Source organism: Arachis ipaensis, chromosome B8 (genome assembly GCF_059453495.1).
Source record: "Arachis ipaensis isolate K30076 ecotype BB chromosome B8, ASM5945349v1, whole genome shotgun sequence".
NCBI classification, from domain to species: Eukaryota; Viridiplantae; Streptophyta; class Magnoliopsida; order Fabales; family Fabaceae; genus Arachis; species Arachis ipaensis.
The window spans coordinates 68538569-68610657 of record NC_142443.1 but is presented as its reverse complement, the minus strand read 5'-3'; the positions used below and the strand labels follow the sequence as shown (position 1 = coordinate 68610657).

General features: G+C 39.8%; 5 non-coding genes across 5 annotated transcripts; 3 read left to right on the top strand and 2 right to left on the bottom strand.

The window, feature by feature from the left end:
• The first annotated feature begins 6425 nt into the window (after nt 1–6425).
• LOC148548454 (small nucleolar RNA R71) lies at nt 6426–6533 on the top strand. Its single transcript, XR_015897449.1, has one exon. It is a non-coding gene; the product is annotated as a small nucleolar RNA R71 (small nucleolar RNA).
• A 7005-nt stretch (nt 6534–13538) lies between these two features.
• Nucleotides 13539–13646, bottom strand: LOC148548453 (small nucleolar RNA R71). Its single transcript, XR_015897448.1, has one exon. It is a non-coding gene; the product is annotated as a small nucleolar RNA R71 (small nucleolar RNA).
• A 27147-nt stretch (nt 13647–40793) lies between these two features.
• LOC148548452 (small nucleolar RNA R71) lies at nt 40794–40901 on the top strand. Its single transcript, XR_015898830.1, has one exon. It is a non-coding gene; the product is annotated as a small nucleolar RNA R71 (small nucleolar RNA).
• Nucleotides 40902–63139: 22238 nt separating this feature from the next.
• Nucleotides 63140–63247, top strand: LOC148548451 (small nucleolar RNA R71). Its single transcript, XR_015897447.1, has one exon. It is a non-coding gene; the product is annotated as a small nucleolar RNA R71 (small nucleolar RNA).
• Nucleotides 63248–69147: 5900 nt separating this feature from the next.
• On the bottom strand, nt 69148–69255 carry LOC148548450 (small nucleolar RNA R71). Its single transcript, XR_015897446.1, has one exon. It is a non-coding gene; the product is annotated as a small nucleolar RNA R71 (small nucleolar RNA).
• Between the last annotated feature and the right edge of the window lie 2834 nt (nt 69256–72089).

Below are 72089 nucleotides of genomic sequence, written 5' to 3'. Positions count from 1 at the left end.
GTTTCGAATTTATCCTTGAACTTAGTTTAATTATATTGATGTGGTGACAATGCTTCTTGTTTTCTGAATGTATGCTTGAACAGTGCATATGTCTTTTGAAGTTGTTGTTTAAGAATGTTAAATATGTTGGATCTTGAAAGAATGATGAGTAGGAGACATGTTATTTGATAATCTGAAAAATCATAAAAATGATTCTTGAAGCAAGAAAAAGCAGCAAAGAACAAAGCTTGCAGAAAAAAAAATAGAAAAATAAGAAACAGAAAAAGCAAGCAGAAAAAGCCAATAACCCTTAAAACCAAAAGGCAAGGGCAAATAAAAAGGATCCCAAGGCTTTGAGCATCAGTGGATAGGAGGGCCTAAAGGAATAAAATCCTGGTCTAAGCGGCTAAACCAAGCTGTCCCTAACCATGTGCTTGTGGCGTGTAGGTGTCAAGTGAAAACTTGAGACTGAGCGGTTAAAGTCAAGGTCCAAAGCAAAAAAAAAGAGTGTGCTTAAGAACCCTGGACACCTCTAATTGGGGACTTTAGCAAAGCTGAGTCACAATCTGAAAAGGTTCACCCAATTATGTGTCTGTGGCATTTATGTATCCGGTGGTAATACTGGAAAACAAAGTGCTTAGGGCCACGGCCAAGACTCATAAAGAAGCTATGTTCAAGAATCATCATACTGAACTAGGAGAATCAATAACACTATCTGAACTCTGAGTTCTTATAGATGCCAATCATTCTGAACCTCAATGGATAGAGTGAGATGCCAAAACTATTTAAGAGGCAAAAAGCTACAAGTCCCGCTCATCTGATTGAAGCTATGTTTCATTGATAGTTTGGAATTTATAGTATATTCTCTTCTTTTTATCCTATTTGATTTTCAGTTGCTTGGGGACAAGCAACAATTTAAGTTTGGTGTTGTGATGAGCGGATAATTTATACGCTTTTTGACATTGTTTTTAGTAGAATCTAGTTACTTTTAGGGATGTTTTCATTAGTTTTTATGTTAAATTCACATTTCTGGACTTTACTATGAGTTTGTGTGTTTTTCTGTGATTTCAGGTATTTTCTGGCTGAAATTGAGGGACTTGAGCAAAAATCAGATTCAGAGGTTGAAGAAGGACTGCTGATGCTGTTGGATTCTGACCTCCCTGCACTCAAAGTGGATTTTCTGGAGCTACAGAACTCGAAATGGCGCGCTTCCAATTGCGTTGGAAAGTATACATTCAGGGCTTTCCAGAAATATATAATAGTCCATACTTTGGCCAAGAATAGACGACATAAACTGGCGTTCAACGCCAGCTTTCTGCCCAAATCTGGCGTCCAGCGCCAGAAAAGGAGCCAAAATCAGAGTTGAACGCCCAAACTGGCACAAAAACTGGCGTTCAACTCCAAGAAGGACCTCTACACGTGCAACACTCAAGCTCAGCCCAAGCACACACCAAGTGGGCCCCGGAAGTGGATTTATGCATCAATTACTTACTCATGTAAACCCTAGTAGCTAGTCTATTATAAATAGGAACTTTTACTGGTCCTTTTGACCATCCTGGATCAAGGATTGTATTTTGATCCTGTGATCACGTTTTGGGGGCTGGCCATCTCGGCCATGCCTGGACCTTTCACTTATGTATTTTCAACAGTAGAGTTTCTACACTCCATAGATTAAGGTGTAGAGCTCTGCTGTTCCTCAAAGATTAATGCAAGTACTACTATTTTCTATTCAATTCATCTTATTTCGCTTCTAAGATATTCATTCGCACCTCAACTTGAATGTGATGAACGTGACAATCATTATCATTCCCTATGAACGCGTGCCTGACAACCACCTCCGTTCTACATTAGATTGAATGAATATCTCTTAGATCTCCTAACCGGAATCTTCGTGGCGTAAGCTAGAATGATGGCGGCATTCAAGAGAATCCAGAAAGTCTAAACCTTGTCTGTGGTATTCCGAGTAGGATTCAATGATTGAATGACTGTGACGAGCTTCAAACTCGCGATTGTTGGGCGTTACTGACAGACGCAAAAGGAGGGTGAATCCTATTCCAGCATGATCGAAAACCGACAAATGATTAGCCGTGCTGTGACAGAGCATGTGAGCATATTTTTCACTGAGAGGAGGGGATGTAGCCACTGACAACGGTGATGCCCTTGCATAAAGCCAGCCATGGAAAGGAGTAAGACTGATTGGATGAAGATAGCAAGAAAGCAGAGGTTCAGAGGATCCTTTTTATTTTAGGAGTGCTCTTGCTTATCTGTTCAGGTATTTTTCTGGCTGAAATTGAAGGAGCTGAGCAAAAATCTGATTCAGGCTGAAAAAGGACTGCTGATGCTGTTGGATTCTGACCTCCCTGCACTCAAAGTGGATTTTCTGGAGCTACAGAACTCGACATGGCATGCTTCCAATTGCGTTGGAAAGTAGACATCCAGGGCTTTCCAGCAATATATAATAGTCCATACTTTGCACAAGGATAGACGACGTAAGCTGGCATTCAACGCCAGTTCTCTGCCCAATTCTAGCATCCAGCGCCAGAAAAGGATCAAAAGCTGGAGTTGAACGCCCAAACTGGCACAAAAACTGGCGTTCAACTCCACAAATGGCCTCTGCACGTGAATTGCTTAAATCTCAGCCCAGCACACACCAAGTGGGCCCCAGAAGTGGATCTCTGCATCATCCATCATAGTTTACTCATTTTTTGTAAACCTAGGCTACTAGTTTTGTATTTAAACAACTTTTAGGGACATATTTTGTATCTCATGACATTTTAGATCTGAACTTTGTACTCTTTGACGGCATGAGTCTCTAAACTCCATTCTTGGGGGTGAGGAGCTCTGCTGTGTCTCGATGAATTAATGCAAGTATTTCTGTTTTCTATTCAAACACGCCTGTTCCTATCTAAGATGTTCATTCGCGCTTAACTGTGATGAAGGTGATGATCTATGACACTCATCACCATTCTCAACCCATGAACGTGTGCCTGACAACCACCTCCGTTCTATATTAGATTGAATGAGTATCTCTTAGATCTCTTAATCAGAATCTTCGTGGTATAAGCTAGAATAGATGGCGGCATTCATGAGAATCCAGAAAGTCTAAACCTTGTCTGTGGTATTCCGAGTAGGATTCAAGGATTGAATGACTGTGACGAGCTTCAAACTCCTGAAGGCTGGGCGTTAGTGACAAACGCAAAAGAATTCAAGGGATTCTATTCCAACTGGATTGAGAATCAACCGGTGATTAGCCGTGCTGTGACAGAGCGCTTGAGTGTAGTTTTCACTGGAAGGATGGAAGGTAGCCATTGACAACGGTGATCCACCAACACACAGCTTGCCATAGGAGGACGTGTGTGCGTGAACAAGAAGACAGAGGAAAAGTTGACTCTCCTTGTGTAGGGGCGTGCGTTCTCTTCCATGTTTGGCAAGTTGAACGCCAACCTCACATTTTCCGGACTAAAATCCAAGTATTTCCCCCGAACCATTGTAACATAGTTCTTTGGATCCGGGTTCTTACTCTGATCATGGTTCTTGGTGATCCATGCATTAGCATAGAACTCTTGAACCATTAGGATGCCGACTTGTTGGATGGGATTTGTTAGAACTTCCCAACCTCTTCTTTGAACTTCATGTCGGATCTCCGGATACTCATTTCTTTTGAGTTTGAAAGGGACCTCGGGGATCACCTTCTTCTTGGCCACAACATCATAGAAGTGGTCTTGATGGGCTTTGGAGATGAACTTTTCCATCTCCCATGACTCGGAGGTGGAAGCTTTTGTCTTCCTTTTCTCCTTTCTAGAGGATTCTCCGGTCTTAGGTGCCATCAATGGTAATGGAAAAACAAAAAGCTTATGCTTTCACCACACCAAACTTAGAATCTTGCTCGCCCTCGAGCAATAAAAGAAAGAATAGATGATGAAGAAGAAGAAATATGGAGAGGGAGAGGGAGATGTGGTTTCGGCCAAGAGGGGTGTAGAGGGGTGTGTTGTGTGAATTTGATGAAGAATGGAGGGCTTTATATAGGGAAGGGAGGGGGGGTTAAGGTTCGGCCATATGGGTGGGTTTGGGTGGGAAATTGGTTTTGAATTTTTGAAGGTAGGTGGAGTTTATGAGGTAGGTTTATGGGGAAGAGTGGATGGATGTGAGTGGTGGAGAGGTGATGGGGAAGAGAGTTTGAGGTGATTGGTGAAGGGTTTTTGGGGAAGAGTGTTTATGGGGTTGTGTGAAAGAGAGTGGTGAGAAGAAGTAAGTGGAGGTAGGTGGGGATCCTGTGGGGTCCACAGATCCTGAGTGGATCCTGTGGGGTCCACAGATCCTGAGGTGTTCAAGGATTTACATCCCTGCACCCATTAGGCATGTAAAAATGCCTTTGCACCCAACTCTGGGCGTTCAGCGCCAGGTTGGTGGCCATTTTGGGCGTTCAACGCCCATTTGTGTGCCATTTCTGGCGTTGAACGCCAGAACCATGCCTGTTCTGGCGTTCAGCGCCCAGAAGCTGCCCATTTTGGGCGTTCAGCGCCAAAACCATGCTCTGTTCTGGCGCTGAACGCCAGACAGATGCTCCTCCAGGGTGTGATTTTTCTTCTACTGTTTTTGATTCCGTTTCAATTTTTATATTAATTTTGTGACTCCACATGATCATGAACCTACAAAGACATATAACTAAGAAAAATATAGTTAGATAAATAAAAATTGGGTTGCCTCCCAACAAGCGATTCTTTAATGTCAATAGCTTGACAGTGGGCTCTCATGGAGCCTCACAGATGTTCAGAGCATTGTTGAAACTCTCCAACACAAAACTTAGAGTTTGGATATGGGAGTTCAACACCAAACTTAGAGTTTGGTTGTGGCCTCCCAACACCAAACTTAGAGTTTGACTGTGGGGGCTCTAGTTGACTCTGCTTTGAGAGAAGCTTTTTCTGCTTCCTCTCCATGGTTGCAGAGGGAGATCCTTGAGTTTTAAACACAAGGGAGTCCTCATTCCATTGAAGGACTATTTCACCTCTGTCAACATCAATCACAGCTCTTGCTGTGGCCAGGAAAGGTCTTCCTAGGATGATGGATTCATCCTCTTCCTTTCCAGTATCCAGGACTATGAAATCAGCAGGGATGTAAAGGCCTTCAACCTTTACTAACACATCCTCTACTTGTCCATAAGCCTGTTTTCTTGAATTGTCTGCCATCTCTAATGAGATTTTAGCAGCTTGCACCCCATAGATTCCCAGTTTCTCTATTACAGAGAGGGGCATGAGGTTTATTCCTGAACCAAGGTCACATAGAGCCTTAAAGATCATGGTGCCTATGGTACAGGGTATTATGAACTTTCCAGGATCCTGTCTCTTCTGAGGCAATGTCAGTTGATCCAGATCACTTAGTTCATTGATGAACAAGGGAGGTTCAACTTCCCAAGTATCAATGCCAAATAATTTGGCATTCAGCTTCATGATTGCACCAAGAAACTTGGCAGTTTGCTCTTCAGTAACATCCTCATTCTCTTCAGAAGAGGAATACTCATCAGAGCTCATGAAGGGCATAAGGAGGTTCAATGGAATCTCTATGGTCTCTAGATGAGCATTAGAGTCCTTTGGTTCCTCAGAGGGAAGCTCCTTATTGACAACTGGATGTCCCAGGAGGTCTTCCTCCTTGGGATTTGCGTTCTCCACTCCCCTTGTAGGTTCGGCCATGGTGCTTATGTCAATGGCCTTGCACTCTCCTTTTGGGTTCTCTTCTGTATTGCTTGGGAGAGTACTGGGAGGGATTTCAGTGATCCTTTTACTCAGCTGGCCCACTTGTGCTTCCAAATTTCTAATGGAAGACCTTGTTTCATTCATGAAGCTCACAGTGGCCTTGGATAGATCAGAGACTAGATTTGCTAAATTAGAAGCATTTTGTTCAGAGTTCTCTGTCTGTTGCTGAGTGGATGATGGAAAAGGTTTATTATTGTTAAACCTGTTTCTTCCACCATTATTAAAGCCTTGTTGAGGCTTTTGATCCTTCCATGAGAAATTTGGATGATTTCTCCATGATGAGTTATAGGTGTTTCCATAAGGTTCACCTAAGTAATTCACCTCTGCTATTGCAGGGTTCTCAGGATCATAAGCTTCTTCTTCAGAAGATGCCTCTTGAGTACTGTTGGATGCAGCTTGCATTCCATGCAGACTCTGAGAGATCATATTGACTTGCTGAGTCAATATTTTATTCTGAGCCAATATGGCATTCAGAGTATCAACTTCAAGAACTCCCTTCTTCATAGGCGTCCCATTACTCACAGGACTCCTTTCAGAAGTGTACATGAACTGGTTATTAGCAACCATGTCAATGAGTTCTTGAGCTTCTGCAGGCGTTTTCTTTAGGTGAATGGATCCACCTGCAGAAGTTTCCAGTGACATCTTTGATAGCTCAGATAAACCATCATAGAATATATCCAGGATGGTCCATTCTGAAAGCATGTCAGAAGGACACTTTTTGGTCAACTGTTTGTATCTTTCCCAAGCTTCATAGAGGGATTCACCTTCTTTCTGTCTGAAGGTTTGAACATCAGCTCTAAGCTTGCTCAGCTTTTGAGGAGGAAAGTACTTGGCTAAGAAAGCCGTGACCAGCTTATTCCAAGAGTTCAGGCTGTCTTTGGGTTGAGAATCCAACCATAATCTGGCTCTGTCTCGTACAGCAAAAGGGAAAAGCATGAGCCTGTAGACTTCAGGATTTACTCCATTAGTTTTAACAGTATCACATATCTGCAAGAATTCAGTTAAGAACTGAAAAGGATCTTCAGATGGAAGTCCATGAAACTTGCAGTTCTGCTGCATCAGAGAAACTAATTGAGGTTTCAGCTCAAAGTTGTTTGCTCCAATGGCAGGAATGGAGATGCTTCTTCCATGTAAATTGGAATTAGGTGCAGTAAAGTCACCAAGCATCTTCCTTACATTATTATTATTTTCGGCTGCCATCTCCTCTTCCTGTTCGAAAATTTCTGAAAGGTTATTTCTGGATTGTTGCAATTTAGCTTCTCTTAATTTTCTCTTTAGAGTCCTTTCAGGTTCCGGATCTGCTTCAACAAGAATATTCTTGTCCTTGCTCCTGCTCATATGACAAAGAAGAGGGCACAGAAAAAATAATAATAATAATAATAATAGAGATCCTTTATACCACAGTATAGGGATCTCTGTGTGAGTAGAAGAAGAGGGGGAGACAAAGAATGTAATATAATGGAAGAAACACAACTGTGAGGAGTGTTGAGATGTGAGATGAGATGTTAGTAGATGAATAAATAAATAGAATAAGATGGGAGAGGAGGAATTTTCGAAAATAATTTTTGAAAAAGAGTTAGTGATTTTTGAAAATAGTTTTTGAAAAATGTTAGTAATTTTCGAAAATTAAGATTTAAAAATTAAAAATTAAAATAATTAATAAATTAAAAAGAAATTTTGAAAAAGGGGGAAGATATTTTCGAAAATGAGAGAGAGAGAGTTAGTTAGGTAGTTTTGAAAAAGTTAAGAAACAAACAAAAAGTTAGTTAGTTAGTTGAAACAAATTTGAAAATCAATTTTGAAAAGATAAGAAGTTAGGAAGTTAGAGAGGATATTTTTAAATCAAATTTTTGAAAGAGATAAGAAGATATTTTTGAAAAGATATGATTGAAATTAGTTTTGAAAAAGATTTGATTTTTAAAATCACAATTAATGACTTGATTCATAAGAAATTACAAGATATGATTCTAGAATTCAAAGTTTGAATCTTTCTTAACAAGCAAGTAACAAACTTCAAATTTTTGAATCAAAACATTAATTGATTATGTTATTTTCAAAAATTTGATATAAAAATAAGAAAAAGATTTTTGAAAAATATTTTTGGAATTTCCGAAAATAACTAAGAATTTTGAAAAAGATTTGATTTTTGAAAAAGATTTTGAAAAAGATAAGATTTTCAAACTGAAAATTTGATTTGACTCATGAGAAACAATTTGATTTTAAAAATTTTTGAAAAAGTCAATCCAAATTTTCGAATTTGATGAGAGAAAATGGGAAAGATATATATTTTTTTTTATTTTTGAAATTTTTATGATGAGAGAGAAAAACACTAAAAAGATGCAATGCATGAAATTTTTAGATCAAAACATGTGATGCATGCAAGAATGCTATGAATGTCAAGATGAACACCAAGAACACTATGAATGTCAAGATGAACATCATAGACACAATTTTGAAAAACTTTTAATGCAAAGTGTGATGTCCAGGCTCGAACAATCCCTGGCAACGTGAGCAACTTGGTACGCGTAATCGTGATTACACTTTAATTATGTAAAATTCATGGCTCTTTCTTTCCCTGGCAATGGCGCCAAGAACATGGTGCCAATACCATGGTTCACAACTTCGATACAACTAACCAGCAAGTGCACTGGGTCGTCTAAGTAATACCTTACGTGAGTAAGGGTCGAATCCCACGGAGATTGTTGGTATGAAGCAAGCTATGGTCACCTTGCAAATCTCAGTTAGGCAGATATAAATTGATAATGGTGTTTTCGAATAATAATTAATAGAATAGGGATAGAAATACTTATGTAATTCATTGGTGAGAATTTCAGATAAGCGAATGGAGATACTTTCGTTCCTCTGAACCTCTGCTTTCCTGCTATCTTCATCCAATCAGTCTTACTCCTTTCCATGGCTGGCTTTATGCAAGGGCATCACCGTTGTCAGTGGCTACATCCCCTCCTCTCAGTGAAAAATATGCTCACATGCTCTGTCACAGCACGGCTAATCATCTGTCGGTTCTCGATCATGCTGGAATAGGATTCACCCTCCTTTTGCATCTGTCACTAACGCCCAACAATCGCGAGTTTGAAGCTCGTCACAGTCATTCAATCATTGAATCCTACTCGGAATACCACAGACAAGGTTTAGACTTTCCGGATTCTCTTGAATGCCGCCATCATTCTAGCTTACGCCACGAAGATTCCGGTTAAGAGATCTAAGAGATATTCATTCTAGCTTATTTCATGTAGAATGGAAGTGTTTGTCAGGCACGTGTTCATAGGGGAGAATGGTGATGAGCGTCACACATAATCATCACCTTCATCACGTTCTTGGGTGCGAATGTATATCTTAGAAGCGAAATAAGATGAATTGAATAGAAAATAGTAATACTTTGGCCAAGAATAGACGTCGTAAATTGGCGTTCAACGTCAGCTTTCTGCCCAAATCTGGCGTCCAGCGCGAGAAAAGGAGCCAAAACCAGAGTTGAACGCCCAAACTGGCACAAAAACTGGCGTTCAACTCCAAGAAGGACCTCTACACGTGCAACACTCAAGCTCAGCCCAAACACACACCAAGTGGGTCCCGGAAGTGGATTTATGCATCAATTGCTTACTCATGTAAACCCTAATATCTAGTTTATTATAAATAGGATGCGGATAATTTATACGCTTTTTGACATTGTTTTTAGTATGTTTTTAGTAGGATCTAGTTACTTTTAGGGATGTTTTCATTAGTTTTTATGTTAAATTCACATTTCTGGACTTTACTATGATTTTGTGTATTTTTCTGTGATTTCAGGTATTTTCTGGCTGAAATTGAGGGACTTGAGCAGAAATCAGATTCAGAGGTTGAAGAAGGACTGCTGATGTTGTTGGATTCTGACCTCCCTGCACTCAAAATGGATTTTCTGGAGCTACAGAACTCGAAATGGCGCGCTTCCAATTGCGTTGGAAAGTAGACATCCAGGGCTTTCCAGCAATATATAATACTCCATACTTTGGCCAAGAATAGAGGATGTAAACTGGCGTTCAACGCCAGCTTTCTGCCCAAATCTGGCGTCCAGCGCCAGAAAAGGAGCCAAAACCAGAGTTGAACGCCCAAACTGGCACAAAAGCTGGCATTCAACTCCAAGAAGGACCTCTACACGTACAACACTCAAGCTCAGCCCAAACACACACCAAGTGGGCCCCGGAAGTGGATTTATGCATCAATTACTTACTCATGTAATGTAGCTAGTTTATTATAAATAGGACCTTTCACTATTGTATTAGACGTCCTTTTGACCATCCTGGATCCTGGATTGTATTTTGATCCTGTGATCACATTTTGGGGGCTGGCCACACGGCCATGCCTGGACCTTCACTTATGTATTTTCATACGGTAGAGTTTCTACACTCCATAGATTAAGGTGTGGAGCTCTGCTGTTCCTCAAAGATTAATGCAAAGTACTACTGTTTTCTATTCAATTCATCTTATTTCGCTTCTAAGATATCCAGTCGCACCAAGAACGTGATGAAGGTGATGATTATGTGTGACGCTCATCACCATTCTCCCCTATGAACACGTGCCTGACAAACACTTCCGTTCTACATTAGATTGAATGAATATCTCTTAGATCTCCTAACCGGAATCTTCGTGGCGTAAGCTAGAATGATGGTGGCATTCAAGAGAATCCGGAAAGTCTAAACCTTGTCTGTAGTATTCCGAGTAGGATTCAATGATTGAATGACTGTGACGAGCTTCAAACTCGCGATTGTTGGGCGTTAGTGACAGACGCAAAAGGAGGGTGAATCCTATTCCAGCATGATCGAGAACCGACAGATGATTAGCCGTGCTGTGACAGAGCATGTGAGCATATTTTTCACTGAGAGGAGGGGATGTAGCCACTGACAACGGTGATGCCCTTGCATAAAGCCAGCCATGGAAAGGAGTAAGACTGATTGGATGAAGATAGTAGGAAAGCAGAGGTTCAGAGGAACGATTGCATCTCCATACGCTTATCTGAAATTCTCACCAGTGATTTGCATAAGTACTTCTATCCCTATTCTATTAATTATTATTTGAAAACTCCATAACTGTTTTATATCTGCCTAACTGAGATTTGCAAGGTGACCATAGCTTGCTTCATACCAACAATCTCCGTGGGATTCGACCCTTACTCACGTAAGGTATTACTTGGACGACCCAGTGCACTTGCTGGTTAGTTGTCTCGAAGTTGTGAACCATGGTATTGGCACCATGTTCTTGGCGCCATTGCCAGGGAAAGAAAGAGCCATGAATTTTACATAATTAAAGTGTAATCACGATTACGCGTACCAAGTTGCTCACGTTGCCAGGGATTGTTCGAGCCTGGACATCACAATTTCGTGCACCAAGTTTTTGGCGCCTTTGCTGGGGATTGTTCGAGTTTGGATAACTGACGGTTCATCTTGTTGCTCAGATTAGGTAATTTTCTTTTTATTTTATTTTCAAAAATTTTTCAAAAATATTTCTAAAATTTTCTCATCTGATTTCGAAAATAATATAAAAATGTTTTCAAAAATTTTATTCAAAATTTTTAAGAATGAATTCTAGTGTTTCATGAAGCATGTTGAAGCCTGGCTGGCTGTAAAGCCATGTCTAATTCCTTTGGGAATGAGTATGTCAGGCGTGTCATGTCTGAATTACATGCTGAAGCTTGGCTAGCCATTGGCCATGTCTAGTGTTTTGGACCGGAGCTTTCATTGAAAGCTTGGCTGGCTAGTGAGCCATGTCTAATTCCTGGACTGAAGCTTTAGACTAAGAATGCAAGATTCCTGGAATTCATATTAAAAATTTTGGAATCCTTATTTTCCTTTTTCAATTAATTTTTGAAAAAAAAAATAAAAAAAAATTAGAAAATCATAAAAATAAAAAAAAATATTTTTCATGTTTCTTGTTTGAGTCTTGAGTCATGTTATAAGTTTGGTGTCAATTGCATGTGCATATTGCATTTTTCGAAAATTCTCATGCATTCATAGTGTTCTTCATGATCTTCAAGTTGTTCTTGGTAAGTCTTCTTGTTTGATCTTGATGATTTTTTGTTTTGTGTCTATTATTGTTTTTCATATGCATTCTTGAATTCTTAGTGTCTAAGCATTAAAGAATTCTAAGTTATGTGTCTTGCATGTTTTCTTTGCATTAAAAGTTTTTCAAAATTGTGTCTATGATGTTCATCTTGACATTCATAGTGTTCTTGGTGTTCATCTTGACATTCATAGCATTCTTGCATGCATCACATGTTTTGATCTAAAAATTTCATGCATTGCATCTTTTTAGTGTTTTTCTCTCTCATCATAAAAATTTCAAAAATAAAAAAAAAATATATCTTTCCCATTTTCTCTCATCAAATTCAAAAATTTGGATTGACTTTTTCAAAAATTTTTAAAATCAAATTGTTTCTCATGAGTCAAATCAAATTTTCAGTTTGAAAATCTTATCTTTTTCAAAATCTTTTTCAAAAATCAAATCTTTTTCAAAATTCTTAGTTATTTTCGAAAATTCCAAAAATCTTTTTCTTATTTTTATATTAAATTTTCGAAAATAACATAATCAATTAATATTTTGATTCAAAAATTTGAAGTTTGTTACTTGTTAAGAAAGATTCAAACTTTGAATTCTAGAATCATATCTTGTGATTTCTTATGAATCAAGTCATTAATTGTGATTTTAAAAATCAAATCTTTTTCAAAACTAATTTCAATCATATCTTTTCAAAAATATCTTCTTATCTTTTTCAAAAATTTGATTTCAAAATATCTTCTCTAACTTCCTAACTTCTTATCTTTTCAAAATTGGTTTTCAAAATTTGTTTCAACTAACTAACTAACTTTTTGTTTGTTTCTTAACTTTTTCAAAACTACCTAACTAACTCTCTCTCTCTCATTTTCGAAAATATCTTCCCCCTTTTTCAAAATTTCTTTTTAATTTATTAATTATTTTAATTTTTAATTTTTAAATCTTAATTTTCGAAAATTACTAACATTTTTCAAAAACTATTTTCAAAAATCACTAACTCTTTTTCAAAAATTATTTTCGAAAATTCCTCCTCTCCCATCTTATTCTATTTATTTATTCATCTACAAACATCTCATCTCACATCTCAACCCTCCTCACAGTTGTGTTTCTTCCATTATATTACATTCTTTGTCTCCCCCTCTTCTTCTACTCACACAGAGATCCCTATACTGTGGTATAAAGGATCTCTATTATTATTATTATTTTTTTTTTCTGTGCCCTCTTCTTTGTCATATGAGCAGGAGCAAGGACAAGAATATTCTTGTTGAAGCAGATCCGGAACCTGAAAGGACTTTAAAGAGAAAATTAAGAGAAGCTAAATTGCAACAATCCAGAAATAACCTTTCAGAAATTTTCGAACAGGAAGAGGAGATGGCAGCCGAAAATAATAATAATGTAAGGAAGATGCTTGGTGACTTTACTGCACCTAATTCCAATTTACATGGAAGAAGCATCTCCATTCCTGCCATTGGAGCAAACAACTTTGAGCTGAAACCTCAATTAGTTTCTCTGATGCAGCAGAACTGCAAGTTTCATGGACTTCCATCTGAAGATCCTTTTCAGTTCTTAACTGAATTCTTGCAGATATGTGATACTGTTAAGACTAATGGAGTAGATCCTGAAGTCTACAGGCTCATGCTTTTCCCTTTTGCTGTAAGAGACAGAGCCAGATTATGGTTGGATTCTCAACCCAAAGACAGCCTGAACTCTTGGAATAAGCTGGTCACGACTTTCTTAGCCAAGTACTTTCCTCCTCAAAAGCTGAGCAAGCTTAGAGCTGATGTTCAAACCTTCAGACAGAAAGAAGGTGAATCCCTCTATGAAGCTTGGGAAAGATACAAACAGTTGACCAAAAAGTGTCCTTCTGACATGCTTTCAGAATGGACCATCCTGGATATATTCTATGATGGTTTATCTGAGCTATCAAAGATGTCACTGGACACTTCTGCAGGTGGATCCATTCACCTAAAGAAAACGCCTGCAGAAGCTCAAGAACTCATTGACATGGTTGCTAATAACCAGTTCATGTACACTTCTGAAAGGAGTCCTGTGAGTAATGGGACGCCTATGAAGAAGGGAGTTCTTGAAGTTGATACTCTGAATGCCATATTGGCTCAGAATAAAATATTGACTCAGCAAGTCAATATGATCTCTCAGAGTCTGCATGGAATGCAAGCTGCATCCAACAGTACTCAAGAGGCATCTTCTGAAGAAGAAGCTTATGATCCTGAGAACCCTGCAATAGCAGAGGTGAATTACTTAGGTGAACCTTATGAAAACACCTATAACTCATCATGGAGAAATCATCCAAATTTCTCATGGAAGGATCAAAAGCCTCAACAAGGCTTTAATAATGGTGGAAGAAATAGGTTTAACAATAATAAACCTTTTCCATCATCCACTCAGCAACAGACAGAGAACTCTGAACAAAATGCTTCTAATTTAGCAAATCTAGTCTCTGATCTATCCAAGGCCACTGTGAGCTTCATGAATGAAACAAGGTCTTCCATTAGAAATTTGGAAGCACAAGTGGGCCAGCTGAGTAAAAGGATCACTGAAATCCCTCCTAGTACTCTCCCAAGCAATACAGAAGAGAACCCAAAAGGAGAGTGCAAGGCCATTGACATAAGCACCATGGCCGAACCTACAAGGGGAGTGGAGAACGCAAATCCCAAGGAGGAAGACCTCCTGGGACGTCCAGTGGTCAATAAGGAGCTTCCCTCTGAGGAACCAAAGGACTCTGAGGCTCATCTAGAGACCATAGAGATTCCATTGAACCTCCTTATGCCCTTCATGAGCTCTGATGAGTATTCCTTTTCTGAAGAGAATGAGGATGTTACTGAAGAGCAAACTGCCAAGTTTCTTGGTGCAATCATGAAGCTGAATGCCAAATTATTTGGCATTGATACTTGGGAAGTTGAACCTCCCTTGTTCATCAATGAACTAAGTGATCTGGATCAACTGACATTGCCTCAGAAGAGACAGGATCCTGGAAAGTTCATAATACCCTGTACTATAGGCACCATGACCTTTAAGGCTCTATGTGACCTTGGTTCAGGAGTAAACCTCATGCCCCTCTCTGTAATAGAGAAACTGGGAATCTATGGGGTGCAAGCTGCTAAAATCTCATTAGAGATGGCAGACAGTTCAAGAAAACAGGCTTATGGACAAGTAGAGGACGTGTTAGTAAAGGTTGAAGGCCTTTACATCCCTGCTGATTTCATAGTCATGGATACTGGAAAGGAAGAGGATGAATCCATCATCCTAGGAAGACCTTTCCTTGCCATAGCAAGAGCTGTGATTGATGTTGACAGAGGTGAAATAGTCCTTCAATGGAATGAGGACTCCCTTATGTTTAAAACTCAAGGATCTCCCTCTGCAACCATGGAGAGGAAGCAGAAAAAGCTTCTCTCAAAGCAGAGTCAACCAGAGCCCCCACAGTCAAACTCTAAGTTTGGTGTTGGGAGGCCATAACCAAACTCTAAGTTTGGTGTTGAACTCCCATATCCAAACTCTAAGTTTGGTGTTGGAGAGTTTCAACAATGCTCTAAACATCTGTGAGGCTCCATGAGAGCCCACTGTCAAGCTATTGACATTAAAGAAGCGCTTGTTGGGAGGCAACCCAATTTTTATTTATCTAACTATATTTTTCTTAGTTATATGTCTTTGTAGGTTCATGATCATGTGGAGTCATAAAATAAATATAAAAATTGAAAACAGAATCAAAAACAGCAGAAGAAAAATCACACCCTGGAGGAGTATCTGTCTGGCGTTCAGCACCAGAACAGAGCATGGTTCTGGCGCTGAACGCCCGAAATGGGCAGCTTCTGGGCGCTGAACGCCAGAACAGGCATGGTTCTGGCGTTCAACGCCAGAAATGGCACACAAATGGGCGTTGAATGCCCAAAATGGCCACCAACCTGGCACTGAACGCCCAGAGTTGGGTGCAAAGGCATTTTTACATGCCTAATGGGTGCAGGAATGTAAATCCTTGAACACCTCAGGATCTGTGAACCCCACAGGATCCCCACTACCTCCACTCACTTCTTCTCACCACTCTCTTTCACACAACCCCATAAACACTCTTCCCCAAAAACCCTTCACCAATCACCTCAAACTCTCTTCCCCATCACCTCTTCACCACTCACATCCATCCACTCTTCCCCATAAACCTACCTCATAAACTCCACCTACTTTCAAAAATTCAAAACCAATTTCCCACCCAAACCCACCCATATGGCCGAAACCTTTCCCCCCCTCCCTTCCCTATATAAAGCCCTCCATTCTTCATCAAATTCACACAACACACCCCTCTACACCCCTCTTGGCCGAAACCACATCTCCCTCTCCCTCTCCATATTTCTTCTTCTTCTTCTTCATCTATTCTTTCTTTTATTGCTCGAGGGCGAGCAAGATTCTAAGTTTGGTATGGTAAAAGCATAAGCTTTTTATTTTTCCATTACCATTGATGGCACCTAAGACCGGAGAATCCTCTAGAAAGGGGAAAGGGAAGACAAAAGCTTCCACCTCCGAGTCATGGGAGATGGAAAGGTTCATCTCCAAAGCCCATCAAGACCACTTCTATGATGTTGTGGCCAAGAAGAAGGTGATCCCCGAGGTCCCTTTCAAACTCAAAAGAAATGAGTATCCAGAGATCCGACATGAAATTCAAAGAAGAGGTTGGGAAGTTCTAACAAATCCCATCCAACAAATCGGCATCCTAATGGTTCAAGAGTTCTATGCTAATGCATGGATTACCAAGAACCATGATCAAAGTAAGAACCCGAATCCAAAGAACTATGTTACAATGGTTCGGGGGAAATACTTGGATTTTAGTCCGGAAAATGTGAGGTTGGCGTTCAACTTGCCAAACATGGAAGAGAACGCACGCCCCTACACAAGGAGAGTCAACTTTGATAAAAGGTTGGACCAAGTCCTTATGGACATATGTGTAGAAGGAGCTCAATGGAAGATTGACTCCAAAGGCGAGCCGATTCAACTAAGAAGATTGGACCTCAAGCCTGTAGCTAGAGGATGGTTGGAGTTCATTCAATGCTCAATCATTCCCACTAGCAACCGGTCTGAAGTTACTATAGACCGGGCCATCATGATCCATAGCATCATGATTGGAGAAGAGGTGGAAGTTCATGAGATTATACCTCAAGAACTCTACAAGGTGGCTGACAAGTCCTCCACCATGGCAAGGTTAGCCTTTCCTCACCTCATTTGCCACCTATGCAATTCGGCTGGGATTGACATAGAGGGAGATATCCTCATTAAAGAGGACAAGCCCATCACTAAGAAGAAGATGGAGCAAGCAAGAGAGCCCATTCATGGAGCTCAAGAGGAGTATGAAGCTCATCGCCATGAGATCCCGGAGATGCCTCAAATGCACTTTCCTCCACAAAACTATTGGGAGCAAATCAACACCTCCCTAGGAGAATTGAGTTCCAATATGGGACAACTAAGGGTGGAACATCAAGAGCACTCCATCATCCTTCATGAAATCAGAGAAGATCTAAAAGCAATGAAGGAGGAGAAACAAAGACAAGGAAGAGACATAGAAGAGCTCAAGGACATCATTGGTTCCTCAAGAAGGAAACGCCACCATCACTAAGGTGGATTCATTCCTTGTTCTTATTTCTTCTGTTTTTCGTTTTCTATGTTATGTGCTTATCCATGTTTGTGTCTTCATTACATGATCATTAGTAGTTAGTAACTTTGTCTTAAAGTTATAAATGTCCTATGAATCCATCACCTCTCTTAAATGAAAAATGTTTTAATTCAAAAGAACAAGAAGTACATGAGTTTCGAATTTATCCTTGAACTTAGTTTAATTATATTGATGTGGTGACAATGCTTCTTGTTTTCTGAATGTATGCTTGAACAGTGCATATGTCTTTTGAAGTTGTTGTTTAAGAATGTTAAATATGTTGGCTCTTGAAAGAATGATGACTAGGAGACATGTTATTTGATAATCTGAAAAATCATAAAAATGATTCTTGATGCAAGAAAAAGCAGCAAAGGACAAAGCTTGCAGAAAAAAAATAGGCGAAAAAAATAGAAAGAAAAAGAAAAAGCAAGCAGAAAAAGCCAAAAGCTCTTAAAACCAAGAGGCAAGAGCAAAAAGCCAATAACCCTTAAAACCAAAAGGCAAGGGAAATAAAAAGGATCCCAAGGCTTTGAGCATCAGTGGATAGGAGGGCCTAAAGGAATAAAATCCTGGCTTAAGCGGCTAAACCAAGCTGTCGCTAACCATGTGCTTGTGGCGTGTAGGTGTCAAGTGAAAACTTGAGACTGAGCGGTTAAAGTCAAGGTCCAAAGCAAAAAAAGAGTGTGCTTAAGAACCCTGGACACCTCTAATTGGGGACTTTAGCAAAGCGGAGTCACAATCTGAAAAGGTTCACCCAATTATGTGTCTGTGGCATTTATGTATCTGGTGGTAATACTGGAAAACAAAGTGCTTAGGGCCACGGGCAAGACTCATAAAGAAGCTGTGTTCAAGAATCATCATACTGAACTAGGAGAATCAATAACATTATCTGAACTCTGAGTTCCTATTGATGCCAATCATTCTGAACCTCAATGGATAAAGTGAGATGCCAAAACTATTCAAGAGACAAAAATCTATAAGTCCCGCTCATATAATTGCAGCTATGTTTCATTGATAGTTTGGAATTTATAGTATATTCTTTTCTTTTTATCCTATTTGATTTTCAGTTGCTTGGGGACAAGCAACAATTTAAGTTTGGTGTTGTGATGAGCGGATAATTTATACGCTTTTTGACATTGTTTTTAGTATGTTTTTAGTAGGATCTAGTTACATTTAGGGATGTTTTCATTAGTTTTTATGTTAAATTCACATTTCTGGACTTTACTATGAGTTTGTGTGTATGTGATGAGCGGATATTTTATACGCTTTTTGGGGTTAATTTCATATAGTTTTGAGTATGTTCTAGTTAGTTTTTAGTCTATTTTCATTAGTTTTTAGGAAAAATTCATATTTCTGGACTTTACTATGAGTTGTGTGTTTTTCTGTAATTTCAGGTATTTTTCTGGCTGAAATTGAAGGAGCTGAGCAAAAATCTGATTCAGGCTGAAAAAGGACTGCTGATGCTGTTGGATTCTGACCTCCCTGCACTCAAAGTGGATTTTCTGGAGCTACAGAACTCAAAATGGCATGCTTCCAATTGCGTTGGAAAGTAGACATCCAGGGCTTTCCAGCAATATATAATAGTCCATACTTTGCACAAGGATAGATGACGTAAACTGGCGTTCAACGCCAGTTCTCTGCCCAATTCTGGCGTCCAGCGCCAGAAAAGGATCAAAAGCTGGAGTTGAACGCCCAAACTGGCACAAAAACTGGCGTTCAACTCCACAAATGGCCTCTGCACGTGAATTGCTTAAATCTCAGCCCAGCACACACCAAGTGGGCCCCAGAAGTGGATCTCTGCATCATCCATCATAGTTTACTCATTTTTTGTAAACCTAGGCTACTAGTTTAGTATTTAAACAACTTTTAGAGACTTATTTTCTATCTCATGACATTTTTAGATCTGAACTTTGTACTCTTTGATGGCATGAGTCTCTAAACTCCATTGTTGGGGGTGAGGAGCTCTGATGTGTCTCGATGAATTAATGCAAGTATTTCTGTTTTCTATTCAAACACGCTTGTTCCTATCTAAGATGTTCATTCGCGCTTAACTGTGATGAAGGTGATGATTCGTGACACTCATCACCATTCTCAACCCATGAACGTGTGCCTAACAACCACCTCCGTTCTATATCAGATTGAATGAGTATCTCTTAGATCTCTTAATCAGAATCTTCGTGGTATAAGCTAGAATTGATGGCGGCATTCATGAGAATCCGGAAAGTCTAAACCTTGTCTGTGGTATTCCGAGTAGGATTCAAGGATTGAATGACTGTGACGAGCTTCAAACTCCTGAAGGCTGGGCGTTAGTGACAAACGCAAAAGAATTCAAGGGATTCTATTCCAACCGGATTGAGAACCAACCGGTGATTAGCCGTGCTGTGACAGAGCGCGTGAGCGTAGTTTTCACTGGAAGGATGGAAGGTAGCCATTGACAACGGTGATCCACCAACACACAGCTTGCCATAGGAGGACGTGTGTGCGTGAACAAGCAGACAGAGGAAAGCAGAGATTCAGAAGACAAAGCATCTCCAAAACTCCAACATATTCTCCATTATTGCATAACAAGTAACCTTTAATCCATGCTCTCTTGTTTAATTGCATTTCAACTGATAAACATAATTGACTTCCTGACTAAGATTTACAAGATAACCATAGATTGCTTCAAACCAACAATCTCCGTGGGATTCGACCCTTACTCACGTGAGGTATTACTTGGACGACGCAGTGCACTTGCTGGTAAGTGGTACGAGTTGTGAAAAGTGTGATTCACAATTCGTGCACCAAGTTTTTGGCGCCGTTGCCGGGGATTGTTCGTGTTTGGACAACTAACGGTTTATTTTGTTGCTTAGATTAGGAAAAATTTTTTTCTTTTTTTTGGTTTAGAGTCTTTTATTATTTATCCCTTGTTAAAACACTTTAAATTTATAGCTCAATTAGTTAGAACGTAGTGTTTATGTTCATGGTAATTGGCTATCATATTATTAAAATCTTTTTCAAAAATAATTTTTCTATTACATCCTGTGCCAAACTTTAAGTTTGGTGTTTTCTTGTTGATTTTTCTTAAAATTTTCGAAAATTTATTTTGGTTTTCAAAAAAATTTTAAGTTTGGTGTTCATCCTTCATGTTCTTGTGTTCTTGTGAGTCTTCAAAGTGTTCTTGAGTTTTTCTTGTGTATTGATCTTAAAATTTTTAAGTTTGGTGTTCCTTGGTGTCTTCCCTCCAAAACTTTCGAAAATAAGGAGCATTAGATCTAAAAAATTTTAAATCTTGTGCTATCTTATTGTTTTTCTCTTTCCTCTTAAAAATCAAAAATATCTTTTCTCTCTATTTTAAAAACAATTTTTCGAAATATATTTCTAAAAATTCAGATTTTTATTTCAAAATTTAAAATTTTTTCAAAATCATCATATCCTTTTCAAAACTTCCTAATCACTTTCTCTCTCCTCAGTTTTTCGAAAATCTTCACTTAATTTTTATTTATTTTAATTTATTTCATTTTCAAAATAAATATATAAATAAATAAATAAAAAATATTTTTTTTCTATTTTACATCATCTCCCTTTCTCCATCATGGACCTAAGCGGAAATGAACAGTCCAGGAGGACTCTGGGGTCATATTCTAACCCCTCTATTGCTTCTACAGATTGCTGATACCGTACATGATAAAGAAATAGATCAGGATGTCTACAGACTATTACTGTTTTCATTTGCTGTAAAAGATCAAGCTAAGAGGTGGTTGAATAACCAACCTAAGGGCAGCATAAGGACATGAAAACAGCTGACAGAAAAATTCCTGAATCAATATTTCCCTCCAAAAAGGATGACACAGCTAAGGCTGGACATCCAAGGCTTTAAACAAGGAGATAATGAATCTCTTTATGATGCCTGGGAGAGATACAGAGAGATGCTACGAAAATGCCCCTCTAAAATGTTTTCAGAGTGGGTTCAGTTAGACATCTTCTACTATGGGCTTACAGAAGGAGCTCAGATGTCTCTAGATTACTCAGCTGGTGGATCTATCCACATGAGAAAGACAATTGAAGAGGCTCAAGAGCTCATTGAGACAGTTGCCAGGAATCAGCATCTGTACCTAAGCAGCAACCCTTCCATGAATGAAGAGGTTAAAACAGTAACTGCTGAACTCAGTCCTGTAAAACAAGGTGCTGGATTCAATCAGCAATTGGACTTCCTAACAAAGCAGCTAGCCGAATTTAAAGACAGACTACAAGAGACAAGGATGGCTAATATACATATGGAAGAACAGTTTAAGCAAACAAAGCAGCAGCTGTCAAGGCAAATAACAGAAGAATGCCAAGCAGTTCAATTAAGAAGTGGGAAAACATTAAATACCCCACCTCAAGGCATCAAAAAGCCAAGAAATGAGCAACCCACCAAAGATTCACCTGAGGACAGTAAGAGCCCAGGGAAAAATAATTCTGGCGCTAAAACGCCAGAAAATTGGTGGAAGGCTGGCGCTGAACGCCCAGACCATGCCCAAAACTGGCGTTCAACGCCAGAAACAAGGCAGGATTGGCGTTCAACGCCAGAAATGGGCAAGAATCTGGCGTTGAATGCCCAAATAGGGCAGGATCCAGCGTTGAACGCCAAAAATGGGCACATTTCTGGCGTTCAGACGCCAGGAACAGACAATGAGCTGGCGTCTAACGTCACTCCAGCTTCTAACTCTGGAACTCAATTGCCAGTGAGGGATCAGACACACACAAATGCTGATAATAACCCCTCTAAAAAGGCTTCTTCAACCACTTCTGTAGGCAATAAACCTGCAGCAACTAAGGTTAAGGAATATAAAGCCAAGATACCTTATCCTCAAAAACTCCGGAAAGAGGAGCAGGATAAGCAATTTGCTCGCTTTGCAGATTATCTCAGGACTCTTGAAATAAAGATTCCATTTGCAGAAGCACTTGAGAAAATACCTTCTTATGCCAAGTTCATGAAAGAGATCTTGAGTCATAAAAAGGATTGGAGAGAAACAGAAAGAGTTCTCCTCACTGAAGAATGCAGTGCAGTCATTCTGAAGAGCTTTCCTGAAAAGCTTAAAGACCCTGGGAGTTTTTTGATACCATGCATATTAGAAGGTAATTGCACCAAGACAACTTTATGTGATCTTGGGGCAAGCATCAACCTAATACCTGTATCCACTATCAGAAAGCTTGGCTTAACTGAAGAAGTTAAACCAACCCGGATATGTCTCCAACTTGCTGATGGTTCCACTAAATACCCATCAGGCGTGATTGAAGACATGATTGTCAGAGTTGGGTGGTGAACGAAATTGTGAATCACACTTTTCACAACTCGTACCACTAACCAGCAAGTGCACTGGGTCGTCCAAGTAATACCTTACGTGAGTAAGGGTCGAATCCCACGGAGATTGTTGGTATGAAGCAAGCTATGGTCACCTTGCAAATCTCAGTTAGGCAGATATAAATTGATAATGGTGTTTTCGAATAATAATTAATAGAATAGGGATAGAAATACTTATGTAATTCATTGGTAGGAATTTCAGATAAGCGAATGGAGATGCTTTCGTTCCTCTGAACCTCTGCTTTCCTGCTATCTTCATCCAATCAGTCTTACTCCTTTCCATGGCTGGCTTTATGCAAGGGCATCACCGTTGTCAGTGGCTACATCCCCTCCTCTCAGTGAATAATATGCTCACGCACCCTGTCACGGCACGGCTATTCATCTGTCGGTTCTCGATCATGCTGGAATAGGATTCACCCTCCTTTTGCGTCTGTCACTAACGCCCAACAATCGCGAGTTTGAAGCTCGTCACAGTCATTCAATCATTGAATCCTACTCGGAATACCACAGACAAGGTTTAGACTTTCCGGATTCTCTTGAATGCCGCCATCATTCTAGCTTACGCCACGAAGATTCTGGTTAGGAGATCTAAGAGATACTCATTCTAGCTTATTTCATGTAGAACGGAAGTGTTTGTCAGGCACGTGTTCATAGGGGAGATTGGTGATGAGCGTCACACATAATCATCACCTTCATCACGTTCTTGGTTGCAAATGGATATCTTAGAAGCGAAATAAGATGAATTGAATAGAAAACAATAGTATTTTGCATTAATCTTTGAGGAACAGCAGAGCTCCACACCTTAATCTATGGAGTGTAGAAACTCTACCGTTAAAATTACATAAGTGAGAGGTCCAGGCATGGCCGAGATGGCCAGCCCCCAAAGTCTAAGAACAATGCGTTCAAAGATGATCCTAAGATCCTAAGATGATGAAAAGATTAAAACTGAGACCAAAGATGGTCAAAAAGACATTTAATACAATAGTAAGAGGTCCTATTTATAATAAACTAGTCACTAGGGTTTACATGAGTAAGTAATTGATGAATAAATCCACTTCTGGGGCCCACTTGGTGTGTGTTTGGGCTGAGCCTAAGTGTTGCACGTGCAGGGGCCATTTGTGGAGTTGAACGCCAGTATTTGTGCCAGTTTGGGCGTTCAACTCTGGTTTTGGATCCTTTTCTGGCGCTGGACGCCAGATTTGGGTAGAAAGTTGGCGTTGAACGCCAGTTTACGTCCTCAATTCTTGGCCAAAGTATGGACTATTATATATTGCTGGAAAGCCCTGGATGTCTACTTTCCAACGCAATTAAAAGCGTGCCATTTCGAGTTCTGTAGCTCCAGAAAATTCACTTTGAGTGCAGGGAGGTCAGAATCCAACAGCATCAGCAGTCCTTTTTCAACCTCTGAATCTGATTTCTGCTCAAGTCCCTCAATTTCAGCCAGAAAATACCTGAAATCACAGAAAAACACACAAACTCATAGTAAAGTCCAGAAATGTGAATTTAACATAAAAATTAATGAAAACATCCCTAAAAGTAACTAGATCCTACTAAAAACATACTAAAAACAATGCCAAAAAGCGTATAAATTATCCGCTCATCATTGGGCCATTCGCCTTTCCCACTGACTTTGTTGTGCTGGAAATGGAGGAGCACAAGAGTGCTACTCTCATTCTAGGAAGACCCTTCCTAACAACTGGACGATCCCTCATTGACGTCCAACAGGGGGAAATAACCCTGAGAGTCAATGATGATGAGTTCAAGCTGAACGCTGTCAAAGCCATGCAGCATCTAGATACATCAAAAGACTGCATGAAAGTTGATCTTATTGACTCTTTGGTAGAAGAGATCAACATGGCTGAGAGTCTTGAATCAAAGTTGGAAAACATCTTTAAAGATGTTCAGCCTGACTTAGAAGATTCAGAGGACATGAAAGAGCCTCTGAAATTTCTTCTGGAAGAGGAGAAACCTCCTAAACCAGAGCTCAAGCCATTACCACCATCCTTGAAATATGTATTTCTGGGAGAAGGTGACACTTTTCCAGTGATCATAAACTCTGCTTTAAATTCACAGGAAGAGGAAGCACTTATTCAAGTGCTAAAGACACACAAGACAGCTCTTGGGTGGTCCATAGGTGACCTTAAGGGCATAAGCCCTGCTAGATGCATGCACAAAATCCTATTGGAGGATAATGCCAAACCAGTGGTTCAACCACAGAGGCGGCTAAATCCATCCGTGAAGGAAGTGGTGCAGAAAGAGGTCACCAAATTACTGGAGGCTGGGATTATTTATCCTATTTCTGATAGCCCCTGGATGAGCCCTGTTCAAGTCGTCCCAAAAAAGGGAGGCATGACAGTGATTCATAATGAAAAAAATGAACTGGTTCCTACAAGAACAGTTACAGGATGGCGCATGTGTATTGACTACAGAAGGCTCAATACAGCCACCAGAAAGGATCATTTTCCTTTACCATTCATAGACCAGATGCTAGAAAGACTAGCAGGTCATGATTATTACTGCTTTTTGGATGGCTACTCAGGCTATAACCAGATTGCAGTAGATCCCCAGGATCAAGAGAAAACAGCATTCACATGTCCATCTGGAGTGTTTGCTTATAGAAGGATGCCATTTGGGCTATGTAATGCGCCTGCAACCTTCCAGAGATGCATGCTCTCTATTTTCTCTGATATGGTGGAAAAATTTCTAGAAGTCTTTATGGATGACTTCTCAGTATATGGAGACTAATTCAGCTCCTGTCTTGATCACCTGAAACTTGTTCTGAAAAGATGCCAAGAGACCAACCTAGTTTTAAACTGGGAAAAATGTCACTTCATGGTGACTGAGGGGATTGTCCTTGGGCATAAAATCTGAAACAAGGGAATAGAGATGGATCAAGCAAAAATAGAGGTAATTGAAAAATTACCACCACTTGCCAATGTTAAGGCAATCAGAAGCTTTCTGGGGCATGCAGGATTCTATAGGAGGTTTATAAAGGATTTTTCAAAAATCGCAAAACCTCTGAGCAATCTGCTAGCTGCTGACACGCCATTTGTGTTTGACACAGAGTGCCTGCAGGCGTTTGAAATGCTGAAAGCTAAGCTGGTCACAGCACCAGTCATTTCTGCACCAGACTGGACATTACCATTTGAGCTAATGTGTGATGCCAGTGATCATGCCATTGGTGCACTATTGGGACAGAGGCATGACAAGCTTCTGCATGTCATTTATTATGCCAGTCGCATTCTAAATGATGCCCAGAAAAATTACACAACCACAGAAAAAGAATTACTTGCAGTGGTTTACGCCATTGACAAGTTCAGATCATACTTAGTAGGATCAAAAGTGATTGTGTATACTGACCATGCCGCTCTTAAATATCTACTCACAAAGCAGGATTCAAAACCCAGGCTCATCAGATGGGTATTGCTTCTGCAAGAGTTTGATATAGAAATAAGAGACAGAAAAGGGACAGAGAACCAAGTGGCTGATCATCTGTCCCGGATAGAGCCAGTGGAAGGGACGTCCCTCCCCTTTCTTGAGATCTCTGAGACGTTTCCTGATGAGCATTTATTTGCCATTCAGGAAGCACCATGGTTTGCTGATATTGCAAACTATAAAGCTGCAAGGTTCATACCCAAGGAATACAACAGGATACAAAAGAAGAAATTAATTACTGATGCAAAGTACTACTTGTGGGATGAACCTTATCTCTTTAAGAGATGTGCAGACGGAATTATCCGTAGGTGTGTGCCTAGAGAAGAAGCACAAAGGATCCTGTGGCATTGCCACGGATCTCAATATGGAGGCCATTTCGGAGGTGAGCGAACAGCCACCAAGGTCCTCCAATGTGGCTTCTATTGGCCCACACTCTATAAAGATTCCCGAGAGTTTGTACGTAACTGTGACAGTTGCCAAAGAGCTGGTAATCTGCCTCATGGTTACGCCATGCCTCAACAGGGAATCTTGGAAATTGAGTTGTTTGACGTATGGGGAATTGACTTCATGGGACCATTCCCACCGTCATACTCAAACACTTATATTCTGGTAGCAGTTGACTATGTATCAAAATGGGTTGAGGCCATTGCCACACCCACCAATGATACCAAAACAGTGCTGAAGTTCCTCCAGAAACATATCTTTAGCAGGTTTGGTGTCCCTAGAGTACTAATCAGTGATGGGGGCACTCACTTCTGCAATAAACAGCTTTACTCTGCCATGGTACGGTATGGAATTCGCCACAAGGTGGCCACTCCATATCATCCACAAACCAATGGGCAAGCTGAAGTCTCTAACAGAGAATTAAAGAGAATCCTGGAACGGACAGTAAATACCCGTAGAAAGGATTGGGCACGGAGCTTGGATGATGCTCTGTGGGCTTACAGGACAGCATTCAAGACCCCTATAGGGACCTCTCCATACCAACTCGTGTATGGTAAGGCATGTCACCTGCCCGTGGAACTGGAACATAAGGCCTACTGGGCAACCAGATTCCTAAACTTTGATGCCAAACTAGCAGGAGAAAAACGATTGCTCCAGCTAAATGAGCTAGAGGAATTCAGATTCACAGCTTTCGAAAATGCCAAGCTTTATAAAGAAAAATAAAAAAAATGGCATGACAGAAAGCTGTCATCTAGAATCTTTGAACCAGGACAGAAGGTCCTGTTGTTTAACTCTAGACTCAGGCTATTCCCCGGGAAACTGAAATCCCGGTGGAGGGGACCATACGTGATTACAAGTGTATCACCATATGGTTATGTGGAGCTTCAAGATATTGATTCTGATAAGAAGTTCATTGTCAATGGACAGAGAATCAAGCACTATCTTGAAGGCAACATTGAGCAAGAATGCCTAAGGCTGAAGCTAGATTAAAAGCTCAGCAAGGTCCAGCTAAAGACAATAAAGAAGCGCTTGCTGGGAGGCAACCCAGCCATGGGGCAACAATCCTCTAAGCATTTTGCCCTATTTCTTTTATTTGTTATTTTTATTTGTTTATATAAAGTTCACTGACACTAAGGTTAGGAATCATTTACAGAAGACCTCGGCACACAAAACAGAGAAAAAGAGCTCACTGGCAAGAAAACGCCAGTAATGGTAGCAATCTGGGCGTTCAACGCCAGAAATGGGCACCCACTGGGCGTTGAACGCCAGTAATGGCAGCAGCTGGGCGTTGAACGCCCAGGAGAGCAGCATTTGGGCGCTGAACGCCCAAAACAGGCAGTGTTTGGGCGTTCAAAAGCCAGGATAGCAAGGAGGAGCCAAATTCATTTTTCCACACGTATTTCCATTCTAATTTCAAATTTTATGTTTCAATGCATGATTTTTAAGAACCCTGATTTCTAAAATCCTTAATTTCTAAAAATCCCTCTTTCCAAATTCAATCCAACTCTTTTCAAATTTTTTCTGAAAACAAATCTATCTTTTTCACTCTAAAATCTTTTCAACTAATCCATATCTTTTTCAAATCTCCATATTATCTTTTTCAAAATTCAGATTTATCTTTTTCAAAAATCTATCATATCTCTTCAAAATTAAACTATATCTTCTATCTTATCTTTTTCAACTCAATCTTTTTATCTTATCTTTTCCAATTTTTCAAAAACCCACCCCCCATCCCTTTAAATTTGGGTTCGGCCTCCCTCCTCCTCCATCAACAATTGCACCTAGCTCTCCTTCTATCCCTCTCCTTTCTTTTCTTTTGCTTGAGGACAAGCAAACCTCTAAGTTTGGTGTGTTTATCCGAGATCACTAAGATCATGGCTCCTAAAGGAAAACAACCCACTCCAAGAGGCAAGAAAGAGAGCGTTCCAAAACCACTTTGGAATCAAGGGAAGTTCTTATCTAAAGAACATTCAGACCATTATCTTAAAATAATGGGTCTGAGATCAGTGATCCCAGAAGTTAGATTCGATTTGAAAGAAGATGAATATCCGGAGATCTAGGAGCAAATTTGAATCAGGAAGTGGGAAGTCTTAGCTAATCCTGAAATGAAAGTGGGAAGGAACATGGTCCAGGAGTTCTATGCTAATATGTGGCAAACTGACAAGCAGAAACTATCTGGAACTGCCTTCTATGACTATCGGACTGTGGTCAGAGGAAAGATTGTTCATACCCACCCTGACAGAATCAGGGAGATCTTAAAGCTACCTCAGCTAAAGGATGATCCAGACTCCTTCAACAGGAGGATGATGAGAGCAGACATTGGCCTGGATAAGATTCTAGAGGACATATGTATCCCTGGAGCCAGGTGGACCACCAACACAAAGGGTGTCCCAAATCAACTCAAGAGAGAGGATCTCAAACCAACCGCCAGAGGATGGCTAGACTTCATTGGGCATTCTCTGTTGCCTACTAGCAACCGTTCTGAAGTCACAGTTAAAAGAGCAGTGATGATCCATTGCATCATGATGGGAAAGGAAGTGGAGGTTCATCAGCTGATCACAGCTGAACTCTACAAAATTGCTAACAAAAATTCTAAAGAGGCCAGGTTGGCTTATCCAAGCGTGATTTCTCTGCTCTGCAAGGACGCTGGAGTAAGGATGGGAATAACTGAGTATATCTCAATTGAGAAGCCAATCACCAAAGCATCAATGGAAAAACAACAAGCACAGGATGATCCCATCAAGAAGAGAGCACAGGAATTCCTCCTAGAGATCCCTCAATCTGAATACTGGGAGTATCTTGAGACGTCTGTTACTAAGATACGGGAAGCTATGGAGCAAATAATAAAAGAACAGAAGGAACACAGTCAAATGCTGACCTATATGTTTAAAGAACAAGAGGAGAAAGGGCGTGACTTAAGGGAATTGAAGCGCCAAAAGTCTTCTCTTGCAGGACCAAGCACCCCAAGGATCAGAGGAACCCCCGTTCCCCCAGAATAAAGGTTGTTAATTTCCAATTTCTGCCTTAACTCTGTGACAGTGTCCTTATAGAAGTTTACCTTAGGAGTCATATAGTAGTAATTAGTATCTATTTTGATTTTATCTCCAATTAAGCTATAGTTTATTTTTCTCATCATCAGCAAACATGAATAAAGTAGTAGATCTTTTGAATAAGAGGCAATAAAATTTCGAGTTTTAATAAGAGAAATTCTAATTAGTTAAATGTGGTGGCAATGCTTTCTGTCTTCTGAATGAATGCTTGAACAGTGCATATGTCTTTTGAATTTGTTGTTTAAGACTGTTAAATATGTTGGCTCTTGAAAGAATGATGAACATGAGACATGTTATTGATAATCTGAAAAATCATAAAAATGATTCTTGAAGCAAGAAAAAGCAGCAAAGAACAAAGCTTGCAGAAAAAAAAAATATATATATATATATAATAAAATAGGCGAAAAAAATAGAAAGAAAAAGAAAAAGCAAGCAGAAAAAGCCAAAAGCTCTTAAAACCAAGAGGCAAGAGCAAAAAGCCAATAACCCTTAAAACCAAAAGGAAAGGGCAAATAAAAAGGACCCCAAGGCTTTGAGCATCAGTGGATAGGAGGGCCTAAAAGAATAAAATCCTGGCCTAAGCGGCTAAACCAAGCTGTCCCTAACCATGTACTTGTGGCGTGTAGGTGTCAAGTAAGAACTTGAGACTGAGTGGTTAAAGTCAAGGTCCAAAGAAAAAAGAAGAGTGTGCTTAAGAACCCTGGACACCTCTAATTGGGGGCTTTAGCAAAGCTGAGCCACAATCTGAAAAGGTTCACCCAATTATGTGTCTGTGACATTTATGTATCCGGTGGTAATACTGGAAAACAAAGTGCTTAGGGCCACGGCCAAGACTCATAAAATAGATGTGTTCAAGAATCATCACACTGAAATAGGAGAATCAATAACACTATCTGAATTCTAAGTTCCTATAGATGCCAATCACTCTGAGCTTCAATGGATAATGTGAGATGCCAAAACTGTTCAGAAGCAAAAAGCTACTAGTCCCGCTCATCTAATTAGAATCTGAGCTTCACTCAAAAACTCTGAGATATTATTGCTTCTCAACTTATTAGTCTTCTATTTTATTTGTCTAGTTGCTTGAGGACAAGCAACAGTTTAAGTTTGGTGTTGTGATGAGCGGATATTTTATACGCTTTTTGGGGTTAATTTCATATAGTTTTGAGTATGTTCTAGTTAGTTTTTAGTCTATTTTCATTAGTTTTTAGGAAAAATTCATATTTCTGGACTTTACTATGAGTTGTGTGTTTTTTTGTAATTTCAGGTATTTTTCTGGCTGAAATTGAAGGAGCTGAGCAAAAATCTGATTCAGGCTGAAAAAGGACTGCTGATGCTGTTGGATTCTGACCTCCCTGCACTCAAAGTGGATTTTCTAGAGCTACAGAACTCGAAATGGCATGCTTCCAATTGCGTTGGAAAGTAGACATCCAGGTCTTTCCAGCAATATATAATAGTTTATACTTTGCACAAGGATAGACGACGTAAACTGGCATTCAACGCCAGTTCTCTGCCCAATTCTGGCGTCCAATGCCAGAAAAGGATCAAAAGCTGGAGTTGAACGCCCAAACTGGCACAAAAACTGGCGTTCAACTCCACAAATGGCCTTTGCACGTGAATTGCTTAAAGCTCAGCCCAGCACACACCAAGTGGGCCCCAGAAGTGGATCTCTGCATCATCCATCATAGTTTACTCATTTTTTGTAAACCTAGGCTACTAGTTTAGTATTTAAACAACTTTTAGAGACTTATTTTGTATCTCATGACATTTTTAGATCTGAACTTTGTACTCTTTGACGGCATGAGTCTCTAAACTCCATTGTTGGGGGTGAGGAGCTCTGCTGTGTCTCGATGAATTAATGCAAGTATTTCTGTTTTCTATTCAAACACGCTTGTTCCTATCTAAGATGTTCATTCGCGCTTAACTGTGATGAAGGTGATGATTCGTGACACTCATCACCATTCTCAACCCATGAACGTGTGCCTGACAACCACCTCCGTTCTATATCAGATTGAATGAGTATCTCTTAGATCTCTTAATCAGAATCTTCGTGGTATAAGCTAGAATTGATAGCGGCATTCATGAGAATCCGGAAAGTCTAAACCTTGTCTGTGGTATTCCGAGTAGGATTCAAGGATTGAATGACTGTGACGAGCTTCAAACTCCTGAAGGCTGGGCGTTAGTGACAAACGGAAAAGAATTCAAGGGATTCTATTCTAACCGGATTGAGAACCAACCGGTGATTAGCCGTGCTGTGACAGAGCGCGTGAGCGTATTTTTCACTGGAAGGATGGAAGGTAGCCATTGACAACGGTGATCCACCAACACACAGCTTGCCATAGGAGGACGTGTCTGCGTGAACAAGAAGACAGAGGAAAGCAGAGATTCAGAAGACAAAGCATCTCCAAAACTCCAACATATTTTCCATTATTGCATAACAAGTAACCTTTAATCCATGCTCTCTTGTTTAATTGCAATTCAACTGATAAACATAATTGACTTCCTGACTAAGATTTACAAGATAACCATAGATTGCTTCAAACCAACAATCTCCGTGGGATTCGACCCTTACTCACGTGAGGTATTACTTGGACGACCCAGTGCACTTGCTGGTAAGTGGTACGAGTTGTGAAAAGTGTGATTCACAATTCGTGCACCAAGTTTTTGGGCTGAGCTTGAGTGTTGTACGTGTAGAGGTCCTTCTTGGAGTTGAACGCCAGTTTTCGTGCTAGTTTGGGCGTTCAACTCTGGTTTTGGCTCCTTTTCTGGTGCTGGACGCCAGATTTGGGCAGAAATTGTGAATCACACTTTTCACAACTCGTACCCCTGACCAGCAAGTGCACTGGGTCGTCCAAGTAATACCTCACGTGAGTAAGGGTCGAATCCCACGGAGATTGTTGGTTTGAAGCAATCTATGGTTACCTTGTAAATCTTAGTCAGGAAGTCAATTATGTTTATCAGTTGAATTGCAAATAAACAAGAGAGCATGAATTAAAGGTTACTTGTTATGCAGTAATGGAGAATATGTTGGAGTTTTGGAGATGCTTTGTCTTCTGAATCTCTGCTTTCCTCTGTCTTCTTTGTTCACGCACGCACGTCCTCCAATGGCAAGCTGTAAGTAGGGGTTCACCGTCGTCAATGGCTACATCACATCCTCTCAGTGAAGAATATGCTCACATGCTCTGTCACAGCACGGCTAATCACCGGTTGGTTCTCGATCCGGTTGGAATAGAATCCCTTGATTTCTTTGCGTTTGTCACTAACGCCCAGCCTTCAGGAGTTTGAAGCTCGTCACAGTCATTCAATCCTTGAATCCTACTCGGAGTACCACAGACAAGGTTTAGACTTTCCGGATTCTCATGAATGCCGCCATCAATTCTAGCTTATACCACGAAGATTCTAATTAAGAGATCTAAGAGATACTCATTCAATCAGATATAGAACGGAGGTGGTTGTCAGTCACACATTCATGGTTTGAGGAAGGTGATGAGTGTCACAGATCATCACCTTCATCACAATTAAGCGCGAATGAACATCTTAGATAGGAACAAGCGTGTTTGAATGGAAAATAGAAATACTTGCATTAATTCATCGAGGCACAGCAGAGCTCCTCACCCCCAACAATGGAGTTTAGAGACTCATGCCGTCAAAGAGAACAAAGTTTAGATCTAAAATGTCATGAGATGCAAAATAAGTCTCTAAAAGTTGTTTAAATACTAAACTAGTAGCCTAGGTTTACAAAAAATGAGTAAACTATGATGGATGATGCAGAGATCCACTTTTGGGGCCCACTTGGTGTGTGCTGGGGCTGAGATTTAAGCAATTCACGTGCAGAGGCCATTTGTGGAGTTGAACACCAGTTTTTGTGCCAGTTTGGGCGTTCAACTCCAGCTTTTGATCCTTTTCTGGCGCTGGACGCCAGAATTGGGCAGAGAACTGGCATTGAACGCCAGTTTACATCGTCTATCCTTGTGCAAAGTATGGACCATTATATATTGTTGGAAAGCACTAGATGTCTACTTTCCAACGCAATTGGAAGCATGCCATTTCGATTTTAGTAGCTCCAGAAAATCCACTTTGAGTGCAGGGAGGTCAGAATCCAACAGCATCAGCAGTCCTTTTTCAGCCTGTATCAGATTTTTGCTCAGCTCCTTCAATTTCAGCCAGAAAAATACCTGAAATTACAAAAAAACACACAACTCATAGTAAAGTCCATAAATATGAATTTTTCCTAAAACTAATTAAAATAGACTAAAAACTAACTAGAACATACTCAAAACTACATGAAATTAACCCCAAAAAGGGTATAAAATATCCGCTCATCACAACACCAAACTTAAACTGTTGCTTGTCCTCAAGCAACTAGACAAATAAAATAGAAGACTAATAGGTTGAGAAGCAATAATATCTCAGAGTTTTTGAGTGAAGCTCAGATTCTAATTAGATGAGCGGGACTAGTAGCTTTTTGCTTCTGAACAGTTTTGACATCTCACTTTATCCATTGAAGCTCAGAGTGATTGGCATCTATAGGAACTTAGAATTCAGATAGTGTTATTGATTCTCCTATTTCAGTGTGATGATTCTTGAACACAGCTATTTTATGAGTCTTGGCCGTGGCCCTAAGCACTTTGTTTTGCAGTATTACCACCGGATACATAAATGCTAGAGACACATAATTGGGTGAACCTTTTAGATTGTGACTCAGCTTTGCTAAAGTCCCCAATTGTGATGTCCAGGCTCGAACAATCCCTGGCAACATGAGCAACTTGGTACGCGTAATCGTGATTACACTTTAATTATGTATAATTCATGGCTCTTTCTTTCCCTGGCAATGGCGCCAAGAACATGGTGCCAATACCATGGTTCACAACTTCGATACAACTAACCAGCAAGTGCACTGGGTCGTCCAAGTAATACCTTACGTGAGTAAGGGTCGAATCCCACGGAGATTGTTGGTATGAAGCAAGCTATGGTCACCTTGCAAATCTCAGTTAGGCAGATATAAATTGATAATGATGTTTTCGAATAATAAATAATAAAATAGGGATAGAAATACTTATGTAAATCACTGGTGAGAATTTCAGATAAGCGAATAGAGATGCTTCTCATTCCTCTAAACCTCTGCTTTCCTGCTATCTTCATCCAATCAGTCTTACTCCTTTCCATGGCTGGCTTTATGCAAGGGCATCACCGTTGTCAGTGGCTACATCCCCTCCTCTCAGTGAAAAATATGCTCACATGCTCTGTCACAGCACGGCTAATCATCTGTCGGTTCTCGATCATGCTGGAATAGGATTCACCCTCCTTTTGCGTCTGTCACTAACGCCCAACAATCGCGAGTTTGAAGCTCGTCACAGTCATTCAATCATTGAATCCTACTCGGAATACCACAGACAAGGTTTAGACTTTCCGGATTCACTTGAATGCCGCCATCATTCTAGCTTACGCCACGAAGATTCCGGTTAAGAGATCTAAGAGATATTCATTCTAGCTTATTTCATGTAGAACGGAAGTGTTTGTCAGGCACGTGTTCATAGGGGAGAATGGTGATGAGTGTCACACATAACCATCACCTTCATCACGTTCTTGGGTGCGACTGGATATCTTAGAAGCGAAATAAGATGAATTGAATAGAAAACAGTAGTACTTTGCATTAATCTTTGAGGAACAGCAGAGCTCCACACCTTAATCTATGGAGTGTAGAAACTCTACCGTATGAAAATACATAAGTGAAGGTCCAGGCATGGCCGTGTGGCCAGCCCCCAAAACATGATCATAGGATCAAAATACAATCCAGGATCCAGGATGGTCAAAAGGACTAGTAAAATGTCCTATTTATAATAAACTAGCTACTAGGGTTTACATGAGTAAGTAATTGATGCATAAATCCACTTCCGGGACCCACTTGGTGTGTGCTTGGGCTGAGCTTGAGTGTTGCACGTGTAGAGGTCCTTCTTGGAGTTGAACGCCAGTTTTCGTGCCAGTTTGGGCGTTCAACTCTGGTTTTGGCTCCTTTTCTGGCGCTGGACGCCAGATTTGGGCAGAAATCTGGCGTTGAACGCCAGTTTACGTCATCTATTCTTGGCCAAAGTATGGACTATTATATATTTCTGGAAAGCCCTGGATTTCTACTTTCCAACGCAATTAGAAGCGCGCCATTTTGAGTTCTGTAGCTCCAGAAAATATACTTTGAGTGCAGGGAGGTCAGAATCCAACAGCATCAGCCGTCCTTCTTCAACCTCTGAATCTGATTTCTGCTCAAGTCCCTCAATTTCAGCCAGAAAATACCTGAAATCACAGAAAAACACACAAACTCATAGTAAAGTCCAGAAATGTGAATTTAACATAAAATGAGCGGGACTTGTAGCTTTTTGCCTCTTGAATAGTTTTGGCATCTCACTCTATCCATTGAAGTTCAGAATGATTGGCATCTATAGGAACTCAGAGTTCAGATAGTGTTATTGATTCTCCTAGTTCAGTATGATGATTCTTGAACACAGCTTTTTATGAGTCTTGGCCGTGGCCCTAAGCACTTTGTTTTCCAGTATTACCACCAGATACATAAATGCCACAGACACATAATTGGGTGAACCTTTTCAGATTGTGACTCAGCTTTGCTAAAGTCCCCAATTAGAGGTGTCCAGGGTTCTTAAGCACACTCTTTTTTTTGCTTTGGACCTTGACTTTAACCGCTCAGTCTCAAGTTTTCACTTGACACCTTCACGCCACAAGCACATGGTTAGGGACAGCTTGATTTAGCCGCTTAGGCTAGGATTTTATTCCTTTAGGCCCTCCTATCCACTGATGCTCAAAGCCTTGGGATCCTTTTTATTTGCCCTTGCCTTTTGGTTTTAAGGGTTATTGGCTTTTTGCTCTTGCCTCTTGGTTTTAAGAGCTTTGGCTTTTTTTGCTTGCTTTTTCTTTTTCTTTCTATTTTTTTTCGCCTATTTTTTTTTTCTGCAAGCTTTGTTCTTTGCTGCTTTTTCTTGCTTCAAGAATCATTTTTATGATTTTTCAGATTATCAAATAACATGTCTCCTAGTCATCAGTCTTTCAAGATCCAACATATTTAACATTCTTAAACAACAACTTCAAAAGACATATGCACTGTTCAAGCATACATTCAGAAAACAAGAAGCATTGTCACCACATCAATATAATTAAGCTAAGTTCAAGGATAAATTTGAAACTCATGTACTTCTTGTTCTTTTGAATTAAAACATTTTTCATTTAAGAGAGGTGATGGATTCATAGGACATTCATAACTTTAAGACAAAGTTACTAACTACTAATGATCATGTAATGAAGACACAAACATAGATAAGCACATAACATAGAAACGAAAAACAGAAGAAACAAGAACAAGGAATGAATCCACCTTAGTGATGGTGGCGTTTCCTTCTTGAGGAACCAATGATGTCCTTGAGCTCTTCTATGTCTCTTCCTTGTCTTTTTTGCTCCTCCCTCATTGCTTTTTGATCTTCTCTTATTTCATGGAGCATGATGGAGTGCTCTTGATGTTCCACCCTTAGTTGTCCCATATTGGAACTCAATTCTCCTAGGGAGGTGTTGATTTGCTCCCAATAGTTTTGTGGAGGAAAGTGCATTTGAGGCATCTCCGGGATCTCATGGTGATGAGCTTCATACGCCTCTTGAGCTCCATGAGTGGGCTCTCTTGCTTGCTCCATCTTATTCTTAGTGATGGGCTTATCCTCTTTAATGAGGATATCTCCCTCTATGTCAATCCCAGCCGAATTGCATAGGTGGCAAATGAGGTGAGGAAAGGCTAACCTTGCCATAATGGAGGACTTGTCAGCCACCTTGTAGAGTTCTTGAGGTATAATCTCATGAACTTCCACCTCTTCTCCAATCATGATGCTATGGATCATGATGGCCCGGTCTATAGTAACTTCAGACCGGTTGCTAGTGGGAATGATTGAGCATTGAATGAACTCCAACCATCCTCTAGCTATAGGCTTGAGGTCCAATCTTCTTAGTTGAACCGGCTTGCCTTTAGAGTCAATCTTCCATTGAGCTCCTTCCACGCATATGTCCATAAGGACTTGGTCCAACCTTTGATTAAAGTTGACCCTTCTAGTGTAGGGGCGTTCATCCCCTTGCATCATGGGCAAGTTAAACGCCAACCTCACATTCTCCGGACTAAAATCTAAGTATTTCCCCCGAACCATTGTAACATAGTTCTTTGGATCCGGGTTCTTACTTTGATCATGGTTCTTGGTGATCCATGCATTGGCATAGAACTCTTGAACCATTAGGATGCCGACTTGTTGGATGGGATTTGTTAGAACTTCCCAACCTCTTCTTTGAATTTCATGTCGGATCTCCGGATACTCATTTCTTTTGAGTTTGAAAGGTACCTCAGGGATCACCTTCTTCTTGGCCACAACATCATAGAAGTGGTCTTGATGGGCTTTGGAGATGAACCTTTCCATCTCCCATGACTCGGATGTGGAAGCTTTTGTCTTCCCTTTCCCCTTTCTAGAGGATTCTCCGGTCTTAGGTGCCATCAATGGTAATGGAAAAACAAAAAGCTTATGCTTTTACCACACCAAACTTAGAATTTTGCTCGCCCTCGAGCAATAAAAGAAAGAATAGATGAAGAAGAAGAAGAAATGGAGGAGAGGGAGAGTGGGAAGTGTTTTCGGCCAAGAAGGGTGTAGAGGGGTGTGTTGTGTGAATTTGATGAAGAATGGAGGGCTTTATATTAGGGAAGGGAGGGGGGTTAAGGTTTGGCCATATGGGTGGGTTTGGGTGGGAAATTGGTTTTGAATTTTGAAGGTAGGTGGAGTTTATGAGGTAGGTTTATGGGGAAGAGTGGATGGATGTGAGTGGTGAAGAGGTGATGGAGAAGAGAGTTTGAGGTGATTGGTGAAGGGTTTTTGGGGAAGAGTGTATATGGGGTTGTGTGAAAGAGAGTGGTGAGAAGAAGTGAGTGGAGGTAGGTGGGGATCCTGTGGGGTCTACAGATCCTGAGTGGATCCTGTGGGGTCCACAGATCCTGAGGTGTTCAAGGATTTACATCCCTGCACCCATTAGGCATGTAAAAATGCCTTTGCACCCAACTCTGGGCGTTCAACGCCCATTTGTGTGCCATTTCTGGCGTTGAACGCCAGAACCATGCCTGTTTTGGCGTTCAGTGCCCAGAAGCTGCCCATTTTGGGCGTTCAGCGCCAGAACCATGCTCTGTTCTGGCGCTGAACGCCAGACAGATGCTCCTCCAGGGTGTGATTTTTCTTCTGCTGTTTTTGATTCCGTTTTCAATTTTTATATTTATTTTGTGACTCCACATGATCATGAACCTACAAAGACATATAACTAAGAAAAATATAGTTAGATAAATAAAAATTGGGTTGCCTCCCAACAAGTGCTTCTTTAATGTCAATAGCTTGACAGTGGGCTCTCATGGAGCCTCACAGATATGCAGAGCATTGTTGAAACTCTCCAACACCAAACTTAGAGTTTGGATATGGGAGTTCAACACCAAACTTAGAGTTTGGTTGTGGCCTCCCAACACCAAACTTAGAGTTTGACTGTGGGGGCTTGGGTTGACTCTGCTTTGAGAGAAGCTTTTTCTGCTTCCTCTCCATTGTTGCAGAGGGAGATCCTTGAGTTTTAAACACAAGGGAGTCCTCATTCCATTGAAGGAATATTTCACCTCTGTCAACATCAATCACAGCCCTTGCTGTGGCCAGGAAAGGTCTTCCTAGGATGATGGATTCATCCTCTTCCTTTCCAGTATCCAAGACTATGAAATCAGCAGGGATGTAAAGGCCTTCAACCTTTACTAACACGTCCTCTACTTGTCCATAAGCCTGTTTTCTTGAACTGTCTGCCATCTCTAATGAGATTTTAGCAGCTTGCACCCCATAGATTCCCAGTTTCTCTATTACAGAGAGGGGCATGAGGTTTATTCCTGAACCAAGGTCACACAGAGCCTTAAAGATCATGGTGCCTATGGTGCAGGGTATTATGAACTTTCCAGGATCCTGTCTCTTCTGAGGCAATGTCAGTTGATCCAGATCACTTAGTTCATTGATGAACAAGGGAGGTTCAACTTCCCAGGTATCAATGCCAAATAATTTGGCATTCAGCTTCATGATTGCACCAAGAAACTTGGCAGTTTGCTCTTTAGTAACATCCTCATTCTCTTCAGAAGAGGAATACTCATCAGAGCTCATGAAGGGCATAAGGAGGTTCAATGGAATCTCTATGGTCTCTAGATGAGCCTCAGAGTCCTTTGGTTCCTCAGAGGGAAGCTCCTTATTGATCACTGGACATCCCAAGAGGTCTTCCTCCTTGGGATTCACGTCCTCTCCTCTCCTCACAGGTTCGGCCATGGTGCTTATGTCAATGGCCTTGCACTCTCCTTTTGGATTCTCTTCTATATTGCTTGGGAGAGTACTAGGAGGGATTTCAGTGATCCTTTTACTCAGCTGGCCCACTTGTGCTTCCAGATTTCTAATGGAAGATCTTGTTTCATTCATGAAACTTACAGTGGCCTTAGACAGATCAGAGACTAAGTTTGCCAAATTAGAAGTATTTTGTTCAGAATTTTCTGTCTGTTGCTGAGTGGATGATGGAAAAGGCTTGCTATTGCTAAACCTGTTTCTTCCACCATTATTAAAGCCTTGTTGAGGCTTTTGATCCTTCCATGACAAATTTGGATGATTTCTCCATGATGAGTTATAGGTGTTTCCATAAGGTTCACCTAAATAATTCACCTCTGCTATTACAGGGTTCTCAGGATCATAAGCTTCTTCTTCATAAGAAGCCTCTTGAGTACTGTTGGATGCAGCTTGCATTCCATTCAGACTCTGAGAAATCATATTGACTTGCTGAGTCAATATTTTGTTCTGAGCCAATATGGCATTCAGAGTATCAATCTCAAGAACTCCCTTCTTCATAGGCGTCCCATTATTCACAGGATTTCTTTCAGAAGTGTACATGAACTGGTTATTTGTAACCATGTCAATGAGTTCTTGAGCTTCTGCAGGCGTTTTCTTTAGGTGAATGGATCCACCTGCAGAAGTATCCAATGACATCTTTGATAACTCAGATAAACCATCATAGAATATATCCAGGATGGTCCATTCTGAAAGCATGTCAGAAGGACACTTTTTGGTCAGTCCTTTGTATCTCTCCCAAGCTTCATAGAGGGATTCACCTTCTTTCTGTCTGAAGGTTTGAACATCCACTCTAAGCTTGCTCAGCTTTTGAGGAGGAAAGAACTTGGCTAAGAAAGCCTTGACCAGCTTATCCCAAGAGTTCAGGCTATCCTTGGGTTGAGAATCCAACCACACTCTAGCTCTGTCTCTTACAGCAAAAGGGAAAAGCATGAGCCTGTAGACTTCAGGATCTACTCCATTAGTCTTAACAGTATCACAGATCTGCAAGAATTCAGTTAAGAACTGAAAAGGATCTTCAGATGGAAGTCCATGAAACTTGCAGTTCTGCTGCATCAGAGAAACTAATTGAGGTTTCAGCTCAAAGTTGTTTGCTCCAATGGCAGGAATGGAGATGCTTCTTCCATGTAAATTGGAATTAGGTGCAGTAAAGTCACCAAGCATCTTTCTTACATTATTATTATTTTCGGCTGCCATCTCCTCTTCCTGTTCGAAAATTTCTGAAAGGTTATCTCTGGATTGTTGTATTTTAGCTTCTCTTAGTTTCCTTTTCAGAGTCCTTTCGGGTTCTGAATCTGCTTCAACAAGAATGTTCTTTTCCTTGCTCCTGCTCATATGACAAAGAAGAGGGCACAGAAATAATAATAATAATAATATGGATCCTTTATACCACAGTATAGGGATCCCTTTGTGAGTGGAAGAAAAGAATGGATAATCCAAACACAAAGGTGATGATAGGAGCAGAGATGTGAGATGAGGAGATAGAATATGATGAGAGGAGGAGAGAATTTTCGAAAATAATTTTTGAAAAAGAGTTAGTGATTTTCGAAAATAGTTTTTGAAAAAGGTTAGTAATTTTCGAAAATTTTAAAATAAAAATAAAAATAAGAATAATTAGTTAATTAAAAAGAAATTTTTGAAAAAGAGGGAAGATATTTTTGAAAATTAGAGAGAGAGAGTTAGTTAGGTAGTTTTGAAAAAGTTAAGAAACAAACAAAAAGTTAGTTAGTTAGTTGAAACAAATTTTGAAAAGATAAGAAGTTAGGAGGTTAGAGAGGATATTTTTAAATCAAATTTTTGAAAGAGATAAGAAGATATTTTTGAAAAGATATGATTGAAATTAGTTTTGAAAAAGATTTGATTTTTAAAATTACAATTAATGACTTGATTCATAAGAAATCACAAGATATGATTCTAGAATTCAAAGTTTGAATCTTTCTTAACAAGCAAGTAACAAACTTCAAATTTTTGAATCAAAACATTAATTGATTATGTTATTTTTCAAAAATTTGATATAAAAATAAGAAAAAGATTTTTGAAAAATATTTTTGGAATTTTCGAAAATAACTAAGAATTTTGAAAAAGATTTGATTTTTGAAAAAGATTTTGAAAAAGATAAGATTTTCAAACTGAAAATTTGATTTGACTCATGAGAAACAATTTGATTTTAAAATTTTTTGAAAAAGTCAATCCAAATTTTCGAATTTGGTGAGAGAAAATGGGAAAGATATATATATTTTTTTATTTTTGAAATTTTTATGATGAGAGAGAAAAACACTAAAAAGATGCAATGCATGAAATTTTTAGATCAAAACATGTGATGCATGCAAGAATGCTATGAATGTCAAGATGAACACCAAGAACACTATGAATGTCAAGATGAACATCATAGACACAATTTTGAAAAAATTTTAATGCAAAGAAAACATGTAAGACACCAAACTTAGAATTCTTTAATGCTTAGACACTAAGAATTCAAGAATGCATATGAAAAACAATAATAGACACAAAACAAAAAATCATCAAGATCAAACAAGAAGACTTACCAAGAACAACTTGAAGATCATGAAGAACACTATGAATGCATGAGAATTTTCGAAAAATGCAATATGCACATGCAATTGACACCAAACTTATAACATGACTCAAGACTCAAACAAGAAACATGAAAAATATTTTTTTGATTTTTATGATTTTCTAATTTTGTATTATTTTTTTTTTGAAAATTAATTGAAAAAGGAAAATAAGGATTCCAAAATTTTTAATATGAATTTCAGGAATCTTGCATTCTTAGTCTAAAGCTTCAGTCCAGGAATTAGACATGGCTCACTAGCCAGCCAAGCTTTCAATGAAAGCTCCGGTCCAAAACACTAGACATGGCCAATGGCCAGCCAAGCCTCAGCATGTAATTCAGACATGACACGCCTGACATATTCATTCCCAAAGGAATTAGACATGGCTTTACAGCCAGCCAGGCTTCAACATGCTACATGAAACACTAGAATTCATTCTTAAAAATTTTGAATAAAATTTTTGAAAACATTTTTATATTATTTTCGAAATCAGATGAGAAAATTTTAGAAATATTTTTGAAAAATTTTTGAAAATAAAATAAAAAGAAAATTACCTAATCTGAACAACAAGATGAACCGTCAGTTGTCCAAACTCGAACAATCCCCGGCAACGGCGCCAAAAACTTGGTGCACGAAATTGTGATGTCTAGGCTCGAACAATCCCTAGCAACGTGAGCAACTTGGTACGCGTAATCGTGATTACACTTTAATTATGTAAAATTCATGGCTCTTTCTTTCCCTGGCAATGACGCCAAGAACATGGTGCCAATACCATGGTTCACAACTTCGATACAACTAACCAGCAAGTGCACTGGGTGTCCAAGTAATACCTTACGTGAGTAAGGGTCGAATCCCACGGAGATTGTTGGTATGAAGCAAGCTATGGTCACCTTGAAAATCTCAGTTAGGCAGATATAAATTGATAATGATGTTTTCGAATAATAAATAATAAAATAGGGATAGAAATACTTATGTAAATCACTGGTGAGAATTTCAGATAAGCGAATAGAGATGCTTCTCATTCCTCTAAACCTCTGCTTTCCTGCTATATTCATCCAATCAGTCTTACTCCTTTCCATGGCTGGCTTTATGCAAGGGCATCACCGTTGTCAGTGGCTACATCCCCTCCTCTCAGTGAAAAATATGCTCACATGCTCTGTCACAGCACGGCTAATCATCTGTCGGTTCTCGATCATGCTGGAATAGGATTCACCCTCCTTTTGCGTCTGTCACTAACGCCCAACAATCGCGAGTTTGAAGCTCATCACAGTCATTCAATCATTGAATCCTACTCGGAATACCACAGACAAGGTTTAGACTTTCCGGATTCTCTTGAATGCCGCCATCATTCTAGCTTACGCCACGAAGATTCCGGTTAAGAGATCTAAGAGATATTCGTTCTAGCTTATTTCATGTAGAACGGAAGTGTTTGTCAGGCACGTGTTCATAGGGGAGAATGGTGATGAGCGTCACACATAATCATCACCTTCATCACGTTCTTGGGTGCGACTGGATATCTTAGAAGCGAAATAAGATGAATTGAATAGAAAACAGTAGTACTTTGCATTAATCTTTGAGGAACAGCAGAGCTCCACACCTTAATCTATGGAGTGTAGAAACTCTACCGTATGAAAATACATAAGTGAAGGTCCAGGCATGGCCGTGTGGCTAGCCCCCAAAACGTGATCACAGGATCAAAATACAATCCAGGATCCAGGATGGTCAAAAGGACTAGTAAAATGTCCTATTTATAATAAACTAGCTACTAGGGTTTACATGAGTAAGTAATTGATGCATAAATCCACTTCCGGGGCCCACTTGGTGTGTGCTTGGGCTGAGCTTGAGTGTTGCACGTGTAGAGGTCCTTCTTGGAGTTGAACGCCAGTTTTCGTGCCAGTTTGGGCGTTCAACTCTGGTTTTGGCTCCTTTTCTGGCGCTGGACGCCAGATTTGGGCAGAAAGCTGGCGTTGAACGCCAGTTTACGTCGTCTATTCTTGGCCAAAGTATGGACTATTATATATTGCTGGAAAGCCCTGGATGTCTACTTTCCAACGCAATTGGAAGCGCGCCATTTCGAGTTCTGTAGCTCCAGAAAATCTACTTTGAGTGCAGGGAGGTCAGAATCCAACAGCATCAGCAGTCCTTCTTCAACCTCTGAATCTGATTTCTGCTCAAGTCCCTCAATTTCAGCCAGAAAATACCTGAAATCATAGAAAAACACACAAACTCATAGTAAAGTCCAGAAATGTGAATTTAACATAAAAACTAATGAAAACATCCCTAAAAGTAACTAGATCCTACTAAAAACATACTAAAAACAATGTCAAAAAGCATATAAATTATCCGCTCATCACAACACCTATGGTTATCTTGTAAATCTTAGTCAGGAAGTCAATTATGTTTATCAGTTGAATTGCAATTAAACAAGAGAGCATGGATTAAAGGTTACTTGTTATGCAATAATGGAGAATATGTTAGAGTTTTGGAGATGCTTTGTCTTCTGAATCTCTGCTTTCCTCTGTCTTCTTGTTCACGCACACACGTTCTCCTATGGCAAGCTGTGTGTTGGTGGATCACCGTTGTCAATGGCTACCTTCCATCCTTCCAGTGAAAACTACTCTCACGCGCTCTGTCACAGCACGGCTAATCACCGGTTGGTTCTCAATCCAGTTGGAATAGAATCCCTTGAATTCTTTTGCGTTTGTCACTAACGCCCAGCCTTCAGGAGTTTGAAGCTCGTCACAGTCATTCAATCCTTGAATCCTACTCGGAATACCACAGACAAGGTTTAGACTTTCCGGATTCTCATGAATGCCGCCATCAATTCTAGCTTATACCACGAAGATTCTGATTAAGAGATCTAAGAGATACTCATTCAATCTGATATAGAACGGAGGTGGTTGTCAGGCACACGTTCATGGGTTGAGAATAGTGATGAGTGTCATGAATCATCACCTTCATCACAGTTAAGCGCGAATGAACATCTTAGATAGGAACAAGCGTGTTTGAATAGAAAACAGAAATACTTGCATTAATTCATCGAGACACAGTAGAGCTCCTCACCCCCAACAATGGAGTTTAGAGACTCATGCCGTCAAAGAGTACAAAGTTCAGATCTAAAAATGTCATGAGATACAAAATAAGTCTCTAAAAGTTGTTTAAATACTAAACTAGTAGCCTAGGTTTACAAAAAATGAGTAAACTATGATGGATGATGCAGATATCCACTTCTGGGGCCCACTTGGTGTGTGCTGGGCTGAGATTTAAGCAATTCACGTGCAGAGGCCATTTGTGGAGTTGAACGCCAGTTTTTGTGCCAGTTTGGGCGTTCAACTCCAGCTTTTGATCCTTTTCTGGCGCTGGACGCCAGAATTGGGCAGAGAACTGGCGTTGAACGCCAGTTTACGTCATCTATCCTTGTGCAAAGTATGGACTATTATATATTGCTGGAAATCCCTGGATGTCTACTTTCCAACGCAATTGGAAGCATGCCATTTCGAGTTCTGTAGTTCCAGAAAATCCACTTTGAGTGCAAGGAGGTCAGAATCCAACAGCATCAGCAGTCCTTTTTCAGCCTGAATCAGATTTTTGCTCAGCTCCTTCAATTTCAGCCAGAAAAATACTTGAAATTACAGAAAAACACACAACTCATAGTAAAGTCCAGAAATATGAATTTTTCCTAAAAACTAATGAAAATAGACTAAAAACTAACTAGAACATACTCAAAACTATATGAAATTAACCCCAGAAAGCGTATAAAATATCCGCTCATCACAACACCAAACTTAAACTGTTGCTTGTCCTCAAGCAACTAGACAAATAAAATAGAAGACTAATAAGTTGAGAAGCAATAATATCTCAGAGTTTTTGAGTGAAGCTCAGATTCTAATTAGATGAGCGGGACTAGTAGCTTTTTGCTTCTGAACAGTTTTGGCATCTCACTTTATCCATTGAAGCTCATAGTGATTGGCATCTATAGGAACTTAGAATTCAGATAGTGTTATTGATTCTCCTATTTCAGTGTGATGATTCTTGAACACAGCTATTTTATGAGTCTTGGCCGTGGCCCTAAGCACTTTGTTTTCCAGTATTACCACCGGATACATAAATGCCACAAACACATAATTGGGTGAACCTTTTCAGATTGTGGCTCAGCTTTGCTAAAGCCCCCATTTAGAGGTGTCCAGGGTTCTTAAGCACACTCTTCTTTTTGCTTTGGACCTTGACTTTAACCGCTCAGTCTCAAGTTCTCACTTGACACCTACACGCCACAAGCACATGGTTAGGGACAACTTGGTTTAGCCGCTTAGGCCAGGATTTTATTCTTTTAGGCCCTCCTATCCACTGATGCTCAAAGCCTTGGGGTCTTTTTTATTTTCCCTTGCCTTTTGGTTTTAAGGGTTATTGACTTTTTGCTCTTGCTTCTTGGTTTTAAGAGCTTTTGGCTTTTTCTGCTTGCTTTTTCTTTTTCTTTCTATTTTTTTTTCGCCTATTTTATTATATATATATATATTTTTTTTCTGCAAGCTTTGTTCTTTGCTGCTTTTTCTTGCTTCAAGAATCATTTTTATGATTTTTCAGATTATCAATAACATGTTTCATGTTCATCATTCTTTCAAGAGCCAACATATTTAACAGTCTTAAACAACAAATTCAAAAGACATATGCACTGTTCAAGCATTCATTCAGAAGACAGAAAGCATTGCCACCACATTTAACTAATTAGAATTTCTCTTATTAAAACTCGAAATTTTATTGCCTCTTATTCAAAAGATCTACTACTTTATTCATGTTTGATGATAATGAGAAAAATAAACTATAGCTTAATTGGAGATAAAATCAAAATAGATACTAATTACTACTATATGACTCCTAAGGTAAACTTCTATAAGGACACTGTCACAGAGTTAAGGCAGAAATTGGAAATTAACAACCTTTATTCTGGGGGAACGAGGGTTCCTCTGATCCTTGGGGTGCTTGGTCCTGCAAGAGAAGACTTTTGGCGCTTCAATTCCCTTAAGTCACGCCCTTGCTCCTTTTGTTCTTTAAACATATAGGTCAGCATTTGACTGTGTTCCTTCTGTTCTTTTATTATTTGCTCCATAGCTTCCCGTATCTTAGTAACAGACGTCTCAAGATACTCCCAGTATTCAGATTGAGGGATCTCTGGGAGGAATTCATGTGCTCTCTTCTTGATGGGATCATCTTGTGCTTGTTGTTTTTCCATTGATGCTTTGGTGATTGGCTTCTCAATTGAGATATACTCAGTTATTCCCATCCTTACTCCAGCGTCCTTGCAGAGCAGAGAAATCACGCTTGGATAAGCCAACCTGGCCTCTTTAGAATTTTTGTTAGCAATTTTGTAGAGTTCAGCTGAGATCAGCTGATGAACCTCCACTTCCTTTCCCATCATGATGCAATGGATCATCACTGCTCTTTTAACTGTGACTTCAGAACGGTTGCTAGTAGGCAACAGAGAATGCCCAATGAAGTCTAGCCATCCTCTGGCGACTGGTTTGAGATCCTCTCTCTTGAGTTGATTTGGGACACCCTTTGTGTTGGTGGTCCACCTGGCTCCAGGGATACATATGTCCTCTAGAATCTTATCCAGGCCAATGTCTGCTCTCATCATCCTCCTGTTGAAGGAGTCTGGATCATCCTTTAGCTGAGGTAGCTTTAAGATCTCCCTGATTCTGTCAGGGTGGGTATGAACAATCTTTCCTCTGACCACGGTCCGATAGTCATAGAAGGCAGTTCCAGATAGTTTCTGCTTGTCAGTTTGCCACATATTAGCATAGAACTCCTGGACCATGTTCCTTCCCACTTTCGTTTCAGGATTAGCTAGGACTTCCCAGTTCCTGATTCGAATTTGCTCCTGGATCTCCGGATATTCATCTTCTTTCAGATCGAATCTAACTTCCGGGATCACTGATCTCAGACCCATTATTTTAAGATAATGGTCTAAATGTTCTTTAGATAAGAACTTCCCTTGATTCCAAAGTGGTTTTGGAACGCTCTCTTTCTTGCCTCTTGGAGTGGGTTGTTTTCCTTTAGGAGCCATGATCTTAGTGATCTCGGATAAACACACCAAACTTAGAGGTTTGCTTGTCCTCAAGCAAAAGAAAAGAAAGGAGAGGGATAGAAGGAGAGCTAGGTGCAATTGTTGATGGAGGAGGAGGGAGGACGAACCCAAATTTAAAGGGATGGGGGTGGGTTTTTGAAAAATTGGAAAAGATAAGATAAAAAGATTGAGTTGAAAAAGATAAGATAGAAGATATAGTTTAATTTTGAAGAGATATGATAGATTTTTGAAAAAGATAAATCTGAATTTTGAAAAAGATAATATGGAGATTTGAAAAAGATATGGATTAGTTGAAAAGATTTTAGAGTGAAAAAGATAGATTTGTTTTCAGAAAAAATTTGAAAAGAGTTGGATTGAATTTGGAAAGAGGGATTTTTAGAAATTAAGGATTTTAGAAATCAGGGTTCTTAAAAATCATGCATTGAAACATAAAATTTGAAATTAGAATGGAAATACGTGTGGAAAAATGAATTTGGCTCCTCCTTGCTATCCTGGCGTTTGAACGCCCAAACACTGCCTGTTTTGGGCGTTCAGCGCCCAAATGCTGCTCTCCTGGGCATTCAACGCCCAGCTGCTGCCATTACTGGCGTTCAACGCCCAGTGGGTGCCCATTTCTGGCGTTGAACGCCCAGATTGCTACCATTACTGGCGTTTTCTTGCCAGTGAGCTCTTTTTCTCTGTTTTGTGTGCCGAGGTCTTCTGTAAATGATTCCTCACCTTAGTGTCAGTGAACTTTATATAAACAAATAAAAGAAATAGGGCAAAATGCTTAGAGGATTGTTGCCCCATGGCTGGGTTGCCTCCCAGCAAGCGCTTCTTTATTGTCTTTAGCTGGACCTTGCTGAGCTTTTAATCTAGCTTCAGCCTTGGGCATTCTTGCTCAATGTTGCCTTTAAGATAGTGCTTGATTCTCTGTCCATTGACAATGAACTTCTTATCAGAATCAATATCTTGAAGCTCCACATAACCATATGGTGATACACTTGTAATCACGTATGGTCCCCTCCATCGGGATTTCAGTTTCCCGGGGAATAGCCTGAGTCTAGAGTTAAACAACAGGACCTTCTGTCCTGGTTCAAAGATTCTAGATGACAGCTTTCTGTCATGCCATTTTTTTATTTTTCTTTATAAAGCTTGGCATTTTCGAAAGCTGTGAATCTGAATTCCTCTAGCTCATTTAGCTGGAGCAATCGTTTTTCTCCTGCTAGTTTGGCATCAAAGTTTAGGAATCTGGTTGCCCAGTAGGCCTTATGTTCCAGTTCCACGGGCAGGTGACATGCCTTACCATACACGAGTTGGTATGGAGAGGTCCCTATAGGGGTCTTGAATGCTGTCCTGTAAGCCCACAGAGCATCATCCAAGCTCCGTGCCCAATCCTTTCTACGGGTATTTACTGTCCGTTCCAGGATTCTCTTTAATTCTCTGTTAGAGACTTCAGCTTGCCCATTGGTTTGTGGATGATATGGAGTGGCCACCTTGTGGCGAATTCCATACCGAACCATGGCAGAGTAAAGCTGTTTATTGCAGAAGTGAGTGCCCCCATCACTGATTAGTACTCTAGGGACACCAAACCTGCTAAAGATATGTTTCTGGAGGAACTTCAGCACTGTTTTGGTATCATTGGTGGGTGTGGCAATGGCCTCAACCCATTTTGATACATAGTCAACTGCTACCAGAATATAAGTGTTTGAGTATGACGGTGGGAAAGGTCCCATGAAGTCAATTCCCCATACGTCAAACAACTCAATTTCCAAGATTCCCTGTTGAGGCATGGCGTAACCATGAGGCAGATTACCAGCTCTTTGGCAACTGTCACAGTTACGTACAAACTCTCGGGAATCTTTATAGAGTGTGGGCCAATAAAAGCCACATTGGAGGACCTTGGTGGCTGTTCGCTCACCTCCGAAATGACCTCCATATTGAGATCCGTGGCAATGCCACAGGATCCTTTGTGCTTCTTCTCTAGGCACACACCTACGGATAATTCCGTCTGCACATCTCTTAAAGAGATAAGGTTCATCCCACAAGTAGTACTTTGCATCAGTAATTAATTTCTTCTTTTGTATCCTGTTGTATTCCTTGGGTATGAACCTTGCAGCTTTATAGTTTGCAATATCGGCAAACCATGGTGCTTCCTGAATGGCAAATAAATGCTCATCAGGAAACGTCTCAGAGATCTCAAGAAAGGGGAGGGACGTCCCTTCCACTGGCTCTATCCGGGACAGATGATCAGCCACTTGGTTCTCTGTCCCTTTTCTGTCTCTTATTTCTATATCAAACTCTTGCAGAAGCAATACCCATCTGATGAGCCTGGGTTTTGAATCCTGCTTTGTGAGTAGATATTTAAGAGCAGCATGGTCAGTATACACAATCACTTTTGATCCTACTAAGTATGATCTGAACTTGTCAATGGCGTAAACCACTGCAAGTAATTCTTTTTCTGTGGTTGTGTAATTTTTCTAGGCATCATTTAGAACGCGACTGGCATAATAAATGACATGCAGAAGCTTGTCATGCCTCTGTCCCAATACTGCACCAATGGCATGATCACTGGCATCACACATTAGCTCAAATGGTAATGTCCAGTCTGGTGCAGAAATGACTGGTGCTGTGACCAGCTTAGCTTTCAGCGTTTCAAATGCCTGCAGGCACTCTGTGTCAAACACAAATGGCATGTCAGCAGCTAGTAGATTGCTCAGAGGTTTTGCGATTTTTGAAAAATCCTTTATAAACCTCCTATAGAATCCTGCATGCCCCAGAAAGCTTCTGATTGCCTTAACATTGGCAGGTGGTGGTAATTTTTCAATTACCTCTATTTTTGCTTGATCTACCTCTATTCCCTTGTTTGAGATTTTATGCCCAAGGACAATCCCCTCAGTCACGATGAAGTGACATTTTTCCCAGTTTAAAACTAGGTTGGTCTCTTGGCATCTTTTCAGAATAAGTTTCAGGTGATCAAGACAGGAGCTGAATGAGTCTCCATATACTGAGAAGTCATCCATAAAGACTTCTAGAAATTTTTCTACCATATCAGAGAAAATAGAGAGCATGCATCTCTGGAAGGTTGCAGGCGCATTACATAGCCCAAATGGCATCCTTCTATAAGCAAACACTCCAGATGGACATGTGAATGCTGTTTTCTCTTGATCCTGGGGATCTACTGCAATCTGGTTATAACCTGAGTAGCCATCCAAAAAGCAGTAATAATCATGACCTGCTAGTCTTTCTAGCATCTGGTCTATGAATGGTAAAGGAAAATGATCCTTTCTGGTGACTGTATTGAGCCTTCTGTAGTCAATACACATGCGCCATCCTGTAACTGTTCTTGTAGGAACCAGTTCATTTTTTTCATTATGAATCACTGTCATGCCTCCCTTTTTTGGGACGACTTGAATAGGGCTCACCCAGGGGCTATCAGAAATAGGATAAATAATCCCAGCCTCCAGTAATTTGGTGACCTCTTTCTGCACCACTTCCTTGACGGCTGGATTTAGCCGCCTCTGTGGTTGAACCACTGGTTTGGCATTATCCTCCAATAGGATTTTGTGCATGCATCTAGCAGGGCTTATGCCCTTAAGGTCACCTATGGACCACCCAAGAGCTGTCTTGTGTGTCCTTAGCACTTGAATAAGTGCTTCCTCTTCCTGTGAATTTAAAGCAGAGTTTATGATCACTGGAAAAGTGTCACCTTCTCCTAGAAATACATATTTTAAGGATGGTGGTAATGGCTTGAGCTCTGGTTTAGGAGGTTTCTCCTCTTCCAGAAGAAATTTCAGAGGCTCTTTCATGTCCTCTGAATCTTCTAAGTCAGGCTGAACATCTTTAAAGATGTTTTCCAACTCTGATTCAAGACTCTCAGCCATGTTGATCTCTTCTACCAAAGAGTCAATAAGATCAACTTTCATGTAGTCTTTTGATGTGTCTGGATGCTGCATGGCTTTGACAACGTTCAGCTTGAACTCATCATCATTGACTCTCAGGGTTATTTCCCCCTATTGGACGTCAATGAGGGATCGTCCAGTTGCTAGGAAGGGTCTTCCTAGAATGAGAGTAGCACTCTTGTGCTCCTCCATTTCCAGCACAACAAAGTCAGTGGGAAAGGCGAATGGCCCAACTCTGACAATCATGTCTTCAATCACGCCTGATGGGTATTTAGTGGAACCATCAGCAAGTTGGAGACATATCCGGGTTGGTTTAACTTCTTCAGTTAAGCCAAGCTTTCTGATAGTGGATGCATGTATTAGGTTGATGCTTGCCCCAAGATCGCATAAAGCTGTCTTGGTGCAATTACCTTCTAATATGCATGGTATCAGAAAACTCCCAGGGTCTTTAAGCTTTTCAGGAAAGCTCTTCAGAATGACTGCACTGCATTCTTCAGTGAGGAGAACTCTTTCTGTTTCTCTCCAATCCTTTTTATGACTCAAGATCTCTTTCATGAACTTGGCATAAGAAGGTATTTGCTCAAGTGCTTCTACAAATGGAATCTTTGTTTTAAGAGTCCTGAGATAATCTACAAAGCGAGCAAATTGCTTATCCTGCTCCTCTTTCCGGAGTTTTTGAGGATAAGGTATCTTGGCTTTATATTCCTCAACCTTAGTTGCTGCAGGTTTATTGCCTACAGAAGTGGTTGAAGAAGCCTTTTTAGAGGGGTTATTATCAGCATTTGTGTGTGTCTGATCCCTCACTGGCAATTGAGTTCCAGAGTTAGAAGCTGGAGTGACGTTAGACGCCAGCTCATTGTCTGTTCCTGGCGTCTGAACGCCAGAAATGTGCCCATTTTGGGCGTTCAATGCTGGATCCTGCCCTATTTGGGCGTTCAACGCCAGATTCTTGCCCATTTCTGGCGTTGAACGCCAATCCTGCCTTGTTTCTGGCGTTGAACGCCAGTTTTGGGAATGGTCTGTGCGTTCAGCGCCAGCCTTCCACCAAATTTCTGGTGTTTTAGCGCCAGAATTATTTTTCCCTGGGCTCTTACTGTCCTCAGGTGAATCTTTGGTGGGTTTCTCATTTCTTGGCTTTTTGATGCCTTGAGGTGGGGTATTTAATGTTTTCCCACTTCTTAATTAAACTGCTTGGCATTCTTCTGTTATTTGCCTTGACAGCTGCTGCTTTGTTTACTTAAACTGTTCTTCCATATGTATATTAGCCATCCTTGTCTCTTGTAGTCTATCTTTAAATTCGGCTAGCTGCTTTGTTAGGAAGTCCAATTGCTGATTGAATTCAGCAGCTTGTTTTACAGGACTGAGTTTAGCAGTTACTGTTTTAACCTCTTCATTCATGGAAGGGTTGCTGCTTAGGTACAGATGCTGATTCCTGGCAACTGTATCAATGAGCTCTTGAGCCTCTTCAATTGTCTTTCTCATGTGGATAGATCCACCAGCTGAGTAATCTAGAGACATCTAAGCTCCTTCTGCAAGCCCATAGTAGAAGATGTCTAACTGAACCCACTTTGAAAACATTTTAGAGGGGCATTTTCGTAGCATCTCTCTGTATCTCTCCCAGGCATCATAAAGAGATTCATTATCTCCTTGTTTAAAGCCTTGGATGTCCAGCCTTAGCTGTGTCATCCTTTTTGGAGGGAAATATTGATTCAGGAATTTTTCTGTCAGCTGTTTCCATGTCCTTATGCTGCCCTTAGGTTGGTTATTCAACCACCTCTTAGCTTGATCTTTTACAGCAAATGGAAACAGTAATAGTCTGTAGACATCCTGATCTATTTCTTTATCATGTACTGTGTCAGCAATCTGTAGAAACTGTGCCAGAAACTCTGTAGGTTCTTCCTGTGGAAGACTGAAATACTAGCAACTTTGCTGCACCATGATAATGAGCTGAGGATTCAACTCAAAGCTACTGACTCCAATGGAGGGTATGCAGATACTACTCCCATATGAAGCAGTAGAGGGGTTAGAATATGACCCTAGAGTCCTCCTGGACTGTTCATTTCCGCTTAGGTCCATGATGGAGAAAGGGAGATGATGTAAAATAGAAAAAAAATATTATTTATTTATTTATTTATATATTTATTTCGAAAATGAAATAAATTAAAATAAATAAAAATTAAGTGAAGATTTTCGAAAAACTGAGGAGAGAGAAAGTGGTTAGGAAGTTTTGAAAAGGATATGATGATTTTGAAAAAATTTTAAATTTTGAAATAAAAATCTGAATTTTTAGAAATATATTTCAAAAAATTGTTTTTTAAATAGAGAGAAAAGATATTTTTGATTTTTAAGAGGAAAGAGAAAAACAATAAGATAGCACAAGATTTAAAATTTTTTAGATCTAATGCTCCTTATTTTTGAAAGTTTTGGAGGGAAGACACCAAGGAACACCAAACTTAAAAATTTTAAGATCAATACACAAGAAAAACTCAAGAACACTTTGAAGACTCACAAGAACACAAGAACATGAAGGATGAACACCAAACTTAAAATTTTTTTGAAAACCAAAATAAATTTTCGAAAATTTTAAGAAAAATCAACAAGAAAACACCAAACTTAAAGTTTGGCACAGGATGTAATAGAAAAATTATTTTTGAAAAAGATTTTAATAATATGATAGCCAATTACCATGAACATAAACACCACGTTCTAACTAATTGAGCTATAAATTTAAAGTGTTTTAACAAGGGATAAATAATAAAAGACTCTAAACCAAAAAAAAGAAAAATTTTTTTCCTAATCTAAGCAACAAAATAAACCGTTAGTTGTCCAAACACGAACAATCCCCGGCAACGGCGCCAAAAACTTGGTGCACGAATTGTGAATCACACTTTTCACAACTCGTACCACTTACCAGCAAGTGCACTGGGTCGTCCAAGTAATACCTCACGTGAGTAAGGGTCGAATCCCACGGAGATTGTTGGTTTGAAGCAATCTATGGTTATCTTGTAAATCTTAGTCAGGAAGTCAATTATGTTTATCAGTTGAATTGCAATTAAACAAGAGAGCATGGATTAAAGGTTACTTGTTATGCAATAATGGAGAATATGTTGGAGTTTTGGAGATGCTTTGTCTTCTGAATCTCTGCTTTCCTCTGTCTTCTTGTTCACACACACACGTCCTCCTATGGCAAGCTATGCGTTGGTGGATCACCGTTGTCAATGGCTACCTTCCATCCTTCCAGTGAAAACTATGCTCACGCGCTCTGTCACAGCACGGCTAATCACCGGTTGGTTCTCAATCCAGTTGGAATAGAATCCCTTGAATTCTTTTGCGTTTGTCACTAACGCCCAGCCTTCAGGAGTTTGAAGCTCGTCACAGTCATTCAATCCTTGAATCCTACTCGGAATACCACAGACAAGGTTTAGACTTTCCGGATTCTCATGAATGCCGCCATCAATTCTAGCTTATACCACGAAGATTCTGATTAAGAGATCTAAGAGATACTCATTCAATCTGATATAGAACGGAGGTGGTTGTCAGGCACACGTTCATGGGTTGAGAATGGTGATGAGTGTCACGAATCATCACCTTCATCACAGTTAAGCGCGAATGAACATCTTAGATAGGAACAAGCGTGTTTGAATAGAAAACAGAAATACTTGCATTAATTCATCGAGACACAGCAGAGCTCCTCACCCCCAACAATGGAGTTTAGAGACTCATGCCGTCAAAGAGTACAAAGTTCAGATCTAAAAATGTCATGAGATACAAAATAAGTCTCTAAAAGTTGTTTAAATACTAAACTAGTAGCCTAGGTTTACAAAAAATGAGTAAACTATGATGGATGATGCAGAGATCCACTTCTGGGGTCCACTTGGTGTGTGCTGGGCTGAGATTTAAGCAATTCACGTGCAGAGGCCATTTGTGGAGTTGAACGCCAGTTTTTGTGCCAGTTTGGGCGTTCAACTCCAGCTTTTGATCCTTTTCTGGTGCTGGACGCCAGAATTGGGCAGAGAACTGGCGTTGAACGCCAGTTTATGTCGTCTATCCTTGTGCAAAGTATGGACTATTATATATTGCTGGAAAGCCCTGGATGTCTACTTTCCAAGGCAATTGGAAGCTTGCCATTTCTAGTTCTGTAGCTCCAGAAAATCCACTTTGAGTGCAGGGAGGTCAGAATCCAACAGCATCAGCAGTCCTTTTTTAGCCTGAATCAGATTTTTGCTCAGCTCCTTCAATTTCAGCCAGAAAAATACCTGAAATTACAGAAAAACATACAACTCATAGTAAAGTCCAGAAATATGAATTTTTCCTAAAAACTAATGAAAATAGACTAAAAACTAACTAGAACATACTCAAAACTATATGAAATTAACCCCAAAAAGCGTATAAAAATATGCTCACATGCTCTGTCACAGCACGGCTAATCATCTGTCAGTTCTCAATCATGCTGGAATAGGATTCACCCTCCTTTTGCGTCTGTCACTAACGCCCAGTACTCGCGAGTTTGAAGCTCGTCACAGTCATTCAATCATTGAATCCTACTCGGAATACCACAGACAAGGTTTAGACTTTCCGGATTCTCTTGAATGCCACCATCATTCTAGCTTACGCCACGAAGATTCTGATTAGGAGATCTAAGAGATATTCATTCTAGCTTGTTGCATATAGAACGGAAGTGTTTGTCAGGCACGTGTTCATAGGGGAGAATGGTGATGAGCGTCACACATAATCATCACCTTCCTCATGTTCTTGGGTGCGAATGGATATCTTAGAAGTGAAATAAGATGAATTGAATAGAAAACAGTAGTACTTTGCATTAATCTTTGAGGAACAGTAGAGCTCCACACCTTAATCTATGGAGTGTAGAAACTCTACCGTTGAAAATACATAAGTGAAAGGTCCAAGCATGGCCGAGATGGCCAGCCCCCTAAAACGTGATCAATAGTCTCCTAAGATGAACAATGGATTAAAACTGAGACCCCAGATTCCTAATACAATAGTAAGAGGTCCTATTTATAATAAACTAGCTACTAGGGTTTACATGAGTAAGTAATTGATGCATAAATCTACTTCCGGGGCCCACTTGGTGTGTGCTTGGGCTGAGCTTGAGTGTTGCACGTGTAGAGGTCCTTCTTGGAGTTGAACGCCAGCTTTTGTGCCAGTTTGGGCGTTCAACTCTGGTTTTGGATCCTTTTCTGGCGCTGGACGCCAGATTTGGGCAGAGAGCTGGCGTTGAATGCCAGTTTACGTCATCTATTCTTGGCCAAAGTATGGACTATTATATATTGCTGGAAAGCCCTGGATGTCTATTTTCCAACGCAATTGGATGCGCGCCATTTCGAGTTCTGTAGTTCTAGAAAATCCACTTTGAGTGCAGGGAGGTCAGAATCCAACAGCATCAGCAGTCCTTCTTCAACCTCTGAATCTGATTTCTACTCAAGTCCCTCAATTTCAGCCAGAAAATACCTAAAATCACAGAAAAACACACAAACTCATAGTAAAGTCCAGAAATGTGAATTTAACATAAAAACTAATGAAAACATCCCTAAAAGTAACTAGATCCTACTAAAAACATACTAAAAACAATGTCAAAAAGCGTATAAATTATCCGCTCATCACAACACCAAACTTAAATTGTTGCTTGTCCCCAAGCAACTGAAAATCAAATAGGATAAAAAGAAGAGAATATACTATAAATTCCAAACTATCAATGAAACATAGCTTCAATCAAATGAGCGGGACTTGTAGCTTTTTGCCTCTTGAATAGTTTTGGCATCTCACTCTATCCATTGAAGTTCAGAATGATTGGCATCTATAGGAACTCAGAGTTCAGATAGTGTTATTGATTCTCCTAGTTCAGTATGATGATTCTTGAACACAGCTTTTTATGAGTCTTGGCCGTGGCCCTAAGCACTTTGTTTTCTAGTATTACCACCAGATACATAAATGCCACAGACACATAATTGGGTGAACCTTTTCAGATTGTGACTCAGCTTTGCTAAAGTCCCCAATTAGAGGTGTCCAGGGTTCTTAAGCACACTCTTTTTTTTGCTTTGGACCTTGACTTTAACCGCTCAGTCTCAAGTTTTCACTTGACACCTTCACGCCACAAGCACATGGTTAGGGACAGCTTGATTTAGTCGCTTAGGCTAGGATTTTATTCCTTTAGGCCCTCTTATCCACTGATGCTCAAAGCCTTGGGATCCTTTTTATTGCCCTTGCCTTTTGGTTTTAAGGGTTATTGGCTTTTTGCTCTTGCCTCTTGGTTTTAAGAGCTTTGGCTTTTTCTGCTTGCTTTTTCTTTTTCTTTTTATTTTTTTTCGCCTATTTTTTTTATCTGCAAGCTTTGTTCTTTGCTGCTTTTTCTTGCTTCAAGAATAATTTTTATGATTTTTCAGATTATCAAATAACATGTCTCCTAGTCATCATTCTTTCAAGATCCAACATATTTAACATTCTTAAACAACAACTTCAAAAGACATATGCACTGTTCAAGCATACATTCAGAAAACAAGAAGCATTGTCACCACATCAATATAATTAAGCTAAGTTCAAGGATAAATTTGAAACTCATGTACTTCTTGTTCTTTTGAATTAAAACATTTTTCATTTAAGAGAGGTGATGGATTCATAGGACATTCATAACTTTAAGACAAAGTTACTAACTACTAATGATCATGTAATGAAGACACAAACATAGATAAGCACATAACATAGAAATGAAAAATAGAAGAAACAAGAACAAGGAATGAATCCACCTTAGTGATGGTGGCGTTTCCTTCTTGAGGAACCAATGATGTCCTTGAGCTCTTCTATGTCTCTTCCTTGTCTTTGTAGCTCCTCCCTCATTGCTTTTTGATCTTCTCTTATTTCATGGAGCATGATGGAGTGCTCTTGATGTTCCACCCTTAGTTGTCCCATATTGGAACTCAATTCTCCTAGGGAGGTGTTGATTTGCTCCCAATAGTTTTGTAGAGGAAAGTGTATTTGAGGCATCTCCAGGATCTCATGGTGATGAGCTTCATACGCCTCTTGAGCTCCATGAGTGGGCTCTCTTGCTTGCTCCATCTTGTTCTTAGTGATGGGCTTATCCTCTTTAATGAGGATATCTCCCTCTATGTCAATCCCAGCCGAATTGCATAGGTGGCAAATGAGGTGAGGAAAGGCTAACCTTGCCATAGTGGAGGACTTGTCAGCCACCTTGTAGAGTTCTTGAGGTATAATCTCATGAACTTCCACCTCTTCTCCAATCATGATGCTATGGATCATGATGGCCCGGTCTATAGTAACTTCAGACCGGTTGCTAGTGGGAATGATTGAGCATTGAATGAACTCCAACCATCCTCTAGCTATAGGCTTGAGGTCCAATTTTCTTAGTTGAACCGGCTTGCCTTTGGAGTCAATCTTCCATTGAGCTCCTTCCACGCATATGTCCATAAGGACTTGGTCCAACCTTTGATTAAAGTTGACCTTTCTAGTGTAGGGGCGTTCATCCCCTTGCATCATGGGCAAGTTAAATGCCAACCTCACATTCTCCGGACTAAAATCTAAGTATTTCCCCCGAACCATTGTAACATAGTTCTCTGGATCCGGGTTCTTACTTTGATCATGGTTCTTGGTGATCCATGCATTGGCATAGAACTCTTGAACCATTAGGATGCTGACTTGTTGGATGGGATTTGTTAGAACTTCCCAACCTCTTCTTTGAATTTTATGTCGGATCTCCGGATACTCATTTCTTTTGAGTTTGAAAGGTACCTCAGGGATCACATTCTTCTTGGCCACAACATCATAGAAGTGGTCTTGATGGGCTTTGGAGATGAACCTTTCCATCTCCCATGACTCGGATGTGGAAGCTTTTGTCTTCCCTTTCCCCTTTCTAGAGGATTCTCCGGTCTTAGGTGCCATCAATGGTAATGGAAAAACAAAAAGCTTATGCTTTTACCACACCAAACTTAGAATTTTGCTCGCCCTCGAGCAATAAAAGAAAGAATAGATGAAGAAGAAGAAGAAATGGAGGAGAGGGATAGTGGGATGTGTTTTCGGCCAAGAAGGGTGTAGAGGGGTGTGTTGTGTGAATTTGATGAAGAATGGAGGGCTTTATATTAGGGAAGGGAGGGGGGGTTAAGGTTCGGCCATATGGGTGGGTTTGGGTGGGAAATTGGTTTTGAATTTTGAAGGTAGGTGGAGTTTTTGAGGTAGGTTTATGGGGAAGAGTGGATGGATGTGAGTGGTGAAGAGGTGATGGGGAAGAGAGTTTGATGTGATTGGTGAAGGGTTTTTGGGGAAGAGTGTTTATGGGGTTATGTGAAAGAGAGTGGTGAGAAGAAGTGAGTGGAGGTAGGTGGGGATCCTGTGGGGTCCACAGATCCTGAGGTGTTCAAGGATTTACATCCCTGCACCCATTAGGCATGTAAAAATGCCTTTGCACCCAACTCTGGGCGTTCAGCGCCAGGTTGGTGGCCATTTTGGGCGTTCAACGCCCATTTGTGTGCCATTTCTGGCGCTGAACGCCAGAACCATGCCTGTTCTGGCGTTCAGCGCCCAAAAGCTGCCCATTTTGGGCGTTCAGCGCCAGAACCATGCTTTGTTCTGGCGCTGAACGCCAGATAGATGCTCCTCCAGGGTGTGATTTTTCTTCTGCTGTTTTTGATTCTGTTTTCAATTTTTATATTTATTTTGTGACTCCACATGATCATGAACCTACAAAGACATATAACTAAGAAAAATATAGTTAGATAAATAAAAATTGGGTTGCCTCCCAACAAGCGCTTCTTTAATGTCAATAGCTTGACAGTGGGCTCTCATGGAGCCTCACAGATGTTCAGAGCATTGTTGAAACTCTCCAACACCAAACTTAGAGTTTGGATATGGGAGTTCAACACCAAACTTAGAGTTTGGTTGTGGCCTCCCAACACCAAACTTAGAGTTTGACTGTGGGGGCTCTGGTTGACTCTGCTTTGAGAGAAGCTTTTTCTGCTTCCTCTCCATGGTTGCAGAGGGAGATCCTTGAGTTTTAAACACAAGGGAGTCCTCATTCCATTGAAGGACTATTTCACCTCTGTCAACATCAATCACAGCTCTTGCTGTGGCCAGGAAAGGTCTTCCTAGGATGATGGATTCATCCTCTTCCTTTCCAGTATCCAGGACTATGAAATCAGCAGGGATGTAAAGGCCTTCAACCTTTACTAACACGTCCTCTACTTGTCCATAAGCCTGTTTTCCTGAACTGTCTGCCATCTCTAATGAGATTTTAGTAGCTTGCACCCCATAGATTCCCAGTTTCTCTATTACAGAGAGGGGCATGAGGTTTATTCCTGAACCAAGGTCACATAGAGCCTTAAAGATCATGGTGCCTATGGTACAGGGTATTATGAACTTTCCAGGATCCTGTCTCTTCTAAGGCAATGTCAGTTGATCCAGATCACTTAGTTCATTAATGAACAAGGGAGGTTCAACTTCCCAAGTATCAATGCCAAATAATTTGGCATTCAGCTTCATGATTGCACCAAGAAACTTGGCAGTTTGCTCTTCAGTAACATCCTCATTCTCTTCAGAAGAGGAATACTCATCAGAGCTCATGAAGGGCATAAGGAGGTTCAATGGAATCTCTATGGTCTCTAGATGAGCCTCAGAGTCCTTTGGTTCCTCAGAGGGAAGCTCCTTATTGACCACTGGACGTCCCAGGAGGTCTTCCTCCTTGGGATTTGCATTCTCCACTCCCCTTGTAGGTTCGGCCATGGTGCTTATGTCAATGGCCTTGCACTCTCCTTTTGGGTTCTCTTCTGTATTGCTTGGGAGAGTACTGGGAGGGATTTCAGTGATCCTTTTACTCAGCTGGCCTACTTGTGCTTCCAAATTTCTAATGGAAGACCTTGTTTCATTCATGAAGCTCACAGTGTCCTTGGATAGATCAGAGACTAGATTTGCTAAATTAGAAGCATTTTGTTCAGAGTTCTCTGTCTGTTGCTGAGTGGATGATGGAAAAGGTTTATTATTGTTAAACCTGTTTCTTCCACCATTACTAAAGCCTTGTTGAGGCTTTTGATCCTTCCATGAGAAATTTGGATGATTTCTCCATGATGAGTTATAGGTGTTTCCATAAGGTTCACCTAAGTAATTCACCTCTGCTATTGCAGGGTTCTCAGGATCATAAGCTTCTTCTTCAGAAGATGCCTCTTGAGTACTGTTGGATGCAGCTTGCATTCCATGCAGACTCTGAGAGATCATATTGACTTGCTGAGTCAATATTTTATTCTGAGCCAATATGGCATTCAGAGTATCAACTTCAAGAACTCCCTTCTTCATAGGCGTCCCATTGTTCACAGGACTCCTTTCAGAAGTGTACATGAACTGGTTATTAGCAACCATGTCAATGAGTTCTTGAGCTTCTGCAGGCATTTTCTTTAGGTGAATGGATCCACCTGCAGAAGTGTCCAGTGACATCTTTGATAGCTCAGATAAACCATCATAGAATATATCCAGGATGGTCCATTCTGAAAGCATGTCAGAAGGACACTTTTTGGTCAACTGTTTGTATCTTTCCCAAGCTTCATAGAGGGATTCACCTTCTTTCTGTCTGAAGGTTTGAACATCAGCTCTAAGCTTGCTCAGCTTTTGAGGAGGAAAGTACTTGGCTAAGAAAGCTGTGACCAGCTTATCCCAAGAGTTCAGGCTGTCTTTGGGTTGAGAATCCAACCATAATCTGGCTCTGTCTCTTACAGCAAAAGGGAAAAGCATGAGCCTGTAGACTTCAGGATCTACTCCATTAGTCTTAACAGTATCACATATCTGCAAGAATTCAGTTAAGAACTGAAAAGGATCTTCAGATGGAAGTCCATGAAACTTGCAGTTCTGCTGTATCAGAGAAACTAATTGAGGTTTCAGCTCAAAGTTGTTTGCTCCAATGGCAGGAATGGAGATGCTTCTTCCATGTAAATTGGAATTAGGTGCAGTAAAGTCACCAAGCATCTTCCTTACATTATTATTATTTTTGGCTGCCATTTCCTCTTCCTGTTCGAAAATTTCTGAAAGGTTATTTCTGGATTGTTGCAATTTAGCTTCTCTGAATTTTCTCTTTAGAGTCCTTTCAGGTTCCGGATCTGCTTCAACAAGAATATTCTTGTCCTTGCTCCTGCTCATATGACAAAGAAGAGGGCACAGAAAAAAAAATAATAATAATAGAGATCCTTTATACCACAGTATAGGGATCTCTGTGTGAGTAGAAGAAGAGGGGGAGACAAAGAATGTAATATAATGGAAGAAACACAACTGTGAGGAGGGTTGAGATGTGAGATGAGATGTTAGTAGATGAATAAATAAATAGAATAAGATAGGAGAGGAGGAATTTTCAAAAATAATTTTTGAAAAAGAGTTAGTGATTTTTGAAAATAGTTTTTGAAAAATGTTAGTAATTTTCGAAAATTAAGATTTAAAAATTAAAAATTAAAATAATTTATAAATTAAAAAGAAATTTTGAAAAAGGGGGAAGATATTTTCGAAAATGAGAGAGAGAGAGAGTTAGTTAGGTAGTTTTGAAAAAGTTAAGAAACAAACAAAAAGTTAGTTAGTTAGTTGAAACAAATTTGAAAATCAATTTTGAAAAGATAAGAAGTTAGGAAGTTAGAGAGCATATTTTTAAATCAAATTTTTGAAAGAGATAAGAAGATATTTTTGAAAAGATATGATTGAAATTAGTTTTGAAAAAGATTTGATTTTTAAAATCACAATTAATGACTTGATTCATAAGAAATCACAAGATATGATTCTAGAATTCAAAGTTTGAATCTTTCTTAACAAGCAAGTAACAAACTTCAAATTTTTGAATCAAAACATTAATTGATTATGTTATTTTCGAAAATTTGATATAAAAATAAGAAAAAGATTTTTGAAAAATATTTTTGGAATTTTCGAAAATAACTAAGAATTTTGAAAAAGATTTGATTTTTGAAAAAGATAAGATTTTCAAACTGAAAATTTGATTTGACTCATGAGAAACAATTTGATTTTAAAAATTTTTGAAAAAGTCAATCCAAATTTTCGAATTTGATGAGAGAAAATGGGAAAGATATTTTTTTTTATTATTTTTGAAATTTTTATGATGAGAGAGAAAAACACTAAAAAGATGCAATGCATGAAATTTTTAGATCAAAACATGTGATGCATGCAAGAATGCTATGAATGTCAAGATGAACACCAAGAACACTATGAATGTCAAGATGAACATCATAGACACAATTTTGAAAAACTTTTAATGCAAAGAAAACATGCAAGACACCAAACCTAGAATTCTTTAATGCTTAGACACTAAGAATTCAAGAATGCATATGAAAAACAATAAAAGACACAAAACAAAAAATCATCAAGATCAAACAAGAAGACTTACCAAGAACAACTTGAAGATCATGAAGAACACTATGAATGCATGAGAATTTTCGAAAAATGCAAGATGCACATGCAATTGACACCAAACTTATAACATGACTCAAGACTCAAACAAGAAACATGAAAAATATTTTTTTGATTTTTATGATTTTCTAATTTTTTTTATTTTTTTTTCGAAAATTAATTGAAAAAGGAAAATAAGGATTTCAAAATTTTTAATATGAATTCCAGGAATCTTGCATTCTTAGTCTAAAGCTTCAGTCCAGGAATTAGACATGGCTCACTAGCCAGCCAAGCTTTCAATGAAAGCGCCGGTCCAAAACACTAGACATGGCCAATGGCCAGCCAAGCTTCAGCATGTAATTCAGACATGACACGCCTGACATACTCATTCCCAAAGGAATTAGACATGGCTTTACAGCCAGCCAGGCTTCAACATGCTTCATAAAACACTAGAATTCATTCTTAAAAATTTTGAATAAAATTTTTGAAAACATTTTTATATTATTTTCGAAATCAGATGAGAAAATTTTAGAAATATTTTTGAAAAATTTTTGAAAATAAAATAAAATGAAAATTACCTAATCTGAGCAACAAGATGAACCATCAGTTGTCCAAACTCGAACAATCCCCGGCAACGGCGCCAAAAACTTGGTGCACGAAATTGTGATGTCCAGGCTCGAACAATCCCTGGCAACGTGAGCAACTTGGTACGCGTAATCGTGATTACACTTTAATTATGTAAAATTCATGGCTCTTTCTTCCCCGGCAACGGCGCCAAAAACTTGGTGCACGAAATTGTGATGTCCAGGCTCGAACAATCCCTGGCAACGTGAGCAACTTGGTACGCGTAATCGTGATTACACTTTAATTATGTAAAATTCATGGCTCTTTCTTTCCCTGGCAACGGCGCCAAAAACTTGGTGCACGAACTTGGTTTAGACTTTCCGGATTCTCTTGAATGCCGCCATCATTCTAGCTTACGCCACAAAAATTCATCTTATTTCGCTTCTAAGATATCCATTCGCACCCAAGAACGTGATGAAGGTGATGATTATGTGTGACGCTCATCACCATTCTCCCCTATGAGCACGTGCCTGACAAACACTTCCGTTCTACATGAAATAAGCTAGAGTAAATATCTTTTAGATCTCTTAACCGGAATCTTCGTGGCATAAGCTAGAATGATGGCGGCATTCAAGAGAATCTGGAAAGTCTAAACCTTGTCTGTGGTATTCCGAGTAGGATTCAATGATTGAATGACTGTGACGAGCTTCAAACTCGTGATTGTTGGGCGTTAGTGACAGACGCAAAAGGAGGGTGAATCATATTCCAGCATGATCGAGAACCGACAGATGATTAGCCGTGCTGTGACAGAGCATGTGAGCATATTTTTCACTGAGAGGAGGGGATGTAGCCACTGACAACGGTGATGCCCTTGCATAAAGCCAGCCATGGAAAGGAGTAAGACTGATTGGATGAAGATAGCAGGAAAGCAGAGGTTCAGAGGAACGAAAAGCATCTCCATTCGCTTATCTGAAATTCCTATCAATGATTTACATAAGTACCTCTATCCCTATTCTATTATTTATTATTCGAAAACATCATTATCAATTCATATCTGCCTGACTGAGATTTGCAAGGTGACCATAGCTTGCTTCATACCAACAATCTCCGTGGGATTCGACCCTTACTCACGTAAGGTATTACTTGGACGACCCAGTGCACTTGCTGGTTAGTTGTATCGAAGTTGTGAACCATGGTATTGGCACCATGTTCTTGGCGCCATTGCCAGGGAAAGAAAGAGCCATGAATTTTACATAATTAAAGTGTAATCACGATTACGCGTACCAAGTTGCTCACGTTGCCAGGGATTGTTCGAGCCTGGACATCACAATTTCGTGCACCAAGTTTTTGGCGCCGTTGCCGGGGATTGTTCGAGTTTGGACAACTGACGGTTCATCTTGTTGCTCAGATTAGGTAATTTTCTTTTTATTTTATTTTCAAAAATTTTTCAAAAATATTTCTAAAATTTTCTCATCTGATTTCAAAAATATTTCTAAAATTTTCTAATTCCTGGACTGAAGCTTTAGACTAAGAATGCAAGATTCCTGGAATTCATATTAAAAATTTTGGAATCCTTATTTTCCTTTTTCAATTAATTTTCAAAAAAAAAAAATCATAAAAAATTAGAAAATCATAAAAATAAAAAAAAATATTTTTCATGTTTCTTGTTTGAGTCTTGAGTCATGTTATAAGTTTGGTGTCAATTGCATGTGCATATTGCATTTTTCGAAAATTCTCATGCATTCATAGTGTTCTTCATGATCTTCAAGTTGTTCTTGGTAAGTCTTCTTGTTTGATCTTGATGATTTTTTGTTTTGTGTCTATTATTGTTTTTCATATGCATTCTTGAATTCTTAGTGTCTAAGCATTAAAGAATTCTAAGTTTGGTGTCTTGCATGTTTTCTTTGCATTAAAAGTTTTTCAAAATTGTGTCTATGATGTTCATCTTGACATTCATAGTGTTCTTGGTGTTCATCTTGACATTCATAGCATTCTTGCATGCATCACATGTTTTGATCTAAAAATTTCATGCATTGCATCTTTTTAGTGTTTTTCTCTCTCATCATAAAAATTTCAAAAATAAAAAAAAAATATATCTTTCCCATTTTCTCTCATCAAATTCGAAAATTTGGATTGACTTTTTCAAAAATTTTTAAAATCAAATTGTTTCTCATGAGTCAAATCAAATTTTCAGTTTGAAAATCTTATCTTTTTCAAAAATCAAATCTTTTTCAAAATTCTTAGTTATTTTCGAAAATTCCAAAAATATTTTTCAAAAATCTTTTTCTTATTTTTATATCAAATTTTCGAAAATAACATAATCAATTAATGATTTGATTCAAAAATTTGAAGTTTGTTACTTGCTTGTTAAGAAAGATTCAAACTTTGAATTCTAGAATCATATCTTGTGATTTCTTATGAATCAAGTCATTAATTGTGATTTTAAAAATAAAATCTTTTTCAAAACTAATTTCAATTATATCTTTTCAAAAATATCTTCTTATCTTTTTCAAAAATTTGATTTCAAAATATCTTCTCTAACTTCCTAACTTCTTATCTTTTCAAAATTGGTTTTCAAAATTTGTTTCAACTAACTAACTAACTTTTTGTTTGTTTCTTAACTTTTTCAAATCTACCTAACTAACTCTCTCTCTCTCTCTCATTTTCGAAAATATCTTCCCCCTTTTTCAAAATTTCTTTTTAATTTATTAATTATTTTAATTTTTAATTTTTAAATCTTAATTTTCGAAAATTACTAACATTTTTCAAAAACTATTTTCAAAAATCACTAACTCTTTTTCAAAAATTATTTTCGAAAATTCCTCCTCTCCCATCTTATTCTATTTATTTATTCATCTACTAACATCTCATCTCACATCTCAACCCTCCTCACAGTTGTGTTTCTTCCATTATATTACATTCTTTGTCTCCCCCTCTTCTTCTACTCACACAGAGATCCCTATACTGTGGTATAAAGGATCTCTATTATTATTATTATTTTTTCTGTGCCCTCTTCTTTGTCATATGAGCAGGAGCAAGGACAAGAATATTCTTGTTGAAGCAGATCCGGAACCTGAAATGACTCTAAAGAGAAAATTAAGAGAAGCTAAATTGCAACAATCCAGAAATAACCTTTCAGAAATTTTCGAACAGGAAGAGGAGATGGCAGCCGAAAATAATAATAATGTAAGGAAGATGCTTGGTGACTTTACTGCACCTAATTCCAATTTACATGGAAGAAGCATCTCCATTCCTACCATTGGAGCAAACAACTTTGAGCTGAAACCTCAATTAGTTTCTCTGATGCAGCAGAACTGCAAGTTTCATGGACTTCCATCTGAAGATCCTTTTCAGTTCTTAACTGAATTCTTGCAGATATGTGATACTGTTAAGACTAATGGAGTAGATCCCGAAGTCTACAGGCTCATGCTTTCCCTTTTGCTGTAAGAGACAGAGCCAGATTATGGTTGGATTCTCAACCCAAAGACAGCCTGAACTCTTGGGATAAGCTGGTCACGGCTTTCTTAGCCAAGTACTTTCCTCCTCAAAAGCTGAGCAAGCTTAGAGCTGATGTTCAAACCTTCAGACAGAAAGAAGGTGAATCCCTCTATGAAGCTTGGGAAAGATACAAACAGTTGACCAAAAAGTGTCCTTCTGACATGCTTTCAGAATGGACCATCCTGGATATATTCTATGATGGTTTATCTGAGCTATCAAAGATGTCACTGGACACTTTTGCAGGTGGATCCATTCACCTAAAGAAAATGCCTGCAGAAGCTCAAGAACTCATTGACATGGTTGCTAATAACCAGTTCATGTAAACTTCTGAAAGGAGTCCTGTGAGCAATGGGACGCCTATGAAGAAGGGAGTTCTTGAAGTTGATACTCTGAATGCCATATTGGCTCAGAATAAAATATTGACTCAGCAAGTCAATATGATCTCTCAGAGTCTGCATGGAATGCAAGCTGCATCCAACAGTACTCAAGAGGCATCTTCTGAAGAAGAAGCTTATGATCCTGAGAACCCTGCAATAGCAGAGGTGAATTACTTAGGTGAACCTTATGGAAACACCTATAACTCATCATGGAGAAATCATCCAAATTTCTCATGGAAGGATCAAAAGCCTCAACAAGGCTTTAGTAATGGTGGAAGAAACAGGTTTAACAATAATAAACCTTTTCCATCATCCACTCAGCAACAGACAGAGAACTCTGAACAAAATGCTTCTAATTTAGCAAATCTAGTCTCTGATCTATCCAAGGCCACTGTGAGCTTCATGAATGAAACAAGGTCTTCCATTAGAAATTTGGAAGCACAAGTGGGCCAGCCGAGTAAACGGATCACTAAAATCCCTCCCAGTACTCTCCCAAGCAATACAGAAGAGAACCCAAAAGGAGAGTGCAAGGCCATTGACATAAGCACCATGGCCGAACCTACAAGGGGAGTGGAGAACGCAAATCCCAAGGAGGAAGACCTCCTGGGACGTCCAGTGGTCAATAAGGAGCTTCCCTCTAAGGAACCAAAGGACTCTGAGGCTCATCTAGAGACCATAGAGATTCTATTGAACCTCCTTATGCCCCTCATGAGCTCTGATGAGTATTCCTCTTTTGAAGAGAATGAGGATGTTACTGAAGAGCAAACTGCCAAGTTTCTTGGTGCAATCATGAAGCTGAATGCCAAATTATTTGGCATTGATACTTGGGAAGTTGAACCTCCCTTGTTCATCAATGAACTAAGTGATCTGGATCAACTGACATTGCCTCAGAAGAGACAGGATCCTGGAAAGTTCATAATACCCTGTACCATAGGCACCATGATCTTTAAGGCTCTATGTGACCTTGGTTCAGGAATAAATCTCATGCCCCTCTCTGTAATAGAGAAACTGGGAATCTATGGGGTGCAAGCTGCTAAAATCTCATTAGAGATGGCAGACAGTTCAAGAAAACAGGCTTATGGACAAGTAGAGGACGTGTTAGTAAAGGTTGAAGGCCTTTACATCCCTGCTGATTTCATAGTCCTGGATACTGGAAAGGAAGAGGATGAATCCATCATCCTAGGAAGACCTTTCCTGGCCACAGCAAGAGCTGTGATTGATGTTGACAGAGGTGAAATAGTCCTTCAATGGAATGAGGACTCCCTTGTGTTTAAAACTCAAGGATCTCCCTCTGCAACCATGGAGAGGAAGCAGAAAAAGCTTCTCTCAAAGCAGAGTCAACCAGAGCCCCCACAGTCAACCTCTAAGATTGGTATTGGGAGGCCACAACCAAACTCTAAGTTTGGTGTTGAACTCCCATATCCAAACTCTAAGTTTGGTGTTGGAGAGTTTCAACAATGCTCTGAACATCTGTGAGGCTCCATGAGTGCCCACTGTCAAGCTATTGACATTAAAGAAGCGCTTGTTGGGAGGCAACCCAATTTTTATTTATCTAACTATATTTTTCTTAGTTATATATCTTTGTAGGTTCATGATCATGTGGAGTCACAAAATAAATATAAAAATTGAAAACGGAATCAAAAACAGCAGAAGAAAAATCACACCCTGGAGGAGCATCTGTCTGGCGTTCAGCGCCAGAATAGAGCATGGTTCTGGCGCTGAACGCCCAAAATGGGCAGCTTCTGGGCGCTGAACGCTAGAACAGGCATGGTTCTGGCGTTCAACGCCAGAAATGGCACACAAATGGGCGTTGAATGCCCAAAATGGCCACCAACCTGGCGCTGAACGCCCAGAGTTGGGTGCAAAGGCATATTTACATGCCTAATGGGTGCAGGGATGTAAATCCTTGAACACCTCAGGATCTGTGGACCCCACAGATTCACTCAGGATCTGTGGATCCCACAGGATCCACTCAGGATCTGTGGACCCCACAGGATCCCCACCTACCTCCACTTACTTCTTCTCACCACTCTCTTTCACACAACCCCATAAACACTCTTCCCCAAAAACCCTTCACCAATCACCTCAAACTCTCTTCCCCATCACCTCTCCACCACTCACATCCATCCACTCTTCCCCATAAACCTACCTCATAAACTCCACCTACCTTCAAAAATTCAAAACCAATTTCCCACCCATATGGCCGAACCTTAACCCCCCTCCCTTCCCTATATAAAGCCCTCCATTCTTCATCAAATTCACACAACACACCCCTCTACACCCCTCTTGGCCGAAACCACATCTCCCTCTCCCTCTCCATATTTCTTCTTCTTCTTCATCTATTCTTTCTTTTATTGCTCGAGGGCGAGCAAGATTCTAAGTTTGGTATGGTAAAAGCATAAGCTTTTTGTTTTTCCATTACCATTGATGGCACCTAAGACCGGAGAATCCTCTAGAAAGGGGAAAGGGAAGACAAAAGCTTCCACCTCCGAGTCATGGGAGATGGAAAGGTTCATCTCCAAAGCCCATCAAGACCACTTCTATGATGTTGTGGCCAAGAAGAAGGTGATCCCCGAGGTCCCTTTCAAACTCAAAAGAATTGAGTATCCGGAGATCCGACATGA